The 60,948-nt window shown below is 34.4% G+C and overlaps 1 protein-coding gene across 1 annotated transcript; it reads left to right on the forward strand.

The window, feature by feature from the left end:
- The first annotated feature begins 21,977 nt into the window (after positions 1–21,977).
- Positions 21,978–42,604, forward strand: LOC149413958 (polyprenol dehydrogenase-like). The gene is made up of 4 exons (XM_089643735.1): positions 21,978–22,522; positions 32,126–32,305; positions 32,801–32,991; positions 41,307–42,604. The coding sequence occupies exons 1-4, from the start codon at positions 22,162–22,164 to the stop codon at positions 41,649–41,651; spliced, it is 1,077 nt and encodes a 358-aa protein (XP_089499861.1). The 5' UTR covers positions 21,978–22,161; the 3' UTR covers positions 41,652–42,604.
- Positions 42,605–60,948: the final 18,344 nt, after the last annotated feature.

Here is a 60,948-nt window from a genome sequence, read left to right on the forward strand (position 1 = left end):
TTTTTTAAATTAACTCCACACAGGAGGCCTTCAATTTTCCAATCAGGGTCTATGACATCTTTAGAATCTTTTAAAATGTATGTGGGGTGGCTAAGAATATGGGAGTCAGTGGTGAGTCAATCCATCCCTCACACTGCGGCGCTAGGTGATGTTCTGAGAGAGTTCTGCTCGAGAGGTCTAAAGGTCTCCATCAACCAGTGTCTTCCAATCCGATCCGCCATGCAATTGGTATCACCGGCCGTAACGAATCACTCGGTGTTACCTATGGCAGAAGTGTTGGTTCCCGGGAGGAATTTCTCTTAATCTATTTGCCAATTCGTGATTTTGCGGTTGAATTGGCTTAAAGTATTTTTGTTTAACATATTTAAATAGGACGTACCTACAATTTTATAACATAACAATAGGAGCAAATAGAACCATATAAAACCAGCTAGGGCAGGGTAATTAATTGCATATTTTTCTAACTACATTTCCCTGATGCCTTTCCAAGGTATGACCACATCCCATTTATTTTCTTTCTTTTTTTTTTAAAAGAAAGACAAACATTCCCGGGTTACGAATAACCTGACAATATTTGAAAATCTCCTATTCCCACCACAGTAAGCTGAAAATGTTGCTTGTGTTGTGATGGAGGACTTAGCCAGCCGAGGGATTGAACACGCTACGCCCGAGTGGGACCCAAGCGCGATGTCAACTCGGCCACCGACTGGCCAAAATACTTCCTTTAAAATATACAGGGTGTATCGGCACTAACCCGACAAACTTTAACCAGCTATTCCTTAACACATTGGGAGTAAAAAATGTTATGGGCACTTTGCTGTCCTGTAGTATTTTTTTTTTCAATTAAAAACAAAAAAAATAAAAATTTCCACACTACATCACTGTCATTGGCATTGCTTTTCGTGTTCAACAGCTGTTATAAGCAAGTATGTCGAAAAGCGTCTTCGCTCTTTCGCACACACTAAATAATAATAGTTAGAAATGAGACGAATGGTGCCGTGCCATTTCGTTGTGATTGTAAAAGTGCGCCAATATAGGTACACACGTGCATTATTCAACGGAATTCGAATAAAATATTGCCAGATGGGTTTTCAAACTTTGACAAAGGATAAAACAGTGGTGACATGAGGTGAAAATATGAATAATAAATTTTTTATTAAAAAAAAAACGTTACCGGACAGCAAAGTTCACATAAGATTTTTTTACTCCAAATATGCTAAGGAATAGCTAGTTAAAGTTTGTCGGGTACGTGCCGATACACCCTGTATATGGCTGAATGTGGTGGGAAGAGGAAGAAGATGGGTTATAGTAAGGTGAGGAGGGGAAGGAGATGGGGATAGAAAGGTGGGGAAGTGCCCGGCTAATGGTGAGGTGTCAGAACACCAGAGCGATATACTCGTAAAACGAGAGTGTCTTCCAAATGAAGGATTTGAACCCGCGGCCTCCGGATTGCTAGTCGAGAACCTTACCTGTCAGCCGTTAATATTACACGTTTAAAATATACATTTCTAGTTTTAATAACAACTGACAATTCAAGATATAAAAAAGCCGAAGCTAATTTTACTATTCTAGTGGGCGTCTCCAACTTCTCCCACCATTCACTACTCTATACCATAATGTAACTGTTAAGAATCACATCGACTGTAATTCGACTCCGTATCTCATTCCTGTGCAGAGATATTGTATTAAGTTTTCCCCGGGCGTCCAAACTATTTTTTTAAACCACTCTATAAACACTCCTGGCACTAATAAAAACAAAATGATCATTTCGGCGATATCGTTTGACTACTTTTCGTGTTTTGCAAGCACTGACATACGCAGTTGATTTTTTATATTTCAAGGTGGTGGTATTTATTTCTTTTATATTATAGAATCAAACAGTACATGATTTACAGTGAAACAATATACAGGAATTAGATACTTCATGTTGGGTACCTATGATATGTTTCCTTGTAATGTCTGCTAAGTGGTATGTGTATTCCTTAAGGCGATGCCATACGTAGTAATTCAAAATCATGTGTTTTTGGCTTGAAAATTTGGTCGCCTAGACATGTTTCAGATGCTTTAATTAAATACTGCGAGTAGAATACATCCTGGTCTTTGATCGATAATCGAGTATTTTTTAGATAAGTCTTTTTATAAGTCCAGAAAAAAATAATGTAAAAGCCTATGAAAACTGCTTTAAAGTTCAAAATCTCCTACTTACGAACCCATTTTCGGTTATGATTTTATTGTATAATGTGACAAATTAAGTTATTTATAAAATGATCGAAAAAAATTATATATTTATTCCTGAACATACACAAAATAAAATAAAAGGCACTTTTTGGCAATGTTTTTTTCTTGCATAAATCAAAACAGGCGGATGGTGTTAAACGGGAATTTAAACCTTATCGCCATCTACGTAAGGGTTGTCATTGATAGCGGATCAATTTAAAATATTACATGACCTAGTGCATCGCCAAAAAGGTGTGTGTGTGCGTAATGGATGAGTAATGATGGTGTGTGTGTGTGTCTGTACGTATGCGCATTGAACAGTTTAAATTATTGACATTATACCACGTTTGAATTTAGGCAGTGAATCCGAAAAATGTCAATATTTGAGTCATTTAGGGTATCAGGCGTGGCAAGCAATGATTTTTGAGCAACGAATACAAACTAACATAATAAACGTAATGATTTGACATTATTAACATCAATGTTTGCAAACTTGGGAAACAAAAATTTGGTAATTTAAAATGCACTCAGCATTCACTCAGAAAAAATAATTAAAAACATGGTCTACTAACAGGAACACTAAATTCCAACCACTTGATGAAAGAACTAAAATTGTTTAAGCTCTCTGATAGAAGACTCGTTTCCGACTTCATTTTTATTTTATAGACAGCCCTGATTTATTGAGCCAATCACCTTCAACATACCAAAAAGTCGATAAAAAATTATTTTGAATTATTATATTTCCGACTTTATGTCCGGGTTAAATTTTCCCCATAGGAAAAACTAAACACTTCCACACACTTTTCACAAATGATCATCTAGTCAATGAACACTATGCAAGTGCATTATATAAGCAAAATAAAAACAAAACAATACAAGAACAACACGTCAACTCACCAGAGATCAAATGGGAAAATAATTCACCGACTCCAGATATTTTCATATTAGAGTGTTCGGAACGGTAGAACTCCTAACAGGGCCTATAAATCCTACTGATCCCTCAACATAAATATTTTTTAAAAAATTCGCTTTCCTACATGTATTTAAAATGACTGCTTTTTGCATTTTTTTATATACTTTTTTTTATTTATTTATTTAACGCCCAGGGGGCTTTAAATGGTTGGTAGTATAATTTTAATTTGACAGATACTTTGAAACATAAAAAATAAGAATAAAATACATTTGATAAAATCTATGCAACAAGTCATACAAACACAAGAAACAAAAACAGAAAATTACAGCTATTTGTAGGTTTACATGATGTGTTTAGGAGTATTGTTGAAATAAATGTTTTAAATGATCCACAAAACTTGCCAAGTTGGTATTGAATATGTCAACATCACCCAAGTAATGATTTCCCATGGTGTGAAGTCGTTGTATCGGAGAGTGGGCAATGTAGTTACGCTTATGTGTGCTGCTGTAGAATATTGTATTTTGTCGTGTTGTTACTGTGGGTGTATGTATGTTTATAAGTTACAGGAGTTCGCAACAGTCGAATTTAGAGTTAAGTATTTTGAATAAGAACGTTAAATCGTTTATTTTACGTCTATCTTCTAATGTATGTATTTTTAGAGTGTTTAATTAGAAATTGTATTTTAAGTCTTCGACAGGGATATTTAATTTAAAATTTACAAAACTTAGAATTTTTTTTTTGTATTCGCTCAATGTTGTTAATGTGAATTTTGTAAGATGGAGACCAAACTACTGAGTTATATTCAATTAGACTTCTTACTAGAGATACGTATAATAGTTTAATGGCTTGTAAAGAATTAAAGTTTTTTTTTATTTAATAATAATTATCTTACCAGCTACAATTTCACGCATGCCTCTATTTATAATTATTATAAAATACATTATCTGTGTTTGATTGCACAAGAAAAATACACTAGAGCAGAAATTTTAATGATATGCTACTATACTATTATAAACTAATTTACTCGTTATTGTTTAATGAGAAACTAATGTTTATAAGACAAGGATTTTTATGCATAGCACAAATGTATAACAAATTGTTATAAGCAATAATTAGTCACCCGAAATATCCATACAAATTGAAAATATCTCACGAGTAAAAATAAATGCGGCCGACGGGAATTGAACCCGCACCTTCTGATGTCTTGAATAATTTGTTAATTTACTTGTATTTACATCTAATTTATTCTTTATTCTTTAAAAAAAAAAAAAAACTTTTTTGCCATTTTCTTATTTTGTTAAATTTTAGTCGATTGTCTATTGCAATGCCCAAGTACTTATCAATAACAACAATTATATCAGGACTGAGTCATTTAGGTACTCACTTGTACCTAGATTATAATATGCAGTTGGCAAATAATTTCGCAGAAATTGTAGATATGTTCAACTGCACGGAAATAAGTTACAAGAAGACTATAGTAATATATATAACTAATCTAAGCGTAGTACTATTCTTACGCATTGAATTTCAATATTGCTTTTGAAAACTTTTACTTCGCACTAAACTACTACGGATATAAAATAATTTTAAAAACCCGTTCTCTGAAGTTATTCAGTGTTTCTGTTCCGCTTTCGTGATTTCCTTTTAGACTCTAATAACAGGGGTTTGCTCTAATCTAACATTTTAATGATGAACGTATTACTAAATTCTCAAATGTTTCTGGATGAGAGTAGACTGCATTCTGTAGAAATGAGATCCTTGAGGGCTATGTGTGGTAAAACCATTTATGCTCATGTGAGAAATGTGGAGATTCGCAAAGAGTGCAAGGCTGATGTTAGCGTAATGAGTAAGATCAAGAAAGGGACGCTTAGATGGTTTGAGCATGTAGAGCGAATGAGCGAAGAAAGGAGTGTAAGGAGAATATATGATGCATATATGAATGGGAGCAGAAGTCGGGGACCCCTGACGTAGACACGGCACGACCAAATGAATCAGATACTCGAGTCGGGCCATGTCAAGAGTCAGAATAATAGAAGAGTATGTATGAGACGATGTATGAATGTGAATGAGGCAAGGAGTGTGTGGTGTGACCGAGTTTTTTGGCGGTCCGTCGTCTCTGCCTACCCCTGCGGGGAAACGGCGTGATGGTTAGTTAGTTAAATGTTTCTAGAGGGATCCCTGCGGATGTAAGTTGTTTATATTTAAGATTAATAAAAACAGGACATTACCATTAAAATATTTTATCTAAAACATTTTGAAAGTTTTTCAACTATAAAATTAGCCATAAGCACCAGATTTTATTTTTCTAGGCCAAAGTTTCTCTAACTTGTTTCGACCACCGCTGACTTTGAGATTTAAAAAAATCTACATTATCATCCGTTGCAAATATAATTTATAAGAGGCTGCACGATATGTCTCATACTAAATTAAGATTTAGATTTAAGGCTAAAATAGCAAATTAAACTGACTTACCTTGTTTTTATTCAAAAGGTATGTCATGTATAAAGAACGGATTTGTATCTGATTTTCGATAAATAATATTTAATAATTTAGAGCAAAAATCGAAAATCAGACATATTATGTCGAATTTTTCACTATTTTAGGAGGCAAGTTTGACAATTTTATATGACTAAACGGATGCTATTTTTGAAAAAAAATCACGAATCCTGCCTCAGGCATAAAATGAAGAAAACGAAAATAAAATCTGTACTGAAAGGGGTTTTGTTTTTATGTACAGACCCGAATTTAGTTTGATACAAATTCTAGATGATTTTTACGAGAATTTCTATAAACGTCTCATTTGCACAAATCGAGTGTGATAAGGATCGTGGGCAAACTAACACATGTACATATACATAAACTAACTAACTAACCATCACGCCATTTTCCCCGCAGGGGTAGGCAGAGATGACGGACCGTCAAACAACTCGGTCACATCACACACCCCTTGCCTCAGTCATATTCATACATCGCCTGATAAACTACTCTTCTATAATTCTGACTCTTGACATGGCCCGACTCAAGTATCTGATTCACTTGGTCGTGCCATGTCGTCCTCGGGCGTCCCCGACTTCTGCTGCCATTCGCATTTGCATCGTATATTTTCCTTATACTCCTTTCTTCACTCATTCGCTCTACATGCCCAAACCATCTAAGCGACCCTTTCTTGATCTTACTCATTACGCTTACATCAGCCTTGCACTTTTTGCGTATCTCCACATTTCTCACATGATCATACATGGTTTTACCACACATACGCCACAGGGAACTCATTTAAACAGCATTCGGTCTACTTTCATCCTTTCTTTGCCAGTTCCATGCCTCACTTTCGTACATCAGGGTAGGTACCAGCACTCCATTGTGTACTGCTAACTTCGCTTCTTTGTTAGCGCCAACTGCGTTCAGTCCTCCATGAATGGAGTTCCCTGCATTTCCCCTTGTTTCAATATCTCTGTCAGCCTTCCCATCTCTCTAGAACATACTTCCTAAATACACAAACTCATCCACCTGCGAGTATTCCTCAGCAACAACTATATTGCACACCGTTTTCGTACTCTCTCTCTTTCAAACACCATTACTTTAGACTTTCATTCATCATCAACTCATTCTTCATACATACTTCGTTCATCCTAGATACGAGAGACTGTAGATCTTCCATTCTGTTCACAATGAATTCAAGGTCAGAGATCCGAGCGCCGAGAGCCGAGACACTTTCACATGGAACGACTGGCTATTGTCCTACTTTTTCGTCCTAGCTGCCGGCGCGGTGGTGGGGGTAAGACATTGTCCTTCGAAGCCCGTCTATATTTAGGGCAATATCTCAGTTCAATGTCCTTTTCTCCAAACTTCGGTTCACACTAAGAGAATCGGTCCGGAGCTGAGATAATACAATATTGTCCAGTCCTCGTGTGAGCTAGGCCAAAGAAAAGATATTCAGCATTATTGTGATAGAGAACGAACATTCTATGCTGTTTTGTTCCTTAGGAAAAATAAAACTCCATATAGAAATACATAAAATATATAAACATATTTCTACGTAATATTAATAGTTCATTTATTTGTGTTTTTTAAATAGAGGCTATTAAAAAATTAAAATTTTCACAGTTTTAGTATCAAATTTTTGTGGGTTATTGATGATTATTTAAAAAATCATCTTTCTAACCCAATATGTAAACATAATAAAATATAAAATAAAACATCATAAAAAAGGAATTTTTTGATCGGAATTTAAAATTTAAATATGACAAATTTTTGTTCCAACGTATTTTTTTATGAAATCTGGGGAGTATTTGTGTTCCAACGAATACAAATTACGTTCCAACGTATTTGGTTTTTCGAGTCTGGAGAGTTTTTATGAAATCTGGGAAATATTTGTGTTCCAACGAATACAAATTACGTTCCAACGTATTTGGTTTTTCGAGTCTGGAGAATTTTTATGAAATCTGGGGAGTATTTATGTTCCAACGAATACAAATTACGTTCCAACGTATTTGTTTTTCAAATCTGGAGAGTTTTTATGAAATCTGGAGAGTTTTTATGAAATCTGGAGAGTTTTGTCGAAATAGCTGGGGAGATTTATTTTTCGACATAACATTACCACATCTCGGAGATGTTTTCAATTAGAGGTGGGTCCTATGAGTACTTTTCGTTACTGGGTACAATGAGTACAGGTACAAAGAAATACCTGGTAAAAAATACCGGTGACAAAATACTCAAACTCAAAATACAAAATACAAAAAGTATTTAATACCGACCTGAGGATTGATAAAGAATAAATAATAAGTATAAATTCTACCCACATATTCCCCACAAATTTTCTACGTAAACTTGATACCCCAATAATTATTCGAAACCCATGGGGGGAGGGTTGTTAGAGAATTTCTGTAAAACGAAATTCCCCACAAAAATTTCAGATCTGTTATTCCCCACAAAATATTTCAAATCCATGATGGGGGGGTTGTTAGAAAACTTCTGTGAAAAATTATTCCCTACAAAAAAAAAAATCATATGTGATTCCCCACAGTAATTTTTAAAATCCATGGGTTGCTACGAAATTCCCTGGCGAAAAATTCCCCACATTTTTCCGTTAAAAAATAAGAACCTCTTGAAAATATATAAAAATACCCGTCAAAAATACCTTTCAAAAATAACTGATAAAAGTACCTATTAAAAATATTTAGTAATAGTATAAAATACTTGGGAGTATTTTGGAAGGAGGTATTTAAGTTCAAAGTATCCCATGAAAATACCCGTTACTTTTACTGTGTACGATAAATACCCCTCACCTTTATTTTCAATGGGTCAGTGTGCAACTCATTTCTGCTTGTCTGTCATCTAAAAGCAGTCGTACAGCATCTCTCAGGACACGAGAATACAACTCTGCGAGTTTTCTTATTATAAAAAAGCCGCGTAATGTTTTAAGTTGAGAGTGACTTGTTATTATTCTAGTGTAAATATTTGAAAGTGTTTGCGATGTGCTGCGGTTGAGATTTCAAGGTAAGAAGTTTATTTAATTTGATAATGAACTTTACTCTGCAAGATAAAAGCTATCCGCGTCTGTCTATGCGCCTAGTTCTTCTAAGCTGCACTACGGATTTTGATAGGATTTACATTATCATTTAGAGAATTTTTTCTGAAGGTTTATACAAGTACATATTATATTTTTTAAAGTAGAGAAAAGTCGATGTTTTGATTATAAAAGTTAAAAAATATATATTTTCGGGCGCTTACATTGCTAACGCTGGCTAAACCTTATGAGATACATCAAAATAATGTTCTAAGGAATTGTGCATCTTAAAAAGGCCTACAAAAAAGTCTAGACTGGTTTATGTCTATCTCCTAAGGATAACCCCCAGTAACGCCGGGTACTTGTCACAAAGTCTATCTATATCAATAATATATAAAATGAATGTTTTTTGTGCCCTATAGACTTCAATACTACTAAGTTAGTTCTTATTATTGCCAGGAGATTTAGAGAGTCGGTCACATTATGCATTAAGGGGGGTAAAGGAGGTGGAGTGGTTCTTGCTTTTTTACTGTCTGTCTATAACTCCGGTTCTAAGAACTCTTGCTTAAGGCGATGCCATACGTAGTAATGCAAAATCATGTTTTTTTGGTTTGAAAATTTGGTCGCCTAGAAATGTTTCAGATGCTTTAATTAAATACTGCGAGTAGAATACATCTTGGCCTTTGAAATAATCGAGTATTTTTTAGATAAGTCTTTTTATAAGCCCTGAAAAAAAATTATGTAAAGGCCTATGAAAACTGCTTTAAAGTTCAAAATCTCCTACTTACGAACCCATTTTGGGTTATGATTTTATTGTATAATGTGGCAAATTAAGTTATTTATAAAATGATCGGAAAAAAATTTAATACTTATGCCTGAACATCCACAAAATAAAATAAAACGCACTTTTTGGCCATGTTTTTTTCTTGCATAAATCAAAACAGGCGGATGATGTTAAGCGGGAATTTAAACCTTATCGCCATCTATGTAAAGGTTGTTATTGATAGCGGCTCAATTTAAAATATTACACGACGTAGTGCATCGCCTTAAAATTCAAGTGTCATTTTCAAAATTGAGACTGATTTGTCGAGAATTCAGATTTTACGTAATTTTTCACACGTCTGCACTAGTTTAAAATACCAATTTAGGTTGTGTGACCATATATAATTATAAATTTGGTTCAATTAGCTCTGATTTGTTTTGAATTTAAGTGTCATTTTCAAAATTAGAAGTGATTGTGCCAAGAATTCAGACAAGCAACAAAATTTTATTAGTAGTTACGATTGTATTTTTTCCTATGGGATCCAGAAACCGATGAAGGGGAAGGGATAGGGGGATCAAACAATTCTGTTTCGATACAACCTGCTTGCTTCATTCTCATTCATACATCGTTTCATACAAACTCTTCCGTTATTATGACTCTTGTCACGGCAAGACTGGTTCACTTGATCGTACTGTCTCTTTCTCGGACGTCCCCGACTCCTACATCACATTATTGTCTTATTTTCTATTTACACTCTTTTCTTCGTTCATTCGCTCTGCGTGTCCAAATCCCTCCCACTGCGATGCAAGGCGACGAGTCTAGAGATCAAAGGGTGCCGGTACCAAAACTAAATCTCCTAAAATTAAAAATATCACGATGTATCGTAATGATTTATTTTTGGGTCACTGTGCCGTATAGCTCTTCCCTTTCTTTAGCCAACGGTTTGGACAGCATTAGAGTGTCCATCGTCAAGACATATGTGATTTTTTTTTAAATATCTGCCCTGATAATGGACACCGTATGTTGTCAGAAATGTTAGCTAAAGAAGGAGGTGGAGCAACACGGCGTCATCTTACAGCCTCCGTGGTTGAGGGGTAAGGCTCTTGACTAGCAAGCCAGAGGTCGGGGGTTCAAATCCCGGCGTGTGCAAGTAAATTTTATTTGCTTAATTTGTGTTATTTCACATATATACTCATTTAAAATAATATATTGAAAGATACTCTCAGTATCGCCGTTTTGTAAGACCACCGTTAAGAATTGATATGGCTTTAGTCGTGTTTGTTAACCAGATCTGATTAGCCAGGTAATTCTTTACCTATATCTTCCCTGTCTCACTCCTCTCCCCATTGCCTTTCAGCCTCACAAAATACCCCAATTGGGAATGCAATAGTCTCACTTGCTCCAGACGTTTGGGAGCCGTTGGGACTCTTGAGCGGTATTCATATAAAGAAAGCAATACTAATATGGGTTGTTTCGGAGAATTTGAACAATTCATTAAATTTCAATGTTCATTTTCGGGTTCTGTGGAAGTCCTATTCAAGTTCTGTTATTATATCATTGTAAGAACTGAAATAAAAACAGAACTTGAAAAATCTTTCACAGAACTTGAAAATTAAATTTTAAATTGGAAGAATTGTTAGGGATATATAAAAATGAGGAATACTTGGAGCAGGTGGATGAGTTTGTGTATTTAGGAAGTATGTTCTAGAGAGATGGGAAGGCTGACAGAGATATTGAAACAAGGGGAAATGCAGGGAACTCCATTCATGGAGGACTAAACGCAGTTGGCGCTAACTAAACACTGTCCAAAGAAGCCAAGCTAGCAGTCCACAATGGAGTGCTGGTACCTACCCTGATGTAGGAAGTATGTTCTAGAGAGATGGGAAGCTGACAGAGATATTGAAACAAGGGGAAATGCAGGTAACTCCATTCATGGAGGACTGAACGCAGTTGGCGCTAACTAAACATTGTCCAAAGAAGCCAAGCTAGCAGTCCACAATGGAGTGCTGGTACCTACCCTGATGTAGGAAGTATGTTCTAGAGAGATGGGAAGGCTGACAGAGATATTGAAACAAGGGGAAATGCAGGGAACTCCATTCATGGAGGACTGAACGCAGTTAGCGCTAACTAAACACTGTCCAAAGAAGCCAAGCTAGCAGTCCACAATGGAGTGCTGGTACCTACCCTGATGTAGGAAGTATGTTCTAGAGAGATGGGAAGGCTGACAGAGATATTGAAACAAGGGGAAATGCAGGTAACTCCATTCATGGAGGACTGAACGCAGTTGGCGCTAACTAAACATTGTCCAAAGAAGCCAAGCTAGCAGTCCATAATGGAGTGCTGGTACCTACCCTGATGTAGGAAGTATGTTCTAGAGAGATGGGAAGGCTGACAGAGATATTGAAACAAGGGGAAATGCAGGGAACTCCATTCATGGAGGACTGAACGCAGTTAGCGCTAACTAAACACTGTCCAAAGAAGCCAAGCTAGCAGTCCACAATGGAGTGCTGGTACCTACCCTGATGTAGGAAGTATGTTCTAGAGAGATGGGAAGGCTGACAGATATATTGAAACAAGGGGAAATGCAGGTAACTCCATTCATGGAGGACTGAACGCAGTTGGCGCTAACTAAACATTGTCCAAAGAAGCCAAGCTAGCAGTCCACAATGGAGTGCTGGTACCTACCCTGATGTAGGAAGTATGTTCTAGAGAGATGGGAAGGCTGACAGAGATATTGAAACAAGGGGAAATGCAGGGAACTTCATTCATGGAGGACTGAACGCAGTTGGCGCTAAATAAACACTGTCCAAAGAAGCCAAGCTAGCAGTCCACAATGGAGTGCTGGTACCTACCCTGATGTAGGAAGTATGTTCTAGAGAGATGGGAAGGCTGACAGAGATATTGAAACAAGGGGAAATGTAGGGAACTCCATTCATGGAGGACTGAACGCAGTTGGCGCTAACTAAACACTGTCCAAAGAAGCCAAGCTAGCAGTCCACAATGGAGTGCTGGTACCTACCCTGATGTAGGAAGTATGTTCTAGAGAGATGGGAAGGCTGACAGAGATATTGAAACAAGGGGAAATGCAGGTAACTCCATTCATGGAGGACTGAACGCAGTTGGCGCTAACTAAACACTGTCCAAAGAAGCCAAGCTAGCAGTCCACAATGGAGTGCTGGTACCTACCCTGATGTATGGAACTGGCATAGAAAAGATTAAAGTAGACTGAATGCTGTTGAAATGAGATCCCTGAGGCGTATGTGCGTAAAGCCATGTATGATCGTGGGAGAAATGTGGAGATCCGCAAAGAGTGCAAGGCTGATGTAAGCGTAATGAGTAAGATCAAGAAAGGGACGCTTAGATGGTTTGGGCATGTAGAGCGAATGAGCGAAGATAGGAGTGTAAGGAGGATATATGATGCAAATGTGAATGCTAGCAGAAGTCGGGGACGCCCGAGGAAGACATGGCACGATCAAGTGAATCAGATACTCGAGTCGGGCCATGTCAAGAGTTAGAACAATAGAAGAGTATGTATGAGACGATGTATGAATGTGAATGAGGCAAGAAGTGTGTGCCAAGACCGAGTTGTTTGGCGGTCCGTCCTCTCTGCCTACCCCTGCGGAGAAACGGCGTGATGGTTAGTTAGTTAGTTAAGAATAGTTCAAATTTTCTGAAAAAAACCCGTCCTTAGTAATTGATTTTGACTGATTGTTAGGAACTCGGTCAATTTTTTCGCGACAGGACGCAGTGCCAATATTACAGGAAAACGAATAAATTTACAAGGTTATTTTATAAATTACCAACATTTCATATCAGTAAGTAGTGATTTTTATTCTTGTTTTTCATTTATTAGAGATAAGTTTTGTTGGAGTGTTTTGTTGGTTCAGATAAAAAGTAATGAATAACTCGACGCTGCTATGAATAATTGAACAAGCAATAACGTCATAAAAAATATCATCTTTGTGGTTTTCCTTGAATTTTTATCGACAAATTTATGACGATAATTTTAGCTAAATTGCTAAAATTTTATGACATATATAATATTATCCAACTTTAAATATATTTGGACTCCAAGGTTGTGACATTTGAATGTGACGATCATAATATTGGTAAAAATTATGCAAGTGGACCTCGTTTTTCAACGGAAGATATTGCGAAAAAATAGCGCTATTGATCTCTTTGGCAACTGTTTTTGTCATCAAGGCGAAGCTTAATGCTATATCACTTTTTTGATTAATCTTGATAACGAATCGGTGTACATTAATAATACCAAAAAATATGCTTTAGATAAATAGGTAGAAGGTTTTCTTATCTTTTCGCTTGAGTAGAATACAAACAAAAAAATAAATTACTCAATTAAAAATATAAATGTAAACTACTAAAAAAAATATTTTTTCAATAGAAATGAATGAACGCGTCAAGAAAACAACTTTAAAAAACACAGTATTATAGCTAAGATTATCTGTGACAGTTTCACTTGATTATCTTTTTTGCTTTCTTATAAAATTATTTACAAAATAAATAAAAAACAGTTTTGTGCTTGAAATCGAACGTTTCTAGACTCCGTTTGTCAAGCGATTTGAATGCCTATTACCTACAATATAAGGTATACCAAGAATATACACATTTTTGGCTTGTAGCTTCCTCTTCACAGAATTAAATAAATCAGCAAAACTTATTTAGTAAAATCCATTCTAGTAAATTTAATAAATATTTTACGATTAATTCTTGCACAAGCACACGCCAACAAAACCCTTATGAACTCCGTTCAGTGTAAACTAACATTACTTCACGTTTAGCAAAGAGTTGTAAAATATTTGTATAGACCTATACAAATAGAAAACGCGTTGAAGAAATAATGTCAAGTATCGTGATGCCATTTTTCGTTGGCGTTTCATTTATTTATTGGGCAATGCTTTCAAATTACAACACGATTTAAAATCAACTTCACGACACAGTGCCTACCTGCCGTATTGTTAGACTAAGCTTTCTTATAATATATACTAGCTCGCGTGTACCCGGCGTTACTAGGGGTTATCCTTAGGAGATAGACTTATACCATTACAGACTTTTCTGTAGGCCTTTTTAAGATGCACAATTCCTTAGAACATTATTTTGATGTATCTCATAAGGTTTAGCCAGCGTTAGCAATGTAAGCGCTCGAAAAAATATTTTACGACTTGATTATAAAACATCAACTTTCCTCTACTTTCTTCTCTAACTTATATATAAATGTAAACCTTCCGGAATCAAATATTTTCCAACATTAAACAATTTCAAAACTACACATAACAAAATCAAAAACTTATATATGCAAATTTTGCAAAATTTCGTTTTTCACATAATATCGAATGTAGGTATTTTTTTTTCTTATATTATTTTAAACTTGACATAATTTCAAAAAGATCTTTACAAAAAATTCCCCACCTAATTTCCGACGACTTTTCCAAAAAAATATTGTTTTCAAGTATGAAAAATTTAAAAACTTCAAAACCTCGCCTCATTCACATTCAAACATTGTATCGTCATTAAAACTTTTATATAGTAATTCAAACTTTTATATCGTAATTCAAACTTTTATATCGTAATTCAAACTCTTATATCGTATTTTTTTGTTGTTTGTTTTTGGGGTGTTATGCCGTGTTGCGCTAACTCCTTCTTTAGCCGACGTTTCGGACAGCGTTGCAACAAAAATGCTTTTGGCCGTGAGAATCTAAAAACTTACTCTTATATCGTAGTTCAAAGTTTTAAATCGTAATTTAAACTTTTATATCGTAATTCAAACTCTTATATCGTCATTCATACTTTTATATCGTAATTCAAACTTTTATACCGTAATTGAAACTCTTATATCGTAATTGAAACTCTTGTTCGTAATTCCAACTTTTATATCGTAATTGAATTTCTTGTATCGTCATTCAAACTTTTATATCGTAGTTCAAACTTTTATATCGTAATTCAAACTTTCATATCGTAATTCAAACTCTTATATCGTAATTCATACTTTTATATCGTAATTCAAACTCTAATATCGTCATTCAAACTTTTATATCGTAATTGAATTTCTCGTATCGTCATTCAAACTCTTATATCGCAATTGAAACTATTATATCGTAATTCAAACTCTTATATCGTAATTGAAACTCTTGTATCATAATTCAAACTCTTATATCGTAATTCAAACTCTTATATCGTAATTGAAACTCTTGTATCGTAATTCAAACTCTTATATCGTCATTCAAACTCTTCTATTTTTCTGACTCTTAACAAGGCCCGACTCGAGTATTAAATAATAATAATAATAATAAACTGTTTATTCCGGTATGTGGGGAGGTTAGTGCAGTCCCACACATTCCATATAGAGATACAAGAACATATATGATCAAAAACAAAAAGATAGAACAGAAAAAAAAAATTATATTTGCAATTATATTTATAATAAATTATGTTTTCCTCGGGCGTCCCCGACTATTCCCCATCTTTACATAATATATTCTCCTCACATTCCTTTTTTCGTTCATTCGCTCTATAAGATCAAATTAACAAGAGAAGATAACTAAAACAAATTGAAATAAATATATAACCTAACCAAAGACAAATATAAAAATTAAAAAAAAAAAAAAAGAATTTACAATTGGTTATTTTTGGTTTCTTTAAAATTCTAAAATTCGCGCTGCAGCGAGGAACAAAAAATGTATCTTAAATGATATATTATGCAAACGGTTATCTTAAAATTTTAGAGATATCAAACCGGTTTTTCTATTGCTTTCTTCGACGGTGTTGTCTGACATACGGAGAGAAATGAATGTGGCCGATTTATTAAAAACGTGATGGTTGTTTATTCAGAATATAACGGAACACGTATTCATGCAGGCGTCCTTTTCCTGATAAATGTTATGACTAAAGTCGATACTTTGTTAGGAAATCTGTCAATTCATTCGGTGAACGCCTGCAGTCACGTTTTTTCAACAGAAATACGATTAATTTGATTAGATTTTTGATCAATTACCTATAATTTGTATCCAAAAAACTAACGATCACGCCGTTTCTCCGCAGGGGTAGGCAGAAAGGATTGACCGCCAAACAACTGGTCTTGGTACCTACTCCTTGCCTCATTCACATTCATACATCGTCTCATACATAGTCTTCTATGATTCTGACTCTTAACATGGCCAGACTCAAGTATCTGATTCACTTGATTGTGCCATGTCTTCCTCGGGAATCTCCTTACATTCCGTTCTTCGCTTATTCGCTCTACATGCCCAAAACAATCTAAGCGTCCATTTCTTGATCTTACTCATTATGCTTACACCAGCCTTGCACTCTTTGCGAATCTCCACATTTCTCACACGATCGTACATGGTTTTACCGCACATACGCCTCAGGAATCTCATTTCAACAGCATTCAGAATACTTTTATCCTTTCTCTGCCAGTTATATGTTTGTATCAATATGTTTTTATTAACCCTGATGAAGGTTCGGATTGAACTGAAACCGGTTGGTTATAAATATATACAATAAAGTGATATTCAAACAAAGTTATTTTATTTTATTTTTCATAATTATGTATACCCACAAAGTGTTTGATACAAGTGAAAAAAATACTAATAATTGCTTATAATTATTTGCTATCCAAATGTTACTGTTAAAAACTACATTATATCGACTATAATTCTACTTCGTATTTCATTTTGGCCCAGAGATACGGCATTAAGTATTCCTCGGGTGTCACCGACTTCTTCTGCTATTCAAATCATTTTCTAAACACTCTTGGCACTGATAAGAACAAGAATTGAAATTTTCGAGTTTTAGAGTCGAAAAGATTTTCGTAAATCGGGCACATATCGGTGTAGATGACATTTCTAGAGATCGTCTATTAAGTGGATGAGCGCGTCTGTAAACTTTAAATAAATTTTAGCAGTCATAAATTTTGAAACCGGACTCTGAAAAGATGATATTATTATTTAATATTTGTAAATCAAATTAGAATATTTCTGCACTCGTATACAAGTAGTTTTCTATGCAAAGTAATCACTAAAACCTGTTTTCTAACTAACCATCACGCCGTTTCCCCGTAGAGGTAAGCAGATGGACTGCAAACATTCGCATTCATGTTTGCAGTCCGCATATTGTTATATCGCATATAAATAATATTAATAATAAAGGAATGAAAATGCTAGGCTTCATTCTTCGAAATTCCAGAGGTTTCAAGAATATTTCAACATTAAAAATTTTGTATACATCCCTGGTTCGTAGTCAAGTCGAATATAACTCCTCGATCTGGTCCCCCCACTACAAATTACATTCAGATTCAATCGAAAAAAAGACACATTAATTTTAAACTCGGTATTCCCATTGAAAATATAAATTATAATTACTTGATGAAAAATCTAAATTTATTAAAACTCTCAGATCGAAGAATTATATCCGACTTAATATTTATGTTCAAAATTGTAAATGGTAGTATAGACAGTCCTGATTTAATTAACCTCATTGAATTTCATATACCCACGAGAGCTACTCGTTCTAAAATTGTGTTTAAATGCAACAATATCAGGACTGAGTATTCCAAACACTCGCTTGTACCTAGGTTGCATGAAGTTAGTAATAGATACGCAGATGTGGCAGATCTATTTAACTGCACGCAAGGTAGGTACAAGAGGGCTATGCTATCAAATCTTTTCAAGCAATATTAATTTAATCTAATTCTACCTTATTTGCACTATACAAACTTATGTACTTGTATCTCTTGTTTACTTACTTACTTACTCTCTAATGTCATTACACAATCAAATGCCACATATATTTGTAATTCTTTTTTTTAAATATTTCTACGATTTTAACTGTGACATGTTATCATTGTTTATGGTATATTTATGCCGTTGATATTACATAAATAAATAAATAAATTCCTACATAGTCTCATAACGTCATAACCACCTTTCTGTTATAATAACTGTTTACGCGTCCAGACTCAAGTATCAAGTACCTGCCCATTTAGTTCAGTTGAACGTGTCATTCCTCAGGCGTAGCCGACTTCGATCATTTACATACTCGTAATTTATTCTTCTTACACTTCTCTCTCCGCTCATTCGCTCTACAAGCCGAAACCATTTAAGCGTCCCTATCTCAACCATCTTCGTTACGCTTGCCTTGAATTATTTTAGAAGTTCCACACAACACTGGTTCTACACACATACGCCTCAAGGATCTCACTTCTAAAATATTTAGTCAATTTTCATGCTTACTCTGTCAGTTCCGTTCAGCCTCACTGCCTTCTCAGGGTTGGTATCAGCAATCCATAATGGACTGCTAACTTTGCTAGTTTGGAAAATTACGTATATATGTATTAGTATGAATTCTAAGTTTTAATTAAATCTGTGCGTCGTGCATGAAATTTAGTTCAAAATTGGAACTGATTGCGTAAGGAATCTGGACAAGCGATTAACTGGGTAGGAACATACATAAAATATGATATTTAGCAAAAAACTTTTTCAAAAATGTATTTGTGCTAACCCGTGATTTTTTAGTAATAATAAAATATATGATTCAAAACTCTCGAAAAATCAGTTGCAATTAGGAAGAGAATTGAAATTATTTTCTGATTAAAAATACTGTATAATAGGTAGTACTCTATCGCTTATCTGAATTCTCATAACAGTCAATTTTGAAAATATCACTTAAATTCAAAACAAAATTGAGTTCATTGAACCAGATTTCCCGTCTAAGTAACGTACAGCACAGACAACTGTAATTTGTACGTTTTTTAATTGCAAAATATTTAAATAATTATAAACAATAATTAGTCGTCTGAAATATTAATACAAATTGAAAATATCTCCCGAGTAAAAATAAATGCCGCCGACAGGAATTGAACCCGCGCCTTCTGATGTCCGGTCAGGTGCTCTGAAACCACTGAGCTATGTCGGCTTATTTCCAACCCGCCAAATGATTCTGACGATGATTGAGGTACTAGTACATATTGAATCATTTGGCGGGTTGGGAATAAGCCTGGTATTTCAGTCACAATGTCCTTCTAGGATATGTTTTTTAGTGTCAGTTCGTTTTACTTTTAAGGCGATGCCATACGTAGTAATGCAAAATCATGTGTTTTTGGTGTGAAAATTTGGTAGCCTAGAATTGTTTCAGATTATTTAATTAAATACTGCAAATAGAATACATCTTGGCCTTTGAAATAATAGAGTATTTTTTAGATAAGTCTTTTTATAAGCCCAGAAAAAAATAATGTATAGGCCTATGAAAACTGCTTTAAAGTTCAAAATCTCCTACTTACGAACCCATTTTCGGTTATGATTTTATTGTATAATGTGGCAAATTAAGTTATTTATAAAATGATCGAAAAAAAATTGAATATTTATGCCTGAACATCCACAAAATAAAATAAAAGGAACTTTTTGGCCATGTTTTTTTCTTGCATAAATCAAAACAGGCGGATGGTGTTAAGCGGGAATTTAAACCTTATCGCCATCTACGTAAGGGTTGTTTTTGAAAGCGGCTCAATTTAAAATATTACACTACGTAGTGCATCGCCTTAAGTACCTTTCTGAAGCCCCTATTTTTTTGATTAGAATCTCCCAAATTTTACTGACCTCAGCTTCAAAGACCGACTTTATTGCCATCTGAGTAATAATTGCAAGGGTGCAGCTAACCTATATAAAACAAGAGATTGCAAATTGCAAAATTCAACCTTAAGATAATTTTAATAAATTCATTCATATTTTTTAATGTCACGTCCCTTTGAAATTATTGTTTAAGGCTAAGAAAAAATGTACCCCACACGGCAACCAATGTTATGTTATACAGGGTTTTCCAATAAGAGGTGTTATTTTGAATAGCCAGCTATTTCGGTAGATGTTACTTTTGAAGCTGTCATTTTTTATTATTTGACAAGTAGAAACAACGCCATTAAAAAAAGATACACGCTTCAACAACGCATTGAAATTATTAAAATTCACTTGAGTGAATCAAATGCAAATCATCTTGAGTGATGAGGCCCATTTCCACATCGGTGACTTCGTCAACAAGCAAAATTGTCGCATCTGGGGCTCGGAAAACCCAAGAGTTATTGTTGAAAAGCCTCTCTATTCTCAACGTGTGATTGTTTGGTGCGGTTTATGGTCCGGCGGAGTCATCGGACCTTAATTTTTTTTAAATGAGGCTGGAGCAACAGTTACGGTGAATGGATTGCGCTATCGAGAGATGATTAATGATTTTTTATGGCCGGAATTGGATGGTATGGATTTGGAAAACGTTTAATTTCAACAAGACGACGCTACGTGCCACACAAGCAACGAAACCATTGATCTTTTACGATTGAATATCAAAATAACACCTCTTTTTCGAAAATCCTGTACCATTTTACAAATGTACTTAAAAACTAATTAATATGTAATTTTGTAATGTTAAAGGAATAAACAAATTGAATTGAAATATTCAACAAGCGAAGGAAATATTAGCAATTCCTTAACGAAAATCTGAAACAGAAAAATCAGAAAAAAATACGGTCACCTAGGACACGAACCCAGGACCTTTGCCTTGCCGGGACACCGCTCTACCAACTTAGCTAATGGGACCCTATCTCCTTCGGTCATATTTATATAAGAATAAGAACTACCAACACTGTCTTAATTTTTCTCACTGCATATTTTTATTGGCAGCTATTTTTATGATCGCAAGAGATTCAACCCGAATTAAATGCAATCTAGACAGCGTCTTTAGATAAACCTGTATTTTAATGTGCGACATCTATTGACTTTTCTGCAAGTCTAGGATGAATATTTATTTATTGGAATAACTTAGTCAGTAAAACCTCAAATTTTAGTATGTAATTATTGAAGACAATATTAGCTATTCCTAAACGTTTAACTTACACTAAGTTATTCCAAAAAATAAAATTTTTATTGAATTGAGAAGTGTAAGGACAATATATGGAATGACATTGAAGTGAATAGTTGAAAAAGTCGAGGACGCCTGATGAGGAGTTGGTAGGATCAAGTGAAATACATAAGTCTTCGAGAGACGCCAGGTACACGTCAGATAGTAAAAATATTAAAAATTCAGCACCGCAACTCACCTATCATAAACTGTTCACTATTCTTTACGATGTTCTAATTTTCAATGTTGTTTTTGTTTCAGAAACCGGTTAGGACCGTTATTCCAACTCTCGCCATATAAATAAGTGTACGGCAGTGATTCTGATCGAAGAAATCATCGACTTTAAGATGATAATAAATTAAAATAATACAAAGTGGATTCTGGAAATCAAATTGATTCATATTCGATTTAAAAAACAACCAAGGATAAATACAATAACGCAAATATTGGTCAAACACGATAAGTGAATTAGCAATAAATCAATCAAAGATATCAAATATTGTAAACAGTATTTACAAACCTGCAGTATTTTACAACACACGGTTATTGTTATTGTTTTCTGAAAACAAGGTGATTCAATCACTATATCTCTTCTAGCAAGAAAAACCTACAATTGTTTACTGCTAACAAAGTCATTCAATCACTAACCTAGCCAGAAAAAGCATCAAAATCCGAACAATTGTTTACAGAAAATTTACAAAAAAACGAATATTTGTTTACTGCAAACAATTAAACCCTGCTGGCAAGAATACCATCCAGATTTAAAGGCAAAAGTGAACTCTTGTTTACTGAAAGGTTTAGGTGTTTTTCTCAATCTGCTGACAGAAACTACTTTGGACCAAACACATCGAATATAGCTGGAACTCCATGGAGCTGTTTGTCTTTCTCATCGTGTTTGTCCAACTGGGAGTTGTGACGCTTATCGCCTGGGCCACGGGTAATTGCGCTATGTTCACCCATCCCGCTTGGAAGGCCAAGGGATTGCTTATATACCACCTCACATGCACCTGGTCTATAGCGACTGATATATACTATAGAAAAAGGCAGAAGATCATAGACTGCTCGGATAAAACGGGCTGCGTGGCGGTTGTAACGGGAGGGGCGAGGGGATTGGGCTACTACGTGGTCAGGGGACTTGTAGAAAGAGGGATGCATGTGGTTGTCGGAGTCAGGAATCCGGACAGCTGTAAAGATATGGGAGAGGTGTTCCAGAAGGAAGGACTTAACGGTACGAATGATTTTTCTATTTTCTTTTATTTACTATTTTCTTTTAGATTATAGCAACAAAACAGCACATTGCTCACAGCAAGTACTCAATCTGTCTTACTTGTAATAGATAATTCGGATGGAGGGTCAGGTTAGTAGAAAACGTTGCATATTATCGTACTGCGTATAGTGGCCGTAATACCGCAGTATTAGTGGCTGTCGGATTTTTAAACTGCTGATTAGGGACGTATTACTATGTTATTAAGACATAGATTCATTAAAATCTGGTTGATTTGACAAAAATCGATCGGTCACGCAAAGAAAATGTAAAAAAGCAGTAATACCCATTGGCAGCACTATCAGAGTCCAATGTCTGATTGCACATTCCCAATAACATATTGGATATTGTGAAGCGATAGGATTGGACAATTTAGATTATACACTTCCTTGATAACATATTATAATGTCTTGTCGGATTTAAGAAATGTCAAATCGGACAGTGAAATTTCCGATTGGACTTTGAAAACATCTTCTTGAAAACGTATTTTACATAGGAAGTTACTAATCTGACATTGTTTTAAAGTATTAACCTTCTTGCTAACATATAAATTTCGCCAATAAACAATTAGATAATGTTAATTAAGTGTTAATCTCAAGTGACCTACCAGTTAAGTATTGTACTGTATATTATCTCCATAAATAGTTAAGTAATGACATAGATCACTGTAGAAATGTATTATAAGTTTGTACAGCGCCCTTGAGGTGATTTTGCACAAAAAAACGGCGCTATACAAGTCATCCAATTATTATTATTTTTATTATTAAAGAAAATGTCCGATCAGACATTTACTTTATAAAATTTGATTTATAAAATATCTCATCACGAAGGTGAATAATCTGAAATTTTCTATCGGATATTGGGAATGACCAAACAGACATCGTTTTAGATTATTCACCTTCTTGATAACATATTTTATAAAGCAAATTTCAAAAGGAAAAGATAGTACAATCTATGGACTTTGTTTTAGATTATAAACTTTCTTGATAACGTATTTTACATTGAAAACGTCGGTTCGAACATTGTACAAGTCACATAAAATCTATAAAAATTCATGAAAGAAAAGCAAGGAGCATAAATCATGTCGTTGGTGTAGCATGTTGCCATCAAAATGTAAGGGAAAGGTCAGAAATTGGAGTTATTATTACACGGAATTTCATTATATACATGTTATACCACTGAGCTAATCCGACCATATCCCCTTCGGCCATATTTAACTGTATCAGACATCACATCCAGCTTCAGAACAACCAATATTATCATCACTAACTTAACGCATATTTTTGGCTGCTATTTTTATGTGGGATTGCAATATTCCACCCGAATTCAATTATTACATACTAGATAGAGTCTTGGATAAATTAATACATTTTTAATTTATTGTAATTTTCCTGTAATGACACAGTATTATGAATTTTTTTAATCGGATTTATGACATTCAAATTTGAGATGAAATTTTACGACGCGCTTTAACACAGATAAACACATTAGGAATTGACGAAACGAATAGGTAATACTCCACGGTCTAGGGTTACCCGTTTGCTCTCGATTAGCAAGCCAAAAGTGGCGGGTTCGAATCCCGGGGTGCGCAAGTAAATTTAATTTCATTAATTAGTATTATTTCACAAATTACTCCTTTAAATTAATATACAGTATATTTGTGGTACTTTCCACTGTGGAAGATACTCTCAGTATCGCCCTGGTGTAAGACCACCATTCAGAATTGTAACGTTGCTTGACATGGCTTTGGCCGTATTTGGTGACCAGATCTGAATAACCAGGGGCTTTGCCACCTTCCTCTTCCCAATCTTCTTCCCTCACCACTACCTTCAGCCTCACAGTTTACTGATGCTATCTCTCTCTGGCTGCAGAGGGTAGAGAGCAGTTGGGACTTTAGAGTGGTACTCATATGAAGAAAGTAATACTTATAAATGAAACCGAACAACTGGGAGTCGAACGCAGGATAACGCAGTCTTACCGGGACAACGTCATTATCCACTTGACCATTGGGACCTGATACGTCATATTTCAAATTCAGAATTAGCAATTTTATCTTGCAAGCAATTTTTCCCATATTTTGGCAGCTATGTTTTTGAATGAACTTGAGTTGAGGACTTGAAATTTGAGTTCTAAAGAATTTGATTGTAACCAAGATAGTGTGACGGATAAACATATATTATTTATTTACAGTGTGCTAGGAGAATTTCCGAATATTCAAAATTAGAATTAGTTTGTAACCAAGATAGTGTGACGGATAAACATATAATATTTATTTACAGTGTGCTAGGAACATTTTGGAATATTCAAAATTAGAATTAGTTTGTAACCGAGATAGTGTGACAGATAAACATATATTATTTATTTACAGTGTGCCAGGATCATTTTCGAATATTCAAAATTAGAATTAGTTTGTAACCAAGATAGTGTGACGGATAAACACATATTATTTATTTACAGTGTGCTAGGAGCATTTTTGAATATTCAAAATTAGAATTAGTTTGTAACCAAGATAGTGTGACGGATAAACACATATTATTTATTTACAGTGTGCTAGGAGCATTTTTGAATATTCAAAATTAGAATTAGTTTGTAACCAAGATAGTGTGACGGATAAACACATATTATTTATTTACAGTGTGCTAGGAGCATTTTTGAATATTCAAAATTAGAATTAGTTTGTAACCAAGATAGTGTGACGGATAAACACATATTATTTATTTACAGTGTGCTAGGAGCATTTTTGAATATTCAAAATTAGAATTAGTTTGTAACCAAGATAGTGTGACGGATAAACACATATTATTTATTTACAGTGTGCTAGGAGCATTTTTGAATATTCAAAATTAGAATTAGTTTGTAACCAAGATAGTGTGACGGATAAACATATGTTATTTATTTACAGTGCGCTAGTTCATTCGCATATGCGCATTTTCGAAGATTAAAACAAAAAACAACAAAATCGAAGCTGCTAGCAAATGTGTATTCTTCGGCTCACGGGGATTAAAGTCTTAATTTAATTATTAGCGAAGTTCATCCCAAGGATAACCGAAACATTAAATTATTAATTCAATGTTGATTAAGAAAAAATACCAAATTTTCACGTAATGCATACGAGGCGTCGAGCGCCAGAAGAACTCAAACACCAGTTTTTAACTAATTTATTTTTTTATTATTTATTTAATATACAGGGTGTATCGGCTCTAACCCGACAAACTTTAACCAGCTATTCCTTAGCACATTTGGAGTAAAAAATGTTATGTGCACTTTGCTGTCCGGTAGCATTTTTTTTTCAATTAAAAACAAAAAAATTAAGAATTTCCACACTACATCACTGTCATTGGCATTGCTTTTTGTGTTCAACAGCTGTTATAAGCAAGTATGTCGAAAAGCGTCTTCACTTTTTCGCACACACTTAATAATAATAGTTAAAAATGAGACAAATGGTGCCGTGCCATTTCGTTGTGATTGTAAAAGTGCGCCAATATAGGTACACACGTGCATTATTCAACGGAATTCGAATAAAATATTGCCAGATGGGTTTTCAAACTTTGAAAAAGGATAAAACAGTGGTGAAAATATGAATAATAATTTTTTTATGAAAAAAAAACGTTACCGGACAGCAAAGTGCATTTTGGATTTTTTACTCCAAATATGCTAAGGAATAGCTGGTTAAAGTTTGTCGGGTACGTGCCGATACACCCTGTATATAAGTGAGAACAGTGATGTTACATAAATTACATATGGTTTCAAAATATATTTATAATCGCAATCTCACCAAAGAAGAACCTGGTTCTTGTGCTTGGTGAGCGAGTTAGTAAGTTAGTGAAAATATATAAATTTTAATACTTTTTTGTCGCATAAGCTTCTGTGGCATTAATATTTACAAACTCAAATAATAAGACATAATTTAAATAATATGTTTTTACTTAAGGATTCGGATAGCAATAGAAAAACGTTTTGGAATGAAAAATTTATTCCAAAACTTATTTTTAGAAATTTCCGTTGGCGACATTTATTTTTATTCGGGAGATATTTTCAGGAGACTAATTATATCTTATAATTATTAGTTATCCTTTGTGCTATACATAAAACCTTGTCTTATAAACATTAGTTTTTCATTAAAAATACTAAAAACAAAAGTTTAAAACTACACCCTAGCAGTGGCGGTTCGTGGTCTTTTTAACAGGGGGTTCAGAAATTCAAGAGAAGATAAACATATCTAATTAAAATTTACTTACTGTTGTCCTTCGTCAAATAGTCGAATACGGCAGCAGTCACACAACTTAAATAAAGTTTGTGGGAGGGGTACCTACATATTATTGTTTTTAAATCACTTTACACTAGACACAATTACTAGATAATGAGAAAAGTTTTATAGGAATTAAATTATATTTATAATTATTAATAAAGGAAAGATCATTTACTCCAATTTTACACCACGATGGGTCGCCTCCAATAACTAAAAAGGGGAAGCAAAATAACCGATTGGTTTCCTCGCAACCACATAACCAAGTACACCTCGCGTACCACTCACGTTTAAAAACTCGAGTGAAGATTTCTCGGTTTTCGCGGCACAAGCCTGGTTTAATGAGAGGTCAGGACGCGGAGGCCCTTTATTTTTAATTTCCAACCTTTTTTCATAAGTATTGGCATTATTTTTTTATATAGACAACACTGTATTCCGCCATTGTATAAAAAAATTATGACAAAATATTCGCGGCAATCAATAAACGCAAACGCATAACTAAACATATACGCAAACGCTTTCATTTTGAAATCCGAAAGAATACTGGAGATGGAGAACTGGAGAAGACAAAACACAAAATTGCATAACTAGCGACGGCAATGGGGCGTTTGCCGAAACTTTCGCAAATATAATTAAGGAATATAACGACTTATCTAAAAAAAAAAAATACGAAAACAGAAATCAAAATCGGTCTACTTCAATAGGTAGTAGATTTACAAATGCCATAAGCAAACGGTTGGAGAAATGCAGAAACAAGAAAACAAAAATATGTACAAAAATGACTACAAAGTTAAATACCATAATATAACATAAAAAATAACACTAAGTCAGTCCGCGAAGTGCTCGGGTTTCTTCGGTTACATTCGTCAATGTTCGGAGGTCACGTGATATCACAAAGCGTGTTCGACGCACACAATTTGTCTTAGTTTTGCAAAGAAAGACCAAATTTTGTATATGTCACCGTTATAGGGTTTGTACCGGCTAAAATTCTTTTGTATGAAGAGTTTGGCGCGGATTTCAACTCGCACAAACTTGGAATATGTATCGTATTTTTCGGTGGCGCGGGTTTTGAAGGCGAAATTTTAATAGCGTGCTATCTATAATGTGCTTATATTATTATAAAACAAGTTTGTTTTATTTTCTCATCTTTTTAATGGGGGTTCGCCGCACAAACGCACTTTAGAGAAAACCGCCACTGCACCCTAGTGAAGAGAACTGTGATTTATTTGTCTAATATTATAATTTGTACCTACATCATGTACAAACGTTACAATTGCAACTAATAAAAAACCCTTAATAGAGGGTTTTCCAATAAGAGGTGTTATTTTGATATTCAATCGTAAAAGATCATGGTTTCAAAAGTAACATCTACCGAAATAGCGGGCTATTCAAAATAACACCTCTTATTGGAAAACATTAATTTTAAACAACAGCGTATGTGAAAGAAAAATCAGTAAAACAGATTAAATTTTCGGTGATTTTTGGTGATGGGGACATACGTCGAAAGTATTTCACTTTTGAGAACGTATATTCAACTTTATAAATCTGACAACTGTTTTGGTGTCTCGCTCTCCATGTAATAACGGCCAAAATAATTATGATACAGAAAAGTCTATTGGAAAATATCTATTTATATTTGAGCAATGAAACTTTGTCGCATGACACATTTCGATTTATAGAAAAAAACTTACATCAAAATGTGAAAAATCGTAAAATTGGCGCTTGAGCTCCTTTGGCGCTCGGCGCCCCCGCTAAAATACCGCAATATCTAACGGTAATAAAATTTACATAAAAAATGTATTATTTTTGGACGTTACGTGATTGATAAACATTTTTGCGTGACCTTTATCAGGCAAAACTTAATTTTGTCATTTAGATCAAATTACTCAACCAAGGGCATAGAAAATATGTAATGCGTATTTAAACTATTTTATTTATTGGCATTTATGTTTGAATTTTAAAATATATACCATAAAACATTTCCATTTCAACCTTTTGTATGAAACTCGTAGTACAAGCGGGAAACTGTAGAATATAGTATATTCTACAGTTGTTACAACATATGTTATTCTATAGTATATTCCAGGGCTTCCCAAACTTTTTTCAACTGTGACGCCCTTGGGAAGTTGCCATATTTTTGCGACGCCCCCCCCCCCCCCCCCCCCCCCCAGTGACTAAGAAATCTCAGCCCCCCGCCGCTCATTTGTACCAAGCGTAGTATTTTGAAGCCCCCCCTGAACGGGTCACGTAGTATGGAAGCAAACAAAAAAGATAAAAAAAGCAATTTTTTTCTTTGGTATTAATGAGAAGGATGTTCTTTCTTTTCTGAGCATAGTTTCTCAAAACGAGGTTGAAGTTTCGAAATCGCCACTCTCGTCTCTGCCTCTAAATTTATTTTTGATCTGTACTTATTCTTAATTACTGCAACTGCAGAGAAACCTGTCACACAAGTATGATGTCGCAAACGGTAATAAAACCCTTAACGCTGCAGTGCTGATGGGACGATATTCTCGCTATAAAGATTGCCCCACGACGCCCCTGGGATGATCCCGCGGCGCCCCGGGGCGTCGCGACTCACAGTTAGGGAAGCCCTGGTATATTTTATAGTTGTTACCTATTCAATATACATCATATAATCTTCAAATAATCTTAAATTCCCATTCTCTCACACAATACAATTCTAATCACTGTTAACCGGAATGTTAACTAACTAACTAACTAACCATAAAAACTCTTTACATATTTCATGATTTTGTTTCTTGTATTGCATCTCTACAGTAACTCTTTTAAAATAACTTAAATTTATATTTGATATTGTATCTCCACTTAAACCATAGAAATAAGATAAAAATACTTATAATACCCACACTCAGGCTTCGCCTTCGTGGGATTTTTTTTTAATTATGTACATTTTTTCAATATTTTTTATACATTTTTCAATATTTTATGGAACCATGTATGTATAAAAAAAGATTCAATAATAAATAGAAAAAAATAAAAAAAACCATCACGCCTTTTCCCCGCAGGGGTAGGCAGAGAGGACGGACCGCCAAACAACTCGGTCAAACACATACATACTCTGCTATTGTTCTAACTTTTGACATGGCCCGACTCAAGTATCTGATTCACTTGGTCGTGCCATGTCTTCCTCGGACGTCCCCGACTTACTGCTACCATTCACATTTGCATTGTATATTCTCCTTACATTCGCTCTACATGCCCAAACCATCTAAGCGTCCCTTTCTTGATCTTGCTCATTACGCTTACATCAGCCTTGCACTCTTTGCGGATCTCCACATTCTTCACACGATCAAACATGGTTTTACTACACATACGCCTCAGGGATCTCATTTCAACAGCATTCAATCTAATTTCATCCTTTCTTTTCCATTTCCATGCCTCACTTCCATACATCAGGGTAGGTACCAGCACTCCATTATGGACTGCTAACTTCGCTTCTTTGGACAATTTTTTGTTAGCGCCAACTGCGTTCAGTCCTCCATTAATGGATTTTAACCGAAATGTCATATTGGAATAATCATTGATAAAAACGAATTATACACATGTCAGTGTGTTTTCTCCGTGTAGGTAATACAATAATTAAAAAAATAAATAAATATCAAACTTCTCACAGTGACGGACATATATACACGGTGTCCGGAAACTCGTAGTACAAGCGGGAAACTGGAGAATCTACACCACATGGGGAACCCAAAAAAACATAAAGTTTTTTGATTTGAGCATTTTCAAAAAAAAAAAAAAAAAACCAAAAAAAAATATTTTTCGGCTATTTTAGGGTTAAAGTTTTTTCTGGTGTTTAGGGTTGAATAACAGATGTTTTAACCCTGCAGAGCAGAAATATTTTATGATTACACCGGGTTAAATGAAGGGTGATTTCAAAATAATGCTTCAAATCCGAGTTTCTTCATTTGTTTTACTTTCAAATAGTTTTAATTAGTTGGTTACTTTGATCTTCAGTAATAATTTATAAGAATTTGATTAAAAAAAAAAAAAAAAAAAAAAAAAATCAACTTCAAACTCGATTTACTCGATAACGAAAGCTCAAATAAAAAAAAATATACTACAAAATCGACTCCAAATGTGATGTAGATTCACCAGTTTCCCGCTTGTACTACGAGTTTCCGGACACCCTGTATAATGGAGTTATGCCTGTTAGTTCGATCATCTCCAGAAAAGTTCCCACAAAAAAACTCAACACATAAACACGCTTCAAGGTTCACAGAAAACTTATTATTAATCCCAAAAGCAAACAAAACTATATTTCAAAAAGGACCACACTATATGGCCATTAAAGTATATAACAACCTTCCACGCAGCATCAAACAAATAACCGACATACTTAAATTTAAATTATCACTAAAAACATTTCTTTTAAACAAATGTCACTACACTTTAAATGAATAACTTACATAAATTAAATACCTCTGTTTTTTTTTATTTACATACATTTGTTAACATGTAATTGTTTATGTAATATAATGTGTATTTGTCGGGTTAGCTGGAAAAAATAGGATGTTACCTATAAGCTATACCCTTTGTACTCTGTATTTTTTGGGCAGTAAATATTTTTTTGAATTTGAATATCATTTTATAAAATACTCACATTGGAAGACAGGCGTAAAATATACTTATGAATACCACTCAATAACAACACGACAAAATACACTATTCCACTGCAACACACATAAGCGTAATTACCAATACAACGGTTTCACACTATGGGAAACCGATACTTAGGTAATGTCGATATATTTAATATTAACTTTGCCAGTTTTGTGAATCACGTCAAAGATTTATTTCAACACTTTTCCTAAATGGAAGTAGTATTTTTGTAAACTAGTCAAATCTCTGTATTAATAATTTATGTTATTTTTATTTTTCTTGTTTTTTTTTATACTTGTTTCTTGCATTTGATTTAAGGATGTACTTTCGAACAGAAATTTTCACTAATTGTATAATATTATTTCACAAAATTATTTATTGTTATTTTCAATTTGGGAGGTGGTTTTGGATTCTTGGACTCTGGTAACCATTAATTGGATAACCGACAACCGGTGCCCGGGTTCATCGGGTGAGGTGTGTTTAGGCTGGTCTAAAAGCCCATGAAGGCATAATATAATATATATTATTAAATAAATATTGTTTGAGGTTGGACCGTTGCAATATTACTTGATGATTTGATTGTTTGTTCGAATGATTGTCTGGTTGTCTAACTGCCTAATCGTGGGATCTACTGATTGTTAATAATATTGTTTGAGGTTGAACTGATATGTTTATAATTGATGTTTGTTTGTCTTTAGGCAGCGTGGAGGCGATGACCTTGGACACTTCCTCCATGCAGACCGTACGAGAGTTCGCGTCGGCCGTGCGGAGTAAGCACCCGGCTATACACGTGCTGGTCAACAACGCCGGCCAGATCTTTGGCGATTACGAGGAGACCGAGGACGGATTCGAAACCAAACTGGCCACAAACTATCTAGGCAAGTAATATTCCAAATATTTGCAACATTTTATCATTTTCAACTTTTGCAATAAATTGTATCATTTTTTTACCACTCTTAATATTTGCAATTTCGCAATATTTTCGAGGTTTGCACCATCTGCAACACTTACTAAATTTGCAACATGTTCAAAATTTTCAAATATTATTATGTTTGCAACAACGTAAAATTTTTATAAGATTTCCATCAACTGTATCATTAACAACATTTCTTAGAATATTGTTACATTTCAAATGCATATTTTTGCAACATTGCTAATAAGGAAATTTTTTAAACAATAATAACATTTACAACATTTTCAAAATTTACATTTTAAAAATTTGCAACATTTTCAAAATTTACATTTTAAAAATTTGCAACATTTTCAAAATTTACATTTTAAAAATTTGCAACATTTTCAATACTTGCAACATTTTCAAAATTTTAAAGATTTACTGATTTATAACATGTTGCTCTTTGCATCTCCTGGTCTAGGTCACTTCCTGCTGACGCACTGCCTCGTGGGCAGTCTGGAGCGGGGCGGTAGGGAAAGGGGCGAGTACTCGCGCGTGGTGAACGTGTCCTCGTGCGTGCACGGATCGACGGGCGGCATCCAGCTGGCAGACATGAACATGTCGCAGTGTTACTACCGTCTCGGGGCCTACGCGCATTCCAAGCTAGCTCAAGTGAGTATACTATAATCTTACTAACAAACGTGTTTCAAATTGATGTAAAAACATCTTCTTATATGTACATATTGGAGAAGCAGTAAACTAAAACTTAGTTAACTTAAAATTTTAAACTTAAAATTAAAAGTAGTGGATAGGATAGACCTCTCTGGGAATTCTCGCATAGATTTTGCTCTGCAGGTAAAGTGATAATGAATTACAGTACATGCATTAATCAGCTGGATTCATCCGAATTATATTGTTTGACAAAAGAGGGCACCACTATTCCTGTTTGGTGGATTTAAGACTAAAGGATTAAAATATTTTTGTCACAATAATGTGGCAGTACTTTTGGAATTACAATGTGCTAATTCAATATTATTCTAAATTCTACTCTCTTGAGAGCTGGTCGTGACAGATTATAATTTCATGGTGCGAATGCAAGTGTAATTGTGCCGATTGTCGTCCGCTGCAGAATTTGAATATTAAGGAATCGCTGCTAAACTCAATGCGAGTGATATATGCGGTGAGTCCTCTGTTTTTTGTGTATTTGGTGGCTGGATTATAATTTGTTGCCTGCAGAGTAAATTTTGTAATCAACCCATTTTTTCGTAGGGAATTAATTATTCCCTGATGGTCTGTGTGACTTACAAGCCAGATCATCACCACATATATGTATAACAATATAAATTTATTTGTTAACGAACCATCTCCAATTCCAAAACATTACACATTACACAAGGATAAATGTGACAATACAGAATAATTTAAAAAAAATACAGGTATAAAAGAATGGGGCTCAAAAAAACAATAAAGAAAATGTAAAGTCAAGACAGTAATAAGGCTTTTATGGAGTTCATAACTTCTGCTACATTAATACAAAATATTACTTGCGTAATGCATTACAAAAATCCTTGAGGTTTACACCAAAAATTAAATATATAAAAAAATAATATTTGTTTGTTTGCCCCTATAAACTCAAAATTGTTAGACCGAATTAGCTGAAAATTTCAAAATTGACGCCCTTGGTAGACTTCGCATTATCTCTGCACTGGATTGAGATACTGAGTCGAATTAAAGTTGACGTAATGTAGTTTTTTAACAGTAACAATGTGGAATTCATGATTCTACATAAAGTGAATGGTGGAAAAAGTCGGGAACGCCCGAGGAAGACATGAATAAAAATAAATATTTGTGGTAAAATTAACGAAGAAAGAGTTGAAAGGATTAATAATATTATAAAAGAAGGACTTGGAAGTGAATGTTTGAAGAGGTCTATGACGCCCGAGGAAAACACGAAACAAATATTTATTAAGGCGATGCCATACGTAGTAATACAAAATCATGTGTTTTTGGTTTAAAAATTTGGTCGCCTATTAATGTTTCAGATGCTTTAATTAAATACTGCGAGTAGAATACATTTTGACCTTTGAAATAATCGAGTATTTTTTATATAAGTCTTATGAGCCCAGAAAAAAATAATGTATAGGCCTATGAAAACTGCTTTAAAGTTCAAAATCTCCTACTTACGAACCCATTTTCGGTTATGATTTTATTGTATAATGTGGCAAATTAAGTTATTTATAAAAAGATCGGAAAAAATTGAATATTTATGCCTGAACATACACAAAATAAAATAAAAGGCAGTTTTTGGCCAAGTTTTTTTCTTGCATAAATCAAAACAGGCGGATGGTGTTAAGCGGGAATTTAAACCTTAACGCCATCTACATAAGTGTTGTTATTGTTAGCAGCTTAATTTAAAATATTACACGACGTAGTGCATCGCCTTAAATAACAATAATATTATTACAGTTTTCAGTTACTCAATACTTAAAAACTTTACCCAAACCATTTATAAGTCCCCGAGCAATACCGGGTACAAGTCAACTAGTTACTAATAAACGTTACATATGTACATTTTGTGAGATTATAACAAGTCGAGATGCATTGCACCGTCATTGGTTTTTTTAATATTAACGTTTCTACGACTCGTTCTTGGGTTCAATTGCTCGGCTTTTGAACGATTTGCCGGCATCTGTGTTTCCTCCATCCTATAACATAGGTCTCTTCAAAACCTATGTTCACTTCTTCTTCTACGCATAAAGACCCTTATTGTATTTTCCTCATGACCTCCTTTGTGGAATTAATGTAAAAAACACAAGTAACCTTCTCACAAATCTTATGATTTTAGACGAAAATTTGATATTGATTCACTAAATTACATACTTTTTGGACGAGAGGTCTACTCAGAAATAATATACCTTGTGACCATAGACATATGAATATTAGTAGACCTGCCCTAAGTGATAAAAAGCGTATTATCCCCACTCCCCATACCGGTTCCATTGGAGCCGGCTGTGCTCGCGTATGGCCTCAAGTGAATTTAAAAACGTGACGTCATCATTCTTGTGCAAACTATGGTCGAGGCATCATCGGTTCATTTTACGAAATAACACGGCAAAATGTTGACTTGTACTATGAAAACTTGTAAAAATAGATGTGAAAAAGAGAATAAACCCAATTGTCGTATTACATTCCATATATAAGCATTATTTTACTTTATTTTAAGCATATTCACATCGTATAATATGAATCAGTTGTTACTATCACATCGAGAAACGTCTGGACGCAAAACACAAAGCTGGTTGGTTGCTGGGAAGTAAATTATGAACATTTATAAAAGTGTCTTAACTAAATACTTAAACGAAATATTCGACTCTGAAAATAGAACCGAATTTTTTTGCCGAATTTAGACTTCGCAAATTTGTTCATAACGTGGCGAGTAATTTGCGCTCCCATGTAAAAATGTCTATTCATTCAAAAGCAGATTTTACTTTTAAGAAGTAAATGGTGATATTATAATGCGAGATGCCTATTTACTGTCAGATTGATTTATTGACGAATCACAGTCAGCCTTACTCCCTTCGTTCTTCAACAGTTGATTTTACCCCTCGCCATTATCTTCTCGTCTATTAATTCCTATGTCTGTGCTTGTGACCTTCTCGGGCTTTGAGTCAATACAAGCAGGTATTCCAAACAAAAAATTGTCCAAAGAAGCGAAGCTAGCAGTCCACAATGGAGTGCTGGTACCTACCCTGATGTACGGAAGTGAGGCATGGAACTGGCAGGAAAAGGATGAAAGTAGACTGAATGATGTAGAGATGAGATCCCTGAGGCGCATGTGTAGTAAAACCATGTATGATCGTGTGTGAAATGTGGAGGGCCGCAAAGAGTGCAAGGCTGGTGTAAACGTAATGAATAAGATCAAGAAAGGTCGCTTAGACGCGTTTGGGCATGTAGAGCGAATGAGCGAAGAAAGGATTGTAAAGAGAATATACGACGCAAATGTAAATGGTAACAGGAGTCGGGGACGCCTGAGGAAGACATGGCACGACCAAGTGAATCGATACTCGAGTCGGGCCATGTCAAGAGTCAGAATAATACAAAAGTTGGCGGTCCGTCCTCTCTGCCTACCCCTGCGGGGAAACGGCGTGATGGTTAGTTAGTTATGTTTTTTCGAACAGCTATTCTTATTGACCATTGATGTATTATACTAGTCTCTCTTTATGACCTAATACTCATTTGTTTAAGTTGTGCATTGATTTAAAACACGTCAGATTGTCACAGCAATACAAGAATTGACGCAATAGTTTTGTTACTCGTAAAACTAATTTATTTCAATACGATTGACGTGCACCCCGGCGTTGCACGGGGTTCCGAATCATGGTTTGCAGTTAAGAATTCTAGTGTATCCGAAAACTAGATCTATTTGGTGCCATGTCTTCGACGGGCATCACTGACTCCAACTATTCACTACTGTTTTCTAATTAAATGTTAGTACTTTCCGAATACATCGGAACACGTGTTCATGCACCTGAATTTGCCCTGTTAACACCTGTTCCGACGTCGCGAGAATGCATTCCTTTTTTACTAAAAGTTTATCGTGAAACCTTTCAATTCATTCGTTAAGAGGAAGCTACAAGCCAAAAATGTGTATATTATTGCTATGCCTTATATTGTAGTTAATAGGCATTTTAATCGCTTGACAAACGGATTATAGAAACGTTCGATTTCAAGCACAAAACTGGTTTTTATTTATTTTGTAAATAATTTTATAAGAAATCAAAAAAGTTAATCAAGTGAAACTGTCACAGATAATTTTAGAAATAATACTGTATTTTTTAAAAGTTGTTTCTTTTACGCGTTCATACATTTCTTAAAAATATTTTTTTTATTAGTTAACGTTTATATTCTACTAGATAGGAAAACCTTCAATTTATCTAAAGCATATTTTTTGGTATTCATAATGTACACCAATTCGTTATAAAGATTAATCAAAATAGTGATTTAGCATTAAGCTTCTAAGAGCCTGCAGTCCTGTCTTTAATAGGATTACGAAGAATTTGATTGACAGGAAATTCTTAATAAATTAGCAATATTTTATATCAGTTAGTGCAGACTGAGATGTCACAAAAATAAAAAAAACAATTACAAATAGATAGGTCCATTACCCTCCTAGACGTTTCTACATCTGTTGTAAGGTTACCGCGGATGTCAAATATTGACTTTGTTCTTTGGTCAATACCTCTATAGACTTGAAACTGGTATGACATCAGTCTCATCGGTTTCTTCTGACCTTGGAATAATATTCTTTCAACTCAAAGGAACGGCTGCGCTGTCTTTTTTATACAAAACTTAACCCCTCTCATTCCAAATTTCTGCCGATTTATTACATTTTCTTGAACTCTTAATCTTTCCCTTACTGCGCTAAAAAAATCCACGCGTTCCTGTGCTGTGTATACACATCTCAAAATAAGAGATTTAATATCGGAAAAATATGAATATTCATAGCTAATCGCTTATATTTATTATATTTTATATATTTATTTATTTTATTTAACGCCCAGAGGGCTTTTACATGGTTGGTAGTATAATTTTAATTTGACAGATACTTTGAAACATAAAAAATAAGAATAAAATTATATTTCATAAAATATATGCAACAAGTCATACAAACACAAGAAACAAAAACAGAAAATTACAGCTATTTGTAGGTTTACATGATGTGTTTAGGAGTATTGTTGAAATAAATGTTTTAAGTGATCCACAAAACTTAATGTGATTAACTTAATTCACCATTAAAAGTGATAATAATTGTAATTCAATTGCTGAAAACATAAAAAAACCATCGGCAGATGCTAAAAAAACGTGCGAGGAGTCCATATCTAGGAGTCAGTCGCGCTGACACACACACAGCTATGCGGTCGTAGGTATTGATGTTCTAAATCAAAATACAACTGCGGACGTGTGGATTTCTCATGTTCCCGCATAGCGAAGTAAAGCGGGACATCAATAGCGTGTCATTTCCTTGCACACACTTCGCGTAGCAGTATCACACAGTTTGTTTATTTATTTATTTAGGAAAACCAACAGATTTTTTTACATCTTTAAATAATTAACTTATAAAAAATACAAATAATATCTAATGATAGGTTTTCACTTAAAAAAATAATTATAATAACAAACTAAGGGTCCAGTACCCGTGGGCAAAAAATATTTACAGAAAATACAAAATACAATAAAGTAAACGTAACATCGGATATAAGAACACAAGTAAATTACAAAATAACAATTTTATCCTCACACAACACCAATAATCACCAATATATGTATATACCTACAACTAAACTGAACAGATGCTTATAAAATGTGTCACTTGTAACTGGACAGGGTTCATATCAACAACATGATAACTTGCAGTATGTTATTAATTTTTATTTAATAATAGCTAAGGCATCTTTTTTAAATGTTCCTAAACTACACGAAAATATGTCAATTAAATTAAAATTCTTATTGTATAGGGTACAAGCTCTGAAAATAAAAGCGTTTTGTCTGAGATTAGTAGAGCATTTTTGAAGATGAAAAAGTGACTTATCTCTAGTTCTAAAGTTGATTGTATTGGTGTATTTGTTCCCGATTTTTAACAAAAATCTCTGATTTTTAATTGAATTAGAAAACTATGTAAAGTATTATTTTTTAATTCAGTGCATAAATGTATAACGGAGGAATACCTAAAATCTGAACCCAGAATTTATTATATTTATAGAGTTATTAAAGTAATTAGAAGCAATGTGTAGTAAATACACACCACAGATGAGGAAAGGTTAACCCTTCATATTTTTAAATATTTTTACCAACAAGTCCCAACGACATGGTGAATTATCTTCGAATTACGGAATGATCCCGAGGTATCTAAAATTTGCTACATAATACTTATTTTTGAAGTTGTCGCTAAAAGAAATACTATTTTAGAAAGAAGATATAATGGAATATGACGTTTGTGGCTAGTAATGTCCTTCCGAGGCCTGAAGGGTTAAGGCTTAAAGTTTCCAAATAAATATATGTTATTTTTTTAAGGTAATATCTATACATCTAAAAGCCGAAACGGAAATTATCTGTAATTTCCTCGTTTCGAAGTTTAAAGTTTGTCTTAACCAGGGCGATTCTATGTATTTTCCACTGAGTGTTTATGTTTATGCACTTGGATGAAGCAAGGAGTGCGTAGCGTACAATGTACAACGTCCATGTAACAAAACATATTCGTATTAACATAATATTCCACTCCATTTTCATGAAACAAAAATGTAATAAAAAATTCAAAAAATTTTGAATGAACATAATACAATGTAATTTATACATCAGCCCGCCAAAATTGTTTTCCTTATTTACATTGTTTTATTTTCTATCGGAGTTGCAGATACTATCAGTATCGCCCTGGTGAACTTTAGGGTTAGCTAGACAATACCTACTCTAAAATAAAGGTAGTCGTTCACAAACACATGCAACGCGCAGCCCTTGTGTATTGGACAGACCAAAGGTTGAATTTTCCATATCAAATCTCAAAAATGAATTGGGAATCTTAACATAAGTAATGAAGTCGTGTAAAAACAATTCGGCGCGCGGCCCGTCGTAATGGACCAACCTACGGTCGACTTTGCCCTGGCAGGCCTTGAATCGTTCTTTCCGTGCTGTTTATTTTAATTATTTCTGATGAACGTATTACTAAAGGATCCCTCGGAAAGTTACTAATTCAACGTCTACAAAAATAAAATCTGGTGCTTAGGGCTAAATTTATAGTTAAAAATAGGTTTTTAATTTTTTTAAACCATTTTTTACATAAAATATTTTAATGTCCTGATTTTATTAATCGTAAATATAAATGACTTACATCCGTAAGGATCCCATGTGAAACATATGAGATTTTATTAATTCCCTGTTATTGGAGTCTTTTGTGCGCGACACCGCACAAAAGTCCCAACTTCTCCCAACCGTCTGGAATCAGTGAGAATATGGTATCCCAAATTTGAGTACGTTGTGAGGCTGAAGGTAGAAGAGAAGGAGATGAGAAAGATGAAGGATACAAAACGCAGTCAACGCCATTTCAAGCAACGTTTCAATTCTGAATGGTGGTCTTACACCAGGGTGATACTTTTAACACAAATTATTCAAATAAAATTTATTTGCGCACGCCGGGATTTGAATTCGCTACCTCCGGCTTGCTAGTCGAGAGTTTTACCCCTCGACCACTTGCGTAAATATAGACTTACTTTCGTAAATATAAATACAATATACTTTCGCAAGTATAATAGCTCACGCAATATATCTGGAATAGTTCCTTCTTTACCTGTTGAATCTCCTAGCCAGCATGTTAGCTCTGTGCTCTTTTTGGCATTCTCCGACAGGATATTATTAAGGACATTATTCACATGCCGATTTTGAGATTGCCAGACGTATGGCAGGATCAGTAATTGCTTCAAATGTCGAATGTCTTTCAATTGGCACGAATATTCAGAATCCATTCGCATATTATTTGGAGACTTCAATTATCTATAGACGGTTCGTCTAGATTCTATTACATTACAAGTTTTACAAGGATGTTAATTTATGAGAAGAATTACAAAGTTATTCTTACTGTCAAGGTTACTGGTAATTACAATTGTACTAACTTGCATTATGGTCTTCAATGAGATAAGTTTTATATAATAACATCACATGTCTTGCGAGAACTATTATTTTGATGAGAACGGCTAAACTGAGTCGTCTACCTACAATCGGATAAGGTCGGGAATCTAATCGGAACCATTCGAATTCTGGTGTGCGTGCGCATCGCTTTCCGCACATTAGCAATACCTATGGTCAAATGCAACAACTAACTTTACCGATACATTGCGATGATTTTTCAGCATGACAGAGGTGTTGGTTATCCAATTAATGTTTCCGGGGCGGCAAAATTGAAAAAACCTTGATTGATTTTTCCATTTTTCTTCTTTCAGCTCATGTTCTCCCGTCATCTGAACCGCCTTCTCTCCTCGCGCTCTCTCCCGATACGCAGCAGCGCTCTTCACCCGGGCGTTGTGGCGACCAATATGGCGCAGGACTGGAAGGACTCCATAATGAGCTGCATCACGGCGCTCTTCAAGACTGAGGAAGAAGGAGCTCTTTCCGTGCTGTACTGCTCCTTGGACCGCGCTACGGAGCACGGAGCGGACTTCATCACGAACATGCGCGAATCGTGTACTAGTGCATCCTCCAAAGATACAGACAAGCAGAGGGAACTGTTTGAACTGACCTGCAAAATGCTCGATATCAAGAGCTTTGGTAGTAAGGCAGATATTTAAAGTGACGTCTTATGTCTTAGGAAGGAATTGTTAATGTAGCATTGTCAACAAATAGTCATTCAGCGCCATTTGAAAGATCCCCTTTAAATGCTGATTCTAAGTTCCACCTTATTGTAAACAGCAGAAGCGGACATCTATCATTTTGTTAGACATTTCAAAACAAACTGGCGCTCAATGGCCATTTGGTGATATTGTCTCACACGAACTTCTGCAAAACCATAGGATATTTCATAAAATTTGAACAATTCATCGAATTTCATAGTTGAAATTCTAGTTCTGTGAAATATCTGTTATTATTTTATCACATTATTGTCTACTTGGATAGTAACAGGACTTTAATAGGACTTTCACAAAACTTTTCACAGAAATTTAATGAATTGTTCAAATTCTGTAAATCTATCCCTATACCAATTTAAAAAATGCGAAGTAATAGAAGTAACCAATATTTTTACAGTATGACGGAAATCATTGATGACAAAATGAAACAGACTATAATTAGAGTGAAGAAAATAATAAACACACTTAACCTAACCTCACTTAAGCTAAGCTAGCATGACAGAAAACAAGTGCTGACGTGCAAGGTGATTGTATCAGTTGTTTTGGTAGTACGGCAGATATTTTGAGTCATGTCTGCCCTCATATACGAGTTAGATTTAAGTAAAATAGCAAGCATGACAGAAAACAACAACTGATAACTGATGATATCAAAGGCTTCGTCAGTAAGGTGTGGGTAGTTTTCAATTTTGGAGTCAATTGTGGGTACCGACATTTATTGGATAACAAACCCATCTCTCATAGGTCATCCAAAGTGGGTCGCTACGTTTGGTGACTTAGCAGGAGTGCCCGGGCTTGTGGGGTGAGATACGTTTGTCCATGTCTTGGCGCCGGATGCGTCTGCCCTCGAACAGCATGGCGAAAGATACTGTCTGAGGGAGGCCTTTTGACTTCTCTATCCGGACTCTTTCGACCATCGCCTTGCACCTCAGTTGGAGGGATGGATTTACACATCCGTCACTCATGGACATACTAATCTCTAGATTCCCACACACCCCTCACACGGGGCCGATGTAAGAAAAGCAGATATTTAAATGTTAGTTCTGCTTTTTATCGCCAGTATTGAAATCACTGTTGTTCTCTGGTGGTAGGATAACGGGCCTCAATGTTAAAGGTTTTTGTATGATGTGTTATTTTATAAGTTTTTGATTTACTTATTAAATTCTCATAAGTAATTAAAATAAAATAATTTTAAATTCTGAAATATAATATATTTTTTTTATTTTTAGAAACCACTTTTATCGAAGATAAATAAAAAATAAAAATGAATTAATTTTAAATTATTTTCACTTTGCCTGAATTTCCCAACACACGGTGAGTTTTTTGGCTCGATGGCTCTGCCATGTGTATCCAGCTTTAACACTAGAATGACTGGGTACTTCTCCATACCTATAAACGGTTCCATGCTAACTCAACACAGTGACTATTCAACACACTTTTAAAAAATGATATAAAGTCATTAATACAATGATTTTTTTTTTAACCTTTCCCTTACTGTGCTAAAAAAATACAAGCGTTTCGGTGCTGTGTAGTCAACACATCTCAAAATAAGCGATTTAATATCGGAAAAATATGAATATTCATAGCTAATCGATTATTTTTTATTATATTTTATATCAAAAGGGATAATAATTGTAATTTAATTGCTGAAAACATGAAAAAACCATCGGCAGATGCTAAAGAAACGTGCGAGGGGTCCACATCTAACGACGGTCCGTGACCAACTGGCTGGCGGCTGGCGGCTGGCACAAACACAGCTGTGCGGTCGTAGGTATCGATGGTCTAAATAAAAATACAACTGCAGATGTGTGGATGTCTCATGTTCCCGCATAGCGAATTAAAGCGGGACATCAATAGCGTGTCATTTCCTCGCACACTCTTCGCGTATTAGTATCACACGGTTGATTGTATTGATGTATTTGTTCCCGATTTTTAACAAAAAACTATGATTTTTAATTGAATTTGAAAACTATGTAATATATTATTTTTTAATTCAGTGCATAAATGTAAAACGGAAGAATACCTAAAATCTGAACCCAGAATTTATTATATTAATAGAGTTATTAAAGTTATTAGAAGCAATGTGTAGTAAATACACACCACAGATAAGGAAAGGTTCCTAACCTACTTAACCCAGGTAATTTTTTGTTTTATCATTTTCCATGACACTGTATAATTTTTTAAAGATGTGATGAATTATCATTTTGATGATTTATCCGGTCACCCATATAAACACCGTGACTGTCATATTGAAGTCAACATGATATTAACCAACGTACAAATCAATTTGGAATGATAATCGATGCCAAAAGAAAGATACAGGCAGAGAGTATTATTATTTTGCAAGCTGGAATGGGTATGTAGTAAACTTGGAAGAAAATGTTGTGAACAAACTCAGCTCACAATCACATTGACGGCGGCGGTCTTTGTAGGTATAAATAATCATATTTCAAAAATTAAATAAGTCACGACGTAAAATCTAAAATCACGAAAAGCAAAAAAAAATGAACTGAATACAATAATTTTTAAGAAAAATATCGTAACGTATCATCGGGCAGCCGTTGAGGTTAAAGCTTCAGAATCAACATGAATAAGGTTTTTCTCCAGCACGTGAGCATGTGATGTTTTAAAATTCCCCTTTTAGAATATGAATGAAGATTTTTTTCAGTGTGAGTAAAGATGTAGACTTTTAAATGTGTTTGCTATTTATTGACTGGATTCTTAATTGTGGGTAGTTTTCCGCTAAAAATCAAAAACCAGGATAACTTTGCACATGCAAACTTGGGCCGATTCAAAAGATCCTCATTACAACATTCATTAATTTCACCAACCCACAACTTAACGACTCTTGGGACTTACCCTATACAAGTATTTTATCCTTTCCCTTTCAAGCCAAACCGCATTAAAAATATCTGACTTCGAAAGAAGTATGATGATGGATTACGGACACGAGAAGGAAGAATATAGAGACAATGTTGCAACCTTACAAAGATTACGGATATGGGAAGGAAGAATATAGACACAATGTTGCAACCTTACAAAGATTACGTAAGAATAAAGACACAATGTTGCAACCTCACAAAGATTACAGACACGTGAAGGAATGATACAGACACAATGTTGCTACGTAACAAAGATTAACGTTATGTTTTTTATCTTGTAGATACTGCATCAAAATTTTCCTCTGGTAATATTTTGATACAGTTAAAAAAAATGGACATAGGTACTTACAAAAAAAAATTTGACCTAATTTATAATTCATACACAAAACCATGTACACCTTCGAACGGGGACAGTACCTTAGTAGTAAGGTCACCTTTTCTTTATTTTTATTTTTTTATTTTATAATTATTCAAAAAATTACAATATTGGTTACTTTCTTAACTATCACTTTTGTACCTTAACAACTTCTCCTAGCACACTAAAACGCATAACATTCGCTTGGCTGTCCTCCTGTTATCAATCTAAGCAGTATATCTATGAAACAGGGTTGCCAACTTGTGGCGAATTCCCCAAACTGCGGGAATTTTGGCCGATTTGGTGTTTTGTGTGGGAACGTACAATAATTGGGGATTATATGAATGTAATAAGAACTGACGCAATGAATACCGATTAAAACAGCATTTGCTGGCTATCAAACCATACCAAATAATATTTAAAATTACATGTAAAAATGTTTTTTTTCAGCAAATTTTCAGACTAATATCTTTTTTATAAGCCTGAATGAAAAAGAAACCCCGAAAATGACTTAACCGTAAAAAATATATATTTTAATTTTAATAGAATTTTGTTAAATTTTGGAGGTAAAGGAACTTGTAAGGAATTTAAACTTCTATAGATTTTAGAATATATACATTGACAATCCTGCTATGAATGTTTTCAAGATCTCAAATATTACAGCACTGACGCATAAAGAAAGCCATATTTTTTTAATAAATAACTCCATAAATTTTCAGACCGTACGAGAAGTTACAATTCATCTTAGTTAGTTTGACTAAACTAAATCATTAGTTCTCTTTCATATATTCATCTTTTGGAAGTATGTGTCCACCTCTATAATTACAAATTGTAACACAAGTTGAAGGCATTATTAAAAAAAATATTACAAACATTGTCTCAAATGGCGTAGGAAAAGTATGCAATCTGACGTATGAAGTATGTTCTCTCAACTAAATGCACTATTTTCCGTAATTTAACTATTTATTTATTTATTATTGTAAACGCCCTGTTGTGCTTTTACGTATATGTGTACTTAACATGATTTACTGCATGATACAGAAACACGGGAGTTTTTTTAAAGTTTAGATAACTGAATTTAAATACAAATCTTTGACAAATTAACACATCACATGGTAACTAACAAAGAACTTAACCACTCCGGCTTTTACTGTTTCCATAGTTTTTGTGCCAAAGGCCCGTTTATAATAGGAATAAGCTTTAAGAAAAGGCCGTAAAGTCCTAGGCCGTAGAAGTTGGAAGATAGGAAACCTATGTATCTGTTTATAATAGATGGCAATAATCTGTTCTTTTTTTCCACAACCGAAAAGATGGTCCAACTTTATCTTTTACGGTCACGAATTGCAGAAAGCTAAGATATATAATGAGATTAATGTATTTTCGATCGATACTCTATGGTATCTACTATTTAACAATCGAATATAATTAACTAATTTGTGTTGTAAGAGTCCTTGAATTGATCTGCGACATTCTTGTATATTTCTTGAATTGATCAATGTCTACTGTCGCCATGTCTTTAAACAAATTATAAAAATGTCCTGTTTTCTTCCTTTTACGATTAATTGGACGCACACTCCAACGTCGTTTTTTCCTATTTTTTTTGTCAACTTTGCGTCTCTTTTTGCAGTGTGTGCTAGCCCCAGAATTGACAAAAATATTCCACATGCAACAATGTCTGATGAATCCATCGTTTCAATATTTATTTATAAAAAACAATGTGACTTTTATAAAATGGTAAGAAGAATATACTCTCGGTTGACAGTTGACATAGACAGGTGACAGCGGCACTTCACTAGTCACTTCTATGGGCGTATTCTATTCCATTCCTATTCCAATTATGAACGACGATCTAAAATATTACGGATTACGGCACCGGCCAATTCTTAACGCTTATTCCTATTATAAACGGGCCTTTAGGAATTTGACACTTTGAAAAAAAATTGGTTTTATTTCCGCTTTCAATGAAATGCGCATGTATATCTGTGTCTATGAACAACTTAAAATAGGGATGTGCAGTGTTATCTGTTCTACATAAAATTCTTTTTATCTTAGGGTGGTCAGATGCAAAAAATCCAGAGTTATAACAAAAACAGACCATTAATTTTGTGCGATACCTACTCACAAATATTAATTCCAATAAAACAATGGACGAATACAAACAACTCGATAACAACCCCCGGAGTGAGGGGAATTTTTTTTTTAATGACGTATCCAATTCCTTTTGTAATCAAATATTTAATAATATTAGCCGATATAACTACATTAACAACACAAAAATAAAATCATTATAACAAATTATTATAAACATTAATTTGCTATCCGTTGTACTATGCTTATGTGCTTTGTGCTAAATAATATAATGATAGTTCATTATTTACTGCACTGCATACAAATCAGTTCTAAAATAGTAAGTCAAGATGGCTGTTAGGCAATTTCCCCTCACCCTAGATGTGGCTTCAATTGTATATTCTGTACAGAATTACCTTGCCTTTGAACTTATGTATAATATACTGTTTCTTATGTGAAACTTATAATTTTGATATCAAAATTCCAATGTAAAATATTATCTACTCCCAACTATGTATTATTTACCTCTCGTCCTACAATGAGTGTTGTAACTCATCGGTATTGCTCTAGCAACAAATAAAAATATAAAAAATAATGTCATTCATACAAAAACGCACCGATGCTCTGTCCAGGGTTTTTCAGGTCAATGCATTAAAAGAAATGCCCGGTTCCTACGTTCCCGGTTGTGATTATCTTCTGCAATTGTGTTTTGTCTATGGATCTGTCAATTTTCGGCTTAGCATCATTTTTCATGCAGTAATAATATTTTTTTGTCCACCTTTCTAACGCAATATCGAATAAAGTGCACAATAATTGTATTAAACTTATTCGGTTTGAGATTACTTCAACAACAATCGCATTTACTTCTCTAGTGACGTTTTTTCCGCCGCGCTGCGCCTTGTGCTTGTACGTAATAAGTTAACTGCCGTCGTAAGCATAAGGGCAACTAGGAATTTGCAAGTAACATTTTGAAGTATTTTTTGTAAGTCGCATGTATCAGAATTAGACTATGACTTTTGCGATTTCCTAGCTGCCTTGTACGTTCTTTGTATATCGGCCAAGTAAATCCTTAGCTCGGTCTTACAAAATGCTTGGTTTTATCCTTTGTGTAAATGAAGAGTTCATTATTTCGCATTAGTCAGAATTACACTGGAATATGAATCGCATATCCACAGTAAACAGTACATAGATAGTATATAACTCGTTCAAAACAAATTTATTAAATATATTACCTCCAAATTCAACAATAACTTTAAATGTACATTTCAATCTTTGCAGCAAAGGCGAGTAGTAGTAGTAGTTTCAACAATAAAATTGACTATACCGAACTTTAATACGTACACGACATAGAGTGCTATTCCACACGCTTAATTACAAAACATATGCAGCATACAATTCCCCAAACAACGTGCTCTTCAGAAATTCAATAATATTTCTCTAATTTCTAACATCGATTTTTTTTCGGATCCAGTGCCCAAATTTAAAAGTGGCATCATGTCAATAATATTATAAACTTTTCAATGCGGATACGCCATCTGTAGGACGTAAAAGCAACATGCGCTACTGTTTCATTATCTGCGCAGACAGACTGAGCCACAGCAACGCGTGGCGCTGTACATTTATAAGTAAATATTTATATTTTTTTAAATATTTAAATTTGAATACTAAAATTATTGATACGAAAAAAAAATGTTTTTCAATATAAAAATGAACTACTATCATTTTATCTCCTTTTTTTGTCATTTCATAAGTTATTCTCAAATTGCGGTCGGAACCTTTGGTTTGATAGAAGTGTACATTTTAATAATTCTGTGGTTAACGTCTATATTTGAATATGAAGCTTGGTGTTTAATCTTTTTAACACCGTTTAGATCATATTTCTAACTATGGCGGCAAGCGAGATACAAAGATTTCTATGAGACCAATATCAGTTGTTCTAAACAGCGAACAAATAGACTGATGGGTACTAGCTTTTTTTTTCCAAATCCGAACAAATTAGCCTGTGAAGTTAGTGTGATATTATTCATATATGGAACTGGTTAGACTCGCATAAAACTACACGAACATAGAATTGACAGTTATCCACTAAATAAACGAGAATAACGCACTTTAACTAACGCAATTTATAGTGTACCGTTTAACAATAAAACAAATTGTGTCTAACATTTGTGAAGCAAACTATGCGATTATTTTCTTTCAAGCCCTTAACTAAACGGTCGTTTTTCTGTTGTCTGATTAATTAAAGCGGCCGTTTGTTGCAGACTTCATAATTGCTGTAACTTTTCGGAAATGGTCATCTTTAGGGCACTTTAACGGCTAACGGCTTAATTTTATTGTCAATAGAAATGCATTTGACAAAAAATTGGCCAATTTGAAACTCCTTTATAACTACTTAAATATTAGACCAATTCATTCATGTTTTGTTACAGTTATACTTGATTTTCAGCTTAGACCAATTATCATCACATAACAGGAAGCTATCGCAACAGTGCTATGGATGTTCCCAACTCAGAGAGTGTTTCCATCAAGGCGGAACCAAGATCCCAGAAAGAAGGCGCAGGTGAAATGCCGTATATGGATACAGACATACACCTTCCGGATGTAAAGAAGGAAAGTTTGCAGTATGCCGAGAGTGTTCAGCCAACTAGTAAGTTTCATCGCGTAGATCACAACGGTGTTTCAGATGGGCGCAGTCACGACAGTTGCTTGTTTTATCCTTCCCCTCTTGTCGTCTATCCAAAATTTTTATTTTACCTTTGAAATCCATAAATAATTTATTCTATAAGGTATCTCAATAAATATCATATGATATTTTTTTCCCCAAATAAAACAATGATTCCGGAATTCATTATTGGATTGATTTGAGGGAAATTTTGAAAATACAGTCTAAATGATCTTATTGGATTTCTCCAAAGTCTTTGATTGGTCTTCTTTTTGGTTTGGTACCGGTTTGGCACCGGCCGCTTCTCTGGAAGTTATCATCGCACGGGTCCAACCCAACCATGCGTAGCTGGATTAAGGAATTTCTCAAGGGACTAGCAATTAAAACCATAGTTAGTATCTTCCTATCCGCACCAAATCAATGCGGGGGTGCCACAAGGATCTGTTCTGTTGCCGATGATGTTTTGTTGCACATCAACGATCTCGTCGATTGTCTCTCCTCAATAAAGTCTCCAATGAAATATGCCAGACTTGTTTATTTAACTGTCCTAAAACGGAAATTATCAGTGAATAAATAAAGTGATGAATGAAAAAATAAATAAATGAAAGTATCTCAGACCGGCTCGTGTATCGGTGCTCAGAAGAAGTCCAAGTAATCTGGCTTTCAAGAAAATCTAAAAAATGACAACCTAAACCACGTCCAAAAATTGAATTTGGGAGCCTCCTCTGGTCTGGAGCCCCAAAATTCTTAATAAACCTACTTGATTATGTGCAAAGGAGGGCAATCCGTCGGATTGCAAGTCCGCGTTAACAGACCTAATGCCATCTCCAATGCACAGAGGCATGCTGAGTCTGTTTTCCAGGTATTAAAATGAACCCTGCTCTAAAGAGCTAGCAACATTAATCTCCTTTGCTTCGACGCACGTTCGTAAACTTCGACGGATACGAGCGGAACATCCGTTCACAGTTGATGTTGCCTTGATCAGGACGGACCGCTTCTTTGACTCATTTTTTGTTTATCTGTCTACTTCCTTCATATTTTCACTCTTCAAGACCACCATTAATTAATCCCTCTCTACAGCCCCTACCCTAACCCACCTCAAAACTTGTACTTATGCGCTCTTTTGAGGTGTCACAAAAAAAAGTATTATTTCAGGCAGCATAAATGTTGGAACAGTTCCCATCAAGGCAGAAGCAGGATCCCATGAAGGAAGCGGACAGAAAAATTCTGATACGGAAATATATCTTAAAAATCAATGCTTAGACCACGCTGAAAGTACTTCGCAGATTGCAGGTAAAAATAGGTTTTGTTTTTCTGTTGTTTTACTATTTATCTATTTTTATTTAACATATCTATTTATTCAGTTTTATCTGCCATATTTTTCAGGCTCAATATTGGACCTGAAGACGTATCCTGGAGAAAAACCTTACTTATATTCCCATGGTACACACGAGTCATCTGTGGCACTGCATTTGCCCCCCATTACTGTGGAAAAACCTTATTCATGTTCCAACTGCAACTATTCAAGCTCTGTAAAAGGAACTTTTAAACGTCATATGCTCATCCATACTGGAGAAAAACCTTATTCATGTTCCTACTGCAAATATGCATGTTCTCGAAAGACACACTTACAAAGTCATATGCTTACCCATACTGGAGAGAAACCATATTCATGTTCTGACTGCAAATATTCATGTTCTTTAAAGGGAAATTTGAAATGCCACATGCTTATCCATACTAGAGAAAAGTCTTATTCTTGTTCCGAATGCAATTATTCAAGTTATGTGAAAGGAACTTTTAAACGTCACATGTTTACCCATACTGGAGAAAAACCATATGCATGTTCGTACTGCAAGTATGTATGTTCTCGAAAGACACACTTACAAAGTCACATGCTTACTCATACTGGAGAAAAACCTTATTCATGTTCTGACTGCAAATATTCATGTTCTGAAAAGGGAAAATTGAAATGCCACATGCTTACCCATACTGGAGAAAAACCGCATTCATGTTCCTTCTGCAGCTATTTATGTTCTAAAAAAGGAAATTTGAAACGTCATATGCTCACCCATACCGGAGAAAAATCTTACTCATGTTCCGAATGCAGTTACTCATTTTCTCAAAAAGGAACTTTAGAACGCCACATGCTCACCCATACTCGAGAAAAACCTTATTCATGTTCCTACTGCAGCTACTTGTCTTCTAAAAAGGGAAATTTGAAACGTCACATGTTTACCCATACTACAGAAAAATCTTATTCATGTTCGTACTGCAGTTATTCATGCTCCGAAAAGAGAACTTTAAAACGTCATATGATTACCCATACTGGAGAGAAGCCTTATTCATGTTATTTTTGCAACTATTCATGTTCTCTTAAGCGTTATTTAAAACGTCACATGGTTACCCATTCTGGTGAAAAACCTTATTCATGTTCCCAATGCAGTTATTCGTGTACCCGAAAGGAATATTTAGAACGTCACTTGCTCTCTTGCAGTATACAAAAACCCTCCGTGTGATACGATTGAAGATAAACCTTTTAACATTTTGTCATTTCAGTTTTTTATACCTATAAAGGTGTTTTAAATTTAGTGTGTACCTGTATATATTCCGTTAATACTTAACGTGATGTATTGAGGGTCCGTCCAACGTGTAAATATTCGGATAACAACATAAACTACTGAAGTTTTTTTGGTTTGGTTTGGTTCCAAGATGATAATTTAATCCTGGAAATAGATAATCCGATATAATAATAACGTAGAATATCCCATCCTTTGTTTCATGAATTTCACAAAAAAAAATATTTGTCTTCATTTAGCCTTTGTTTTTTCTCATTTATTTTAATGTGTTTAAAGTATAAGTGTCGATAGAACGTATTATTTGTTTTATGTTTAATAATTCCGTATCCAATTAAATTCGTGATAAAAACAACAAAGAAACAATGTGAACAACATTGCTTTCAAAATTTCCGATTAAGATCGATCAACAATCGTGTTGTTTGCAGCCGGGTCCTAGTTAAATTAAATTCGTAGGTAAATAATAAAAAAAATCGAATTTAACTCTTGAAAGGTCAAGATGCCAAACAAAACGTTTGTAAGTAAGTGGGTCATTCGACGACCGTATGCATTTTTAGTCTTATTGGCTTTTAAACTATAGAAATTCCAATTATTCAGTCAATTATCAATGGTAACTTATGTATTGGCACAGGAATACGACAAATACTAAAATTATATGACAAGTATTTAAGCTATTTTATGAAGGATAGTATTTTGTGGGTACTACATACTCCCCCTCTTGTCTGCGGAATAGTTAAAAAAATTAACTGTCCGAACACTATTGTACAGCTATTTTTAATACGTACTTTATAATTGTCATGTACATTTATGTAAAAAATATTGAGCGCACGTCATTCGATTTTAATACGATTAGTACCCTTGTGTTTTTGCTATTTTGCTGTGTATAATACGTATAAATATCTAAAACTAGTAAAAAGGCATTTAATGTCTATTGTTTATTTTTTGTTTGAATGTATCCCATGAGAATATTAATGTAGTAATACCATATATGATATATCCCATAAGAACATTACTAAATTTATTAAGAACATGGAAATGGTTTTTCTCTTTACGACTATTAGCAATTTCAGCAAAAATATGATTTTTTATACTGATTATTATTTTTTTGAGATTATGAGTGCGTGGAAGTGTATTTTTTTTAGATACAGTGGAAAAATTTTCAAGTGTTGCATTCCGAACATGTGGTGCCTCTCCAGAATGTTTAAGAATGCATTTTTTTCACAATTTTGCGAATATTTATAGTTCCATTCGAAACATGGGAGTAGCGTCATCCAAATGACAATTCAACACACCTATAAAAGTATTTGTTTCACCACTTATCATAACTTTATAACACTTTATAGGTGTGTTGAATTGTCATTTTGATGAGTTATCATGGAACCGGCTTTTGTGTTTGGTGAAAGAAAGCTAGCTTAATTTTATAAAGTTTAGATAGTAAACATAAATTATTGTAAATGAGTACTCAAAAATATATAAGATAAACAACGCAAGATTTGCCGATATCAGAAAAATAAGATATAAAACAAATAATAACAGATTTGGAATTTATAAAGTCGTTTTAGATAATTTATCAAATTATTCTGAAATTGATAAATACTTTCAATAATTTGTGTATTTAACGAAAGGTTGTTAAAATAAGTTATTTCTAGATAAAAATAGGTGTTTTGAATGCGTTTGATATTCAGTTTTGGGATTTTAAGTCGTTCTGATATATTAAAATAAGTTATTCCTAGATAGAGGTAAGTATTGTGAATGCGCTTGGTATTCAGTATTAGGATTTTAAGTCATTCTGATATGTTGCTGATATATTTTAATAAGTTATTCCTAGATAAAGGTAAGTATTGTGAATGCGCTTGGTATTTAGTATTGGGATTTTAAGTCATTCTGATATATTAAATTATTAAGTTATTATTATTGTAGAAAGCGATCAATTTGTGGTTTGACATATTTAATAAAATAAAATACTTTTTGTTTTAAAAACCAAGAGTTTTTAATAATTTTTAGAACCGAACGGTTTCGCTTTACTCAAGCATTTTCAGGGTAAAAATTATTACTAAACAAGAAGTACAAAGTGTGAGCTTATATATAAAAAAAAATTAGAGGGAGACAACATGAAAAGTGTTGTAATTGTTTTGAGCAACGCATGTAAGTATGTTATGTGTTGATCATTGCGCATTATCGAAATATTACTATAAATCCATATTCATAACAAATCACACGTACCAACAATTCGCTTATCTTCTTTTAGATTTAAAAGCATGTAAAAAACCTGAATCCAAATATAATTATATGAATAAAGAATTAAAATTATAAGCCTTATAAATATTTAGTTGAAACTATCTATAATTAATATAACTATTATAACTATCTATGTAGTAGTTCTTATTTTATAGTTTTGTGTAAGGGATTGTCTTCAATTAATTGTAAATATTATTGATGGCAATTATACACGAAGTAACGATGCTAGATATTATGTATTTAATTTAACTACACGGCCACCCTTCTCACATACTGTGCTTCTGATCATTCGGGTAATGTCCGTATCCCTTTACAGTTTTGGTAATATTAAGTGCGAGTGAGATGGCACTCCTCACACAAAATGACCACGATCAACTGAATAGAATACTTCAGTTGGGACATGTCAAGAGTCAGAATAATATAGGAGTATTTAAGAGATGATGTATGAATGTGAATGAGGTACGGAGTTTGTGTCAAGACAGAGTTGTTTGGCAGTCCGTCCTCACTGCCTACCCCTGCGGGGGAACGGCGTGATGGCTAGTTAGTTGGTTAGTTCCTTGCAGCATTAGTGTTATTGGCTTCTCCTTGAAGAAGTGTTGAGTGCCTGGTACCAACGCCTACTTAGAACATTACCAATGACGGATAGCAATTATTCAGGACTATATATTTTATTATTTTAAAGGTTATGCCGATATAATAGATAGTCTGAGTTAACATATTTAACAATTATATAATATATTATTTCTTATCCAAAAGTATCATAAAATTGTTGACAGCCCTGTTTTACTAAAGCCAAATTGCGATACTTGCCCAGCTATTCCAAGTAGAATTAATTTTGAAGGCAACAATAAACTCACCACTAATTACTCTATTATAATATTTTGCTAGATTATACATGTGAAAAAGACACTTTTTTATACATATTAATATTCTGTTTAGATAAAATATTCTCTGTCATTATAAAATTCTAGGCTTTAATAGAATTTACTTTATATTAATTGCTATTCATTATCAAAAACACCTCATACCACTAATTAAGTCAGGTTTTATACAAACCTAGTATTCATTCAACTATTTCTACGCTAGTGGATATTTCTTTTAATAATGTATTGTTTAATTGCACTTCTATTAACAACTGTATAACTTGCAACAATATTTTTGTGTACACATTACTTGTTCTATAATCACTCTATTGTAAAAGCCATTTTATGGCGTTTTAATAAATAAATAATGTCAAAGAGAACGGGTCGCTTTTGTCGGCTGTGGATTGATTTGCCGGCCACTGCGTTTCTTCCCCCCTACAACATGTTACTCATAAAGACCCAGGTTATTACGCAAATTATTTTTCTCATAAAGCAGTTCGCACAGCAACTCCAGAAGTGACATTAGCCCCGAGTGAAAACTTTCCAGTGCGGAGTTAATGTAAAATATCAATATTATTTCTCTGATACTCGTAGGTTCCTAATTGTCGCTCGTCTAGTGTTAGGTGGAAAACGATTTTAAAATGATCACGAATATGAGTTAAAGTTAGTATAGTCTGTAGGTACTTGTGAATTGGGGTATATTTGAATCGATGCGCGAACATTTGTTGCTCTAGACTCTAGTACCTACCGTATTGCGAATGTCCTAAACTGACCATCTATTTTAACACACATCTATGGCCTAGCTGTCAAATGAACAAAACGCTTTTATGCAGCGCGGTGTGTTTTAAATTCCAAATGTGCATTTCCAGTGATTATTGAAAAGCTACCTGTGAGTAAGAAGATAATGTGAGTACCATTTATCTTCGAATATTATACCGAGAGTTATTTCAGAATATTAGTTAAATATGTCATTGACCTTTTTCATTCGTTATTCGTGTTAAAATTAATTGAGGTTATGTGTCCCCTAAGGACCATTCCATTTAGTTGAGCGATCGTATCAATCTGGTTGAGTTGAACGTAAAGTTGAAGTTGCTATCAAGTAGAACGGTTGTACCGCCATAGTATCTAACCGCTACCCACCCCCCAAACGTTCGGTCGTCCCAAGTTGGTTCGTATGTATCGTGATTGAGCGGTTTGATCAACTTTTCTCAGTCGGCCTAGAGAGCCGTCGTGCGTTATTGTTTGTAAGCGTACATTTAACGAATAAAACCAAGTAAAACTAATGGACTTGAAGTTAGACGGATTTTTTGACATAATACGTATAAGAATTTAACTTGCTTTGGATATAATACAAGCAAGATGTACTCTGATAGAGATTCCAGGAACGAAGTTCTTCTTAACTTTTAGGAACAGTTCAAATGTTTTTAAAAGGATGCAACGAATGAAATCTAAAAACGCAAATTTGTATTCTTTTGGTACCATGTGATTGAATTTAATTCGATCCAAGAGCCATTTTTGTGCAGAAGTTTGTTTTTTTTTCCTTTCGTGTTCATAGTATAAAAAAAACTACTGGAACGATCGCAAAATTTCCTTTTTTTTATAAAATGGAAGGCATGCTGTGTGTATTCTCCAGAGAAGCAACTGATGAAAAGGCTAACCATAACTTAACGTTAACTAACCTAACCGAGCCTAACTTAACATAACCCAAAAAAATCTTCCACATTTGGGTTTTTTAATACTTAATTTACATTTTTTTATATAAACTCCACACAGGAGGCTCTGAAGAAAATAATTTCCCTCAGGGCCTATGTCATCTTTGGGGATGCTGTGTGGAGGGACTTTTTTTGCAAAGGAAGGAGTGAACATGGGTCTTGAAGAGTCCCAAGTTGTAGGAGGGAGGAAACACATAGACCGGCAGTTCGTTCCACAGCCGAGCTGTTGAACCTAAGAACGAATCGTAGAAGCGACCCGTTCTCATGTGACAAATGTCAACCGTGTACAAATGTCGGACGTGCATTTGGCGTGTATCCCGACTACGCACCGGCGCCGAAGGGATCAATGACGCTAGTTCCTCAGAGCATCTTCCATTTTAATACCGATAGAACAAGGACAGCATACCTACCTGACGCCCATGCTCTAAAGATTGCAGTCCGTTTGTTCAGATTGGGGAATCTATCAAACGGACCGCCCGTTTCTGCATAGAGTCAAGGGTTTTTTTCAGGTATTTAGGGGCTCCGGACCAGAGATGGCTGCTAAATTCGACAGTAGGGCGCACTTGCGAATTGTACAAGGTCAGCAGTTGTGTACTATTAAAGTATCTGCGGGCCCTGTTCAGTACGCCCAGCTTCTGAGAGGCCAACTTTACTCTGGCTTCGATGGAGCCCCCGTACCTGAGCTGGTCACTTATAGTTACACCAAGAATATCAATGGAAGGCCTGTTCGGAAGATTGCTTCCGTTGAAGGAGACTAGATTATCATTTGGATCCCTTTTAGACGTAATCATTTTGTTTTTATTAAGTACCTACTTTAACCATAACTTTATAAATACCACTTTCGTTTTTTATACTTAATGCCGACCCGGTTTCGCTACAACTGTAGTTTCATCAGGGCTGTAAAATAATATTATGAATTTTTGAATCTACAATCTACCAGTAACATGTGTTATCAGTATATTAAGCTTATATTGGTTGCATGGAATTGTGCTGAGTTCCAGTGGCAGAGGTTGTAGGAGTAAGCAGGGGGTTGGGAAGATAGTGAAACATATTATAAGGAGATAGTAAACATATTCACAAATGTTTTTGTTAATTACCTAGCATATGCAGATGATAAAAAAATATACTTAGTTATTAAATCAATCAACGACTGAATTAAACTTCAAGAGGACCTCAATCGTCTCTTTGTCTATTGCGAATTAAACAAACTTCCCAGATGTGACCGTTTCCTTTTCTGATTTTCTGTTTCAGATTTTCGTTTAGAAATCACTAATATTGTCTTCAATATTTAAACACTTGTTATTAACATCGCAAAATGCAATAAATTAACATTTACACGTAATAAAAATAAAATATCCTTTGTGTACCCACTAAACGGCACACACATCAATGAAGTAAAATATATCAGGGACCTTGGGGTAACACTGGATGTTAAATTAAACTTTATCCAAGACACTGATGACATCATTAACAAAGCCAATAAAATGCTGGGATTTATAATTCGCATAGCAAAACCCTTCCACAACATAAACACTCTATATTCCGTTTACACCTCATATATTCGCCCGCACCTGGAACACTGTACACTGATCTGGACTCCTTAATACCAAGCCCATATCGAAAGAATAGAAAGAATTTAAAAAAAAAACTTAAACACATAAATTATAAACTAAACTTACACTTCTCAAATTATACCGAATCCATTAAATTTCATAATTTTAACTCCCTCCAAACACGTCGTCTAATTTTTGATCAATTCTTATCATTTAAAATCCTAAATAATTGTCTGGACTCACCAGAACTTACCAATTTAGTAAATCTTCATATTCCGTCTAGATCAACCCGACAATCTGATTTATTTTATCTACCCTCGTGTAGAACAAACATTCGAAAAAAATCCCCAATTCCTCGTATATGTGCACAATATTATACAAAATTTTACAGCATTGACATTTTTGGTAATAACTTAAAGAAATATCGATATGAAGTAATGCGTACGATCGATTATTAATATGAGAGTATGGAATGTATCGGCAGCATCTCCTATCCTCTTCCTATTTTCCTCTTCCTCTCCCCTCCCTTTAACACCAAATTAATTTTAAGATACCAAAACTTCATTTCTAATGCACTTTAACATAAGAAACTTCTGTGGCTTGACTTAACTTGTATATTTATATATTGTATATTATATAAAAGCTGTTTGTTTCTTACAAAATAAATAAATAAATAGTGGTCTTTGTCAAAATGGAACAACCTAAGTATTGGGTTTCTATTAACGTTGATTTGACTGTTGATGGCTTGTCCATAAATGTTTCACAAATTGGTATTTAAATGTAGGATTCTTCGAATACGCGATCAGTGGGTGATATATTTCAAGCTTTCCTATTATAAGGGCCTTGTTGGGTTTATTAATTTTTTTTTTTTGTTACAGTTATACTTTATTGTAAGCTGAAACCAATAACCACCAGATAACAGCAGTGTCATGGACCTTCCCAACCCAGAGAATTTTTCCATCAAGACGGAACCAGGATACCATGAAGCAGGCGCAGGTGAAATGCCGTATATGGATATAGACATCCACCTTCCGGATGTAAAGAAGGAATGTTTGCAGTATGCTGAGAGTGTTCAGCCAACTAGTAAGTTGCATTAAGTATATTATCACAATGGAGTTTCAGACGACGCAATCAGTACTTTTGATTTTACCTTTGTAATATTGCTTTGCTGGAAACTGTCGAACTAAGAAAACGTTTAACTTATAATGCCCGCACACAGTGCCTAGTTCCTCAAGCGATTGCCTCACCATATTTTTCCATGAAAATAAACTATCTCTTCTAAACGTTCTCCATTGCAAGAGTTATTTGAGATTATAAGATATTTGTAACGTTTATTATTAAATTAAATTTATATCATGACGTATGACGGGGATTTCGGAATTCATTATTCGATTGACATAAAGAAACTTGACCTTCTTAAGAATATAACACAATCGCTGAAAACGTTCTTACAGGGGTTATCTCGAGTAATGTTTTTAAGTGAAAATAATAACAAATTTTCTTATCTTATTTTCAGTTCCTCGGTGATTTCTCGATAGTATCTTAAATTTTATCAGTAATGGTATTGTCATTTTATTTCGAAAGTATTTTAATTTGTTTTTCACTTTCTCGGAAAGGGTCTTTTAAAGTATAAAGTTCTTGTAAAAATAAATATGTATATTTTTGTTTTAAAAAAAAGTTTTCCTTACCTCTAATCACTAGGTGATAGCATTATTTATTTTGGTAGTAGGAAAACTAATTTAGATTAAATTATTTAAAATAAAAATCAAGTAACGTTCTTTGTCTGAATTAATGGAAATTCGTACCCGCAAATCGCAGGCAGACATTCAGCTGGTCTTTACATATCATTGTATTGTTGTATTGTTATTCCAGGTAGCATTAATGTGGAGACTGTTCCGATCCAGGAAGGACACAGAGAAGAAGACGAAGGTGGGATTCCTTATACGGAAATAGACATAGACCTGCTGGATGTTAAAAAGGAATGCTTGGAGCACTCTGAAAGTATTACCCAGACTGCAGGTAAAATCAGTTTAATTTTTCTAAACCCAAATTGATATATTTTTGTTTTCATTTTTAATAACACAAACTAATTGGGCTTTATCCACGATTTTTTCAGACTTGACATTGGCCCTGAAGACACATCCTGGAGAAAAATCTAATTCCTGTTCCCATTGTAACTTCTTCAGCCTCCGCAAGTCAGTGTTAGCACGACACTTGTACACTCATACTGGAGAAAAGCCTTATTCATGTTCTTTATGCGGTTATTCAAGTTATGAAAATCGTAATTTAAAACGTCACATGCTTACTCATACTGGAGAAAAACCGTATTCATGTTCCA

The sequence above is a fragment of the Hesperophylax consimilis genome, chromosome 20 (genome assembly GCF_061612785.1).
Source record: "Hesperophylax consimilis isolate HC1 chromosome 20, BYU_Hcon_1.0, whole genome shotgun sequence".
NCBI lineage: Eukaryota > Metazoa > Arthropoda > Insecta > Trichoptera > Limnephilidae > Hesperophylax > Hesperophylax consimilis.

Bases quoted from the DNA above. Each gene is read 5' to 3' on its own strand.
- LOC149413958 (XM_089643735.1), top strand. From the start codon at position 22,162: ATGGAGCTGTTTGTCTTTCTCATCGTGTTTGTCCAACTGGGAGTTGTG. The intron at 22,523-32,125 runs GTACGAATGATT...GTTTGTCTTTAG, and splicing joins CCAGAAGGAAGGACTTAACG to GCAGCGTGGAGGCGATGACC. The intron at 32,992-41,306 runs GTGAGTATACTA...TTCTTCTTTCAG, and splicing joins CGCATTCCAAGCTAGCTCAA to CTCATGTTCTCCCGTCATCT.